This window comes from Calonectris borealis, chromosome 9 (assembly GCF_964195595.1).
Source record: "Calonectris borealis chromosome 9, bCalBor7.hap1.2, whole genome shotgun sequence".
NCBI lineage: Eukaryota > Metazoa > Chordata > Aves > Procellariiformes > Procellariidae > Calonectris > Calonectris borealis.
Window position 1 is genome coordinate 25,901,985 of NC_134320.1, and position 72,089 is coordinate 25,974,073.

At 38.8% G+C, this 72,089-nt stretch overlaps 1 protein-coding gene across 1 annotated transcript; it reads left to right on the forward strand.

The window, feature by feature from the left end:
* Window positions 1-4,338: 4,338 nt before the first annotated feature.
* On the forward strand, window positions 4,339-39,405 carry BCHE (butyrylcholinesterase). The gene is made up of 4 exons (XM_075157442.1): window positions 4,339-4,475; window positions 7,624-9,145; window positions 29,321-29,487; window positions 36,892-39,405. The coding sequence occupies exons 2-4, from the start codon at window positions 7,629-7,631 to the stop codon at window positions 37,017-37,019; spliced, it is 1,812 nt and encodes a 603-aa protein (XP_075013543.1). The 5' UTR covers window positions 4,339-4,475; window positions 7,624-7,628; the 3' UTR covers window positions 37,020-39,405.
* Window positions 39,406-72,089: the final 32,684 nt, after the last annotated feature.

Here is a 72,089-nt window from a genome sequence, read left to right on the forward strand (position 1 = left end):
CCAAGAATTTTATAAAAGTACAGACCATAACTGTGCTAATAAAGAGGAAATTATACCAACCTATAATTAGAGTAATAAGGAAAAAGGTACAGTGGATCATAATTGAACCAATAAGAAGAAAATATAATCAGGTTTAATGGCTTATATGAGTGTTAGTGTCTTCTGTATTCTTAATAAATTGGTATCTATTTTCATGGTATGTATCTAAGACACCTTTCCTAATATTATCAAATTACCCTTCAGATCTATTGTGGGGAACTTCTGCTAGTCCTGGAAGCTCCTCTGGAGTGAGGCTTCTTTGAATAACTAGAAAAACAACAGAATGTCAGACGGGTCTGACCACCAGCTACAATCATCTGTAGCAACACAAAGCTCTCTCCAGGTTTATTTAGGGTGTCCGTGTTTTGCATTCATGGGTATACACAGGTGGTGTGTGCGGTACCAAGTCAGAGATTTGCAAAAGAAATACAGAAAGAGGAGGAAGGTGTAACCTGTCGGGGTCACTGTATTCGGGCATGGAAAGATGCTCTGCAAGCAGGGTATACTCGACTTAAAAGTAAAGGCAATGATTTATTTCCTAATATGCACAGTAGAATAATGTGAATGCAAGCCCCAAAGCTGAGCGTCCGTAGTTCCTTGCTGCTGTTGAGCTCCCGTCTTCTGTGTTTTTTACCTGAGGATTTCACAGCTTGCAGTTTTGGTGTTTTTTCCTCCGAGTCCTTGAGCTGTTAACTGTCCCCATCTTGGCAATCTTACCTCTGTCGGCAATTTCACCTTTGGTATCTTGTACAGCTTGAGTTTGCTTGTTTTCCTCACAGCTTTTTCTCACAACGTAGCAGTTTTCTCAGCGGTTCAAGCCAAGGTCACACAGATGCTCAGCGTGAAAACTCAGCCGGGGATCAGAGGCAGCCGAGCCCCCTCGAGGGAGCTTACTAAGGCTGGAGTTTAAACAAAACCTCCCCACATTTTCATACTAATGACATTTCATTTAGCTGTAATTCACCTTTTGATTTTCCTCTCAGCAATTAAAAAAATAAGAATGTTTCCTACTTTTGCATACTATTAGCATGTAAATATTTCCTTACACATGCACACACTTCACATGTGATACCCTTTACTTTGAAGTGACATTTGCAAAGCTTTTCAGTCCAGTTATCCTTACAGGAGCCCAGGTGCTCTTTCTGAGGCTGTAGATGGCTTGGAAGGGCAGGATCATATCTGGTGAATGGGACTCTTCACGTGCAAATAGACCTTGAAAACTCAGAGGACACCTTGGGAGAGAGGCACGTGTTTTCCACTGGAAATATCTCAGATACATCTTTTTCCAAACAGTTTTGTCGCTCATAGATTTCTCTGCTCTATTAGGTAAGTCCTGAAGATAACCCAGAATGTGCATAATTTAGGATATTCATAAGTGTAAACATCTGCATACGCTTAGGTAATACCCTGAAGGGCAGTTTAATAATGAACTCAATCAAACAAAAAATGTTTGATATTTCTGTAATACATATTGTTTAAATTCTCTAAGCTTCTTTGACTATTAAATGTCAATCTTTCCTAGAGCTGGCCTTTGCTTTCATTTCTTAAGAGACTTGGACATCTCTCCTATCAAAATTCCTGTGTCAGTGTGAGATCTATTTCATATGTACATGTTAAATGATGAAAAGACACTTTTCTCTTTGGTGGTGATTTTTAAGAATGTTGCCTTAAATAAAAATTTGCATGACCTCAAAAGAATCCAATATTATAGATAGGTAGGTAGATAGAGATATTTAGAAGTACCAGTATATGTACATATATATATATGTATGTATGTATGCATAACAGCTCTTATATATATGTATATGCACACACACACACATATATGGGAGCTGGTTTGTACCTCCTTTCCTTTTAAGCTCCCAAAGGAAAACTGAGAAAATGACCACTCTACACAGAATTACTAAAAGCTTTAAGTGTATTTAATCTCTAATTTTTGTGCAGGTACTTTTAGTTAGCTAAGTAATAACTAAAATAAGTGTTTCCTCTCACAGCACACAGTTGTGAAACTTTAATTTATATGTTAATTTTTTAATTAAAGGAAAAAATTATAGAAGAGGGCTTAGTTTTCTTAAAAAGTGCAGCATAATAGTCTAACATTAGACTAAAGTATAATAGTCGAGAAGTGTAACAGTCTAAATAGTCTGTTGCAATGCCCTCCTTCCCTGAAGACATCCCAGTTGATTCACGTATCCCAGGGCCACCTTGTCAGAGTCCGTAGAAATGCTCCACGTTTTGCATTTAGTAACTGTGTCTGCCTCGGAGCAGAGGCTGCTTCAGGTGCCTTGGGCACTGTAAAGGGGAGCAGAGCGGGGCGAGGAGAGGAGAAGGGAGCGGTGGTGACAGCAGGTGTAGGACAACACGGCCAATGCTGGAAAATAAATGAGGCCAGAAAGAGCATTTTTAGTGTTTTGAGTCTCCTGATGTTTCTCTACTGCTGAAGGCAGTGATGAGGGTTGAGAATACAACGGTTTGTCATAAGCATCAGAAGTACTTTATTTAAAAGTGACCTCTAACAAGATTTGGGATTTATGATTCATTCCTCTGATGTCATGGAAATGACGCAAATGTGTGTCACCTGGCCATGTCTCCAAATGGGTTGAAGAGGTATTAGAAAAATCAGTGAATGCACACGTCAGAGAACACTGTAAACAGTCTTAATTTAAAGAGCACAACTTTCCTGTTTTCCTGCAGGAAACTGCACTTGAAAAGTGTTGATCAGCAAGAGTTGCCACTAGAGTTGATTCCGAATTAATCTTATTTTTTTTATTTTGTTATTAAATATTTCTATTTACATTACTGAGATAACAATCTTGGCTAAGAAGTCTGAATTCCCAACAAATAACTACAGTGGACAGTTCCATGCTAAAAGCTTAGGGATTTATAACCTGGTTTAGGTTTAGACCGGGACATGTTCTCTCTGATGGACAGGTCCCTGCAATGTACCTTTCAAATGTCTGATCCTAAAGGTAGACTGTAAAATTACTGGGAGAAACTTAATAACCATGCTTTCTTGAGCTTTTCTCTATTAAAAGAGTATTTCACATGCTAGCTTTTAAAAATCATTTGTAGTCTCCATGTTAAGGTCTATAAACTTCATACTTCACTTTTTCTTTCTGCTTGATTCTTGTTCTATGCATTGCCAAATATTGCTTTTGTGTAATTGAAATAGAGCTGTAGTTTGATTATTAAACAGAGGGAAAGTAATTGTCTTCAGCTCTAACGGGGGAAGCAAAGGCTCTCGGTAGAAGAAAACCTTAAATTGTGGAAACTTTATTTTTTTCAGAGCAGCGCTAGTGAGCAAATGCTGCTGGGGGCCAGCAGCCCCACCACCAAGGTGCTTTCATGTGGTGGTTCAGGGGTGTGGGTTTGATAAGACATTTTGTAATGGAAATGTACGTAATTTATTTATCTTCTCCACTCCTCTTCTTTATTCTGCCTTCATTTGTACCTCAAAACATTTACAATTTAGATAGTCTCCCAGTAAACATCTCTGTAGCACACAGCAAAGAGGGTCCCATTCCCAGCTGGGGGACTACAGGTGCAGATTTACTGCTGGCAAGCACTGTGGACCCCTGCGTCGTGGGACATGTCCCTGGCTGTGCTGCAGCCCTGACAACTCTGACCTGTGGTTTAGACTGGCTTTGCACCTGCAGCGCTGAATTCTGGTGGAAACAATACTTATGAGGTTGAAGGAAAAGGAGGATATTGGGTGCATGGAGCAGCATGGGTGATTTCCTATTTGAAGCCTAAGAAGAGAGAGAAAACATCGTGCGACACCATATGGGTACCATTTTTAACCCTAACATCAGAGGAGGACAACGCAGATTTCTGCGGTAGCCTACAGATGGCCATGAGTCAAGTGATACAACTGATGCTTGCCAGTTGTTGACAGGTCTGTGCAGAGGACACTCCTTTTTTATCTGCCGCAGTTGCTTAAAACCAAAAATAACTACTTATCTTACAGTGAAAAGAAAAGTTTGAGGTACTTTAAAATCGTGCTAATCTTGAGCTGTACAACACCAAAAAGGTACAGGTGAGATCAGTGCTGTAAGGAAAGAGAGGCAGGGTTTTATTATAATTTTGTTTATCTTTCTGATTATAAAATTGTTGCCCCGTGCTAAGAACAAATCACGGCAGCTTCACTTTCCTGTAGAAGAAGCTCATGCCTAATTTTCTCCAAAATGGGTTTCTCTCTGGAGCATTTCTACAAACACACCGTAGCCTTTGAGCGGATGTCAGACAGTAAGGCACGGCTGCCTGCAGATCAAGTTGCCGCTGCCAACTCTCGCGAGCTTTGTGTCAGAAACAGTTGATTATAATGTCAGTACTGTCCCATTCACGGGCTTAAAGCAGCAGCTGCATACTGTATTTTCCCTGAAGTATTCAAAGATCCTGACTCTTTAAAACTTTGTAGTTCTTGTAATAGAAGTGGGGTAAGTGATTCTCTATTTACACCTCTCTGTCTGCCAGGATAATTTACAGTTCAGCTTGATTTGCACGGGGATTGGGATCTTTTAAACTGTTACGCTCTGCCCATTTGTTGCTCTCTTGGGAAAACTCACTCTGCTCTGCAGATGGAACGAGTAAGCAGGCATGTGTATCAGACCTTGGTATTATCCAAGGGATCCTGGGCTAAGTAAATTAAGCTGAGCTAGAAATCACTTATTAATTCAACCATCTTTTCTATTTAAATAGTGATTATGTAGTCTTGTGTATAGATTTTTTGGCTGGGTGAAAATTTGCAAGGAGAGGAAACAATAAATTGCATTCCCTTGCTGAATAAGAATACAAAAGTATAGTCTGTTTAACTTTTGCTGGACAAAACTACTATAGAAGCAGCTTTTTAAAGTATGCAAATACATTATATGATATATCTCTGCTTGGTTAAGGTTGATGAGCTAAAGCAATCTTCTGACCCTTTTACTCTCATAGTAATAATCAAGTAATATTTGTTTTGCTCAGTGTGCTTTACGTTGTTGAGTTTGTTTTAATGCAGCATTAAAAACCTTATTAAAAGTAATATGTGCCATACATTCAAGGTGTAATAATCATCCTCTGTTGCTTGCTACTTTTGTTAATATTAGCAGAGTAACTTGGGACTAGACAAGTCCTCTCATTCAGCAGTACAAAACTTCTGTGTTTTTCAAGCTTGATCTATTTCAAACCTTTTCTTTAATATGCCACCTGTTCTTTTGCAGACCTAATTAAAAAGGTACAAACTGAAATTTTTGTTAGTTTTTTTCTTCGTAAAATTCTTGTCTAAAACTTCTTAGAGTCAAAAGTTATGCCTCTGTGTTTTGCAATGCTACACTTTTCCTCCCATCCCATTCCTTTTTAGTTAACAGGAAAGTGCAGAGAGGAATTAATTTTAATTACTATTTAGATATTAAAAGCTTTAGGAACTTTAACTTCTTTTGCTTTTCTTAGTGTCATTTTCTCTTCTTCATAATGACGATGTTTGAAATCTCTTATTATTTCCAGCTTCTTGTCGTGGTTCGGTCCTGGGTGGTATGTTAGAAGTGAGTATGTGAAAAAAGACAGTGTCAGTGAAACAACAGCTGTAGAAATTACTTTTCCCATCTCGCAGTGCTGTGCATTGGGTGCACACATACCCAACCAGATCCCTACTATTAACATTTGCCTTGGTTGACTGTGAGATAGGGTGAAAGAGTTTAGCCCTTAGCTAATATTTACTTACATTTACTTCCTTTTCTCACCCAGCTCTTAAAAGATTTTATTATAAGAACGAATGGAAAAAAAAAGACTGGCACATAGAGAGGGAAGCTAAGTGCCACTAAACGATGTGAGCCTCCTGTGCGGGTCCTGCGGGCTGCCGGAGTGAGCCTTTGTTTACCCAAACTCCTTGGGAGTTGCTAGACCACGTGTGTTGTCCAGATTGACTACTCACATCTCAAGTTTAGCATACATGGGACCATCTGCAGGTTTCTATAAGTCAAGCTGAAGGCTAGGTGGAGTGTTAGACCAACTCTGAAGTCTATTGCCCCCATTCACTACCTTATCTTTTGTTTTTTAATAAAATGACAAGAGCCTAAATGTTTATGTTTTCTAAAATTTATCTCTTTTCTATCTGTTTAGACGCATGCTAAAAATACCGTCTCTGAAGACTCTTCCCTGTTCCTTTGATGCTATCCCAAAGTTAGGAATCTCCTTGCGCAAAATCTTCCTTTTCCCCCCCTGCATTTTCTTAGTTGATTTACAAGAATACGCAAACAAGCAGGAGGAGCTCAGATTAGGCCACAGCTGTACTTTCCACAGAAATTAGCCTCATTCCTTTTAAGGACACAAGTGCTTCTCATTAACAAAGAATGGCCTGTTTAAAGTAGCAGGACAGAGTACACTATGTACGACAGGGCAAGAAGCAAAAAATAGAAGGAAGCTTTGTTGAGCATTTTCAAATATGTAAGCCATAGAAATGGGTTTATGCAAATAGTCTTTTTCTGACTTTTCACTTTCAAGGGGAAGATACTGGGGTTTTTGTAGCATTTGAAAAGGTTGGGGTAAATAGGACTATTAGTATGCTTAAATGTGGTACATAATCAGCATCTATAACCTTAGCTTTAAGATAATATTGATTATCACTTTGAAAAGTGATAATCCACTTTGCTAAAGAAAGAAAGACCAGGCCATACTTACATTATTAGGCACCACCTACATATATTAAAAAATCCTTGGCTTTTTAGCATTGTAATGTTCATTCTAAGCAGTAGAAGTATGACTTCTTGTCATATGGTGGTTGTAAACTTGGTTACTTTAGAGAAAAAAGATTTTGACAGAAATGTTTCATTTAGGTCTTGACGTACCTCTACGCAGTTGCCCACAGGAGCGATGAACTGACAGTCAGTTCAGAGGTCCTTCATGTACTTCACTTGTTAAAACACCTTCAGATCTTAAGACCTATGAGTAGGACAGTGAAATCACCCAGTGCTTTGAGTTTATAGCAATGCCATCTCAATGGTTTGCTTCAACCCAGGCATCTACTGTGACACAAGCATGTAGTTCAAAACTTATGTGGACCTGGAAATCCTTGGATTAATACTTGGCTTCAAGCTGCTTTTCAGTCTTCACAGGATGGGTGTTTCCGTGTGCAAAAACCTGTGCCTAGTGATGTTTGTTATTACTCTTTATTGATTTGAGAATACAAATTGCCAAAGTAACCTCTAACAGAGTAATGGTTAGTCGGGCATGGCATTTTCCGTCACAGATCTTAAAATGTCCTGTTCATCGTGCCAGTGGAAATGCAGGTGCTTAAGTCATCTGCTAACTGAAGCAGTCAGAGTCTGCTTATAAGACTTTCCTTCCCTGGTCCGGCTTCTTCAGTTCTGTTTTTTTTAGCAACAGTTTTTCTGAAGCACTGTACCAAATACTAAGTACTAAACACAGTCTTTGCAACACAACTGATTAACAAGACCTTACGGTTAAAGACTGCTGAGCTTTGTGCAGCAGCACCATCTTATTTTCAGTGCCCTTGGCATGACCTACAGCCTTTTTGAAGAAACTGTTTGGCTCTGGTACTAATACATTGCAATACTAATTCTGAATTTATTTTTTCCTGTGTTTCAGGCATCATGATTTGGACAAATGGTACAAGCCTCTATACCAGGTTTCTTATGTGGCTTCTTCTCCTGTATACGTTCATCAGGAAGGTAACACCCGAAGATAACATCATTACAACCAAGAAAGGCAGAGTCAGAGGGATGAACCTGCAGGTACTGGGGGGAACTGTGACAGCCTTCCTTGGAATACCTTATGGACAGCCACCCATTGGTAGACTGAGATTTCAAAAACCAGAACCTCGTGAGAAGTGGTCAGATGTTTGGGATGCCACAAAACATGCAAACTCTTGTTACCAGCTTATAGATACAACTTACCCGGGATTTGCTGGATCAGAGATGTGGAATCCAAAAACTAACCTGAGTGAAGACTGCTTATACCTTAATGTATGGATTCCTTCTCCCAAACCCAAGAATGCAACTGTCATGGTGTGGATATATGGTGGTGGTTTTGAGGCTGGGTCCACTTCCCTACCAGTCTATGACGGCAAGTTTCTGGCCAGGGTAGAAAGAGTCGTTGTAGTTTCCATGAACTACAGGACTGGTGCATTAGGATTTTTGGCTTTGCCAGGAAACCAGGAAGCTCCTGGAAACGCAGGTTTATTTGATCAAAGACTGGCACTTCAGTGGGTCCAGGAGAACATAGCAGCATTTGGAGGCAATCCAAAAAGTGTGACTATATTTGGAGAGAGCGCTGGCTCGGCTTCTGTCAGCTACCATATCCTTTCTCCTAAAAGCCATCCTTTATTCACAAGAGCCATCATGCAAAGTGGATCTGCGAATGCCCCTTGGGCTGCAATAACAGCATCTGAAGCCAGAAACAGAACAGTGACTTTAGCTAAACAACTCCAGTGTCCCACCGGCAATGAGACAGAGCTAATTCTCTGCCTCCGAGACAAGGACCCAAAGGATATATTGGAGAATGAAGTTTTTGTTGTAACATACAACTCTCTTTTACAAATATATTTTTGTCCAACTGTGGATGGCGATTTTCTCTCAGACATGCCAGAAAGGTTGATTGAGAATGGCCTTTTCAAACAAACACAGATCTTAGTCGGTGTTAATAAAGATGAAGGATCAGCATTTCTAGCATATGGAGTCCCTGGCTTCAGCAAGGATAGTGATGGTTTGATCAATAAAACAGAATTTGAAGCAGCTTTAACTCTGTCCTTCCCAGAAGCAAGCAAACTTGCAATAGAATCGATCATTTTTCAGTACACAGACTGGGAAAATGAGCACAAGCCAGAACATTACTGTGATGCCATGGATGATGTTATTGGTGACTACAATATAATCTGTCCTGCAATGGAATTCACCAAAAAATTTGCACAACAAGGACACAACGCCTTCTTTTATTTCTTTGAACATCGATCCTCAAAACTCCCTTGGCCAGAGTGGATGGGAGTAATGCATGGTTATGAGATCGAGTTTGTGTTTGGATTGCCCCTAGAAAGAAGAGTGAATTACACCAAAGCTGAAGAAATCTTAAGCCGGTCCATGCTGAGATATTGGGCAACTTTTGCGAAAACTGGGTAAGTTTGTTTGATTGGTCAGATGTTTGTTGTTTCACAGGCAGAAAAAGCTTAACTGTTTTGGTGGTGATTCGAAGCCTGATGATAATGATGAGGAAGGATTAATTGTTCCGCTATCTAGAATTCCTATTTTAGTTCTGATAAAAACACCATCTTAGTAAAATAAACTGTTGATGCGTATCTCACTGTATCGGATGAGCTTAAGAAAACAGTGTGTATCCACCCACAAAAGCAAATACAAAATATTTTTTTGCCATGGCAGCTGTTGTTACAAAGGAAGGTAATGGTTTCAAGTTTTAGAAACAAATTATTTCAAATTCTGGGAAAGAATTCCAACAGTAGAAGTAGGAGCAAAAAGCCCAATTTCCTTTAAGATGTAATTTGCTCAGAACATGCAGGTGTATAATATGGAGGTGTATTATGTTCACATGATGAAGTGATTGGGATTGCAGGATGTTCTTTTCAGAAAGCCTCTCTTCCCATGTGTACTGCAAGTATAATCCTGGGTTTCACTGAAGCTGATGACAAATCACTTGCTATTTCCATTAGACTCATCTTTAAGTGAAATATGTCCTAGCCTGTATAAGAAGCAAATAAGCATGTTTCATTTGGATGTTTGAAACGGATCAAATACAAGCCCTCATTCAGTCTATTTAGCTGGCATCCAAGAGAAGGGAGACAGCCCTTGCTCTGCTCGGCAGGGCTGTGGGGCTCTCAATACAATATTCAGTCTGAAATGAAAACATTTCAGTGCGGTAAGAAAAACAGCCACTACTACCGTCATGTATCACAGTCTCAAGGCTGCGAGGCTGATGGGATGGGGAGGTATCTTGTCTTCTCAGAAGCTTGGTTTGTGCTCTCTCCTGAGAAAATGATATATATAAAAATCTGTACCTGTGAGAACATACAACTAAGCACTTAATTCACATTTTAAAAATGTTTAATTAACTTAAATTATAAAATCCTGTATTAATTTTACTTCCATGGTGGACTTTTCCTTTGATTTGTGAAGGATATATGTAAATTTGTAAAGACTGAAATCAACTTTGGAACAAGATCTAATTATTTTTCTTAATAGATTAGAAATCAGAGGAGACCGCTGTGCTCATTTAGTCCATATAACCTTGTACATAACACAGAACACAGGTAGGACTTAAACACTTCCAGTGATGAAAAATCTAGAACAAACATTGGTAGGTTGTTCTAAAGCTTAATTCCACTTAAAACATTATAGTTATAAAAGGAAGCTTTGTGTCTGGTCTGAATTTGTCTATTCTACTTCTATGTTTTCCAGGTGCTATATTTTGTTTGACAATTTCTAAGCTTTATATTATGATTTGTGTTCCATATAGAGATAATTCTAGGCTCTATTCAAATAACACTTAATCTTTTTTTTTTTGGTTAAATAAAACAGGTTATACTCTGGAGGCTTTCACTATAATGCATTTTTTCAAGTCCTTAAATAACTATACATCTTCTCTAAAACTGTGAATCATCAACACCTTGTTGGAACTTTCCATGTTGGAATTAAACCCTGTCGTTCCCAAAGAGTCCTAATTACAGGTGCCATCCATCCCCTCTAGTTCAACCTGATATTGCCCTGTTCACTCATGGGAGGAAAGTACTATTTGCCTTGGCCATGGTGTTATTCTAGGAGCTGCTGTGTGCCTGCCCGGGCACGGGCTCTGGGATCTGCCCCGACACCGCGGTCCCCAATTCTGCAGCGGCTCTGCTTCGGCTCTGCAACCCGCTGCGCTGGGTGGCTGGCACCGACCCGCGGGCACCCCGGCTGCTGCCCGAGCCCTGCGTGGTCCCTTCACATTACACTCCAAGGTGAACTGACAGCTTCTTTTTTATACGCATCCTTTTTTTAAACAGATTTGCTTATCAATAGATGGGAGTGATTCTTTGCCTTGATATGTAGAAATATTAATTACATTAACAAGTTCTATCCCCTTTACATGTTGGAGCCTGTAATATTTTTTTTTTTACCATAAGGGAAGAGCATATTAAAACTCAGAAAATGACTATACAGATAATTATACTCACCAATGCATAATGTCTCAATACAAGTCTTATTCTTGTAAAATTTAATCTAAAATTTAATCTATGAGCTCTTCCTGCTTCTCTTTTTGCTCGGAGCCTGATGACACCACTCCATATGAATTTGGTGTGAAAGACTGTGGCACAGAGAAAAGCATTCAGCAGGGACGTATGTTCTGGAATTGAGCCGCGCGGTTGATTTATCAATGCCAAAAATGCATCTGATAGATTCCCAGGGTGAAGTCTGCACAATGAGGTCAGGTAAAGCTTGGTAACAATTCCTGCATCATGAAGACATGCTATGACAACACTGCTTTGAAACTGGTGTCATTAGGCCCTTAGTGGAGAGCAAACTGAGTGAATGCTCCTTATTACATACGGCAGCTTTACAGCCTGCCCTACAGGAGTCTGCAATCAGGATCTCACACCAGAGATAATGGATCTTTCCATTAAACAGAACTATTTCTTAGTAGGAAAAGAGAAATTCAGGTCTATATTAGATTTTCCACACTAATACTTACATTTTTGTGAACTATTACTTTCCACTGGATTACATATATATATTAACAATACGTATTATATATATTTTATGTCTATATAAGTATTTAAAAATATATCAAATATATACAATGTATTATACATTATATAAAAATATATTTACATATAAAATATAAATTTATATATCTATATCTATTTAAAAATATAAACATATTTAAAATAGTTTATATATTTATCTATATCTAAATATAGATACATATATAAAATCTCAATTACCTGCTGTGCAAAATAGAGTACACTGTCCCTGTCACTGTAGCTAGTTAAAATTAGACAACATAGGGTACATCCAGGTTCAAGTTTATAGAGGACAATCCCATCATCTAGTCTGATTATCATTCGCACTATAATTAGATTAGCCTACAGGTCGAATTTCAAGTGGTTTCCACAGCAAACAGCAAATAATCCCTCCCTCTGCTTCCACCACAAATATCAAAACCATCACTATTAGGGTAGACAATATAATCGTGCAATTTATGTACCAGTAAAAGATCAGATCGGTATTAACCCACTATGTGACACTTTCCTCAGTGTCCGGAACACAGATCCCTTAGGCGCTGTAACACATTATTCATAGTGTACAATAAGTGGGGAAATAATAAAAATTGTTAATAATTCCAAAAGTAATAGCTGATCCTTGTTTTCCTGGCACCTTTGAGCACACGGTAAACATTTATAAAGAACTGGGGAAGCCCCACTTGACGTAATGTTTATAGTAAACTCTGGCATGATCAAAGGGCAAACATTTGAGGGGAAAATTACTTTACCATTTATGTCTCCAGTAGATGAGGAGAAAATAAGCAAAAGATGAAAATCAGAAATATTGTACAGCACAATTTTTAGTGAGGGCGTTTGACCTAATATTCTAATGTGCAGACGTACAAAAGCGTGAGGGAGGGAAGAGCAGCCTGCAGAGAAAAGGAGATAGAGTAGAGACAACAAAAGCTGAAAGAAATCGGTTTTCTCCTGGTACTTTCTGGTTGGGAGGACGGAGAGGTGGCTCAGCCCACCACATGCAGAGCTGTTTCTCATGAGGGGTCTTCATACTTTGACCCTAATGATCTCTGGTTTTCATTCTTACATGAGCATTAGGAATAAAAATGGTGATATAAAAAGTCAAAGGTATGCCCTGTAGGAACATGTTCTGTTTCTTAGAAATACCTAATGTCAAGTAAGAACAAAAGAAAAGATGATAGGGAGAAAAAGAGAATTGAGTCCTTCAAAGGATCCCAAGAGTGCATGTGAAATTCTTGATTTCTACATTTCTCAGGAAACAAAAGGATCCTGCCAGCCAGCCCAGCGATTTCCAACTCGACCACCACCCCCATCAATAGCTGATGCAATTTTCCAAGTCTCTAGGCACTTCTTATTTCACATCCTTGCTAAAAATAAATATCAGTGATAACGGACCATTTTTGCTGGAAAATTAACAGGGATAAAGATATTCTATTTTTGAATATGAATGGGGAATGGGTGAGGTAGATGATTCAGTAGGAGATGGGAAGGGACATTTCGCCTGTGAGGTTTGAAGTTAGATGCTGGCACCAGTACCTCCCATCAGTACCCAAGGGAATAGTGTCATTTTTAGGAATCTGACACAAACATCTGTGAAGACCCTGCTGAAATAGTCGTCTTTGACAATAAGCCACTGCTTTTCAGTCATGAGATTCCCTGCAGATTCATTATCCAGAACAGGATTCGGCGGCTTAGGAACCCCTGGGAACTATGGATACCGTAACTACCCCTGTTACTGCACATAGGACATAATAACATAACATAATGTAATGTTACTTCATATCACATAGTCTGAGAAGAATGAAAAAAAAAAAAGAAAAAAGCAAATTACCTCGTGGGTCTGATTGTTACAAGCAGTTTACATGGAGTAGCTTGAAGAAAGGACAGACTGGCAGGACTGTAAGATTCCTGGTAGTGATGCCTAGGATCAGCCCTGTGGATTATTTCTAACTAATGCTAACCCTGATGCTCATAGGTAGACCAGAGGACACAGGTAAGCACCCACCATGGAGCTGTGGCTAAGCAAACTGGCAATGTGGGTAACTTACCCTCCAGTTATACGCTTGCAGCATCTCTTCCCCTCAGAAATATGCTTACGATTTATTTCAAGAGCAGATCTGAGTAATCAGTGGTACAGATTATCTGTTAGACTCTTGCAGGGATGTGCTAGACGTGGAGAAAAATACCATGCTCCGATTCACAGTGTTTAGAAAAGCATCACTCCGATAATTAGACTTTTATTCTGTGAGACGTGCAGCCAGTCCCTGCCCTGGATGCAATGTATTGAGGGTGCATCGTAGGAACCCCCCGGCTGAACAGGGTGAAGTCAGTCTTGGGGTGGATGCTCATGTCTGTTACAGTGCAGAGAAGGGTAACTATTACTAAACTGCCAATAAATTCCTGGGATTGGGAGACAAAATTTCCAGGTGTGGCAATTCCTTTTCCATCTCTTCAACACTTCTGCTGTTTCATTATCACTGCATTTTTTAACTACTGAACTTTTGGTATCAAGTGAGATTGACCAAATATCCCAGCCGTTCCTAGTGCTATTAGCATAATTTCATAAAACACTTTTTTTTTTACATGTCCTTGAGCCTTGAAAGAACAACATTGTCATCACATCCTCAAAAATCTCTGTTCTACCAGCGAGGGAAGAAAGAGGCTTATTACTGGTGCTGTCTGAATAAATCAAGTATAATAAATATTTGGGTTATAGGAAAGAACAGATTCTAAAATCGATGTTCTCGATTTACACTTTGATTTAAAATTCCTCCATTTACCCTGAGCTAGGGTCTCCTCAGCCGATTTTTGCATTTAAGAATATTGGCAGTTGAATATCAGTTAGTAGCCTTAAAATAATTTGATAAAATGCCAGACATCATCAAAATTAGACAGGCAAAGCGATGTTAGGCAAATTGAATTCAGCAGAAAACCGTAGTGTGTTATCATATGGAAGGGGGTGGATCAGGCTCAGTATGATTATGCTTGTGTATAGGTAAAGTTCATTTTAACAATATTACGTTAGTTTTCTGTGGCCTTCTCCTGAATGCTTTCCACCACACTTCATTTTAAGTGATGTCCATGGTGAAAGAATTTAAATTTCTCTTTCTAAACACTTAAAATTCATTTCTCTGCTGCACTTTTGTTATTCTTCAGAAAGCTTTTGAAAAGTAAGCAAGTGACACTAACAGGTACTATCAATCATAAGCAGCAGAATGCTCTGCTAACTCTAGTAAGAGGAAGTTTTATTTATCAATAAAAAATATATGGCATCCCAAATCAGTGGTTGCTAGGTTATGCCTTTTGCGTTACTTTATTCATTAGATTTGGCAACTGTGTTCTTTAGACATGAGTGACGTAAAGTGACAAGGAGACAGACAAATCAAATGAGATGAAAACTCAAATATGAATGTAGTGGAACATACAAAGATAATATTTTTAAGGCTTTGTGAAAAATGTTTCGCATAAAAGGAAACTGGCAAAACTTGTCTCACTGCCAGTTTTACAACTGCTGAAACAAATCTTTGAGGTTTTTCTATAAAGTGAAGCCTTTGAAATATTTCCTCCTATGTTTTAGGGGAATTTGTGAGGTTTTGATTGTCCCACTAAAGCTCTGAAGCACTTTGCCTGGTTATTATTGCCTTTCCCTGATGTTCCACTGGTAGACATATAATAAATTTCCGTGCTTTTGTTACCAACTTATCACAACATGTTTATAGAGAGTAGTTTCAGAACAGTGAGAACAAAACCAACAGCCTCATATAGAGTCCAGACAGCAGATTGAACTGGGGACCTATATACTCTATGTAGGGAAAGGAATTAATATACTGGGGAAAAAAAGAAAATAAAAAACTCCAACCATTTTTAATTTTCCAATACTTCAGAAACTAGGAAGTTTTACGTACCACTATGCCGTTTCATGGTAAGAAATTTACTGTGGGTTGTATTTCTTCCTGAGATTAGCCCACGTTCACAGGGACAGAGGCAGGTGCTGGGCTGGAGCCACTCAGCCGAGACCTGGTGCTGGTCCTCATAGGGACTTCAAACACACTGGAGCTGTAGCTCAGTGGGACCAAGAGGAGGGTTTCGCTGGGGCTGCTGCTTCTGGCATCTCACGTTTATCTAGAATAAGTCATTTGTCATCTTAACTAGTGATTTGACTGAATCAGGTCAAGAATCCAGAACAAAAGATTTCTGGGTGCGAGGTAAAAACCGAAGGAGTATAAAAGAAGCATGAGAGACGTTTCTAAAAATACAAAAAGATATATGAAAAGTCTTCCTTTCCCATGTTGTGGAAAAGCAAAGCTTTAATTTTGACCCAAAAGGGCACATGCATTCTCACACTCTCTCTCTTTCACGGGAATCATTTCTGAGCCATGAAAAAAATGGTGGAAATCATAGTCATGAACAAAAAAAAGGTGAAATTTTAGGAAACTTACTCCTATATCTCCACCTTCACTTTTGGTTTTTGGGTTCTTAAAAGTGACTCATCATCTTTCCAGGGTCCATACATATTGTTATATTCAGAAGCAGTAATGGAAACATCTTCTTCAGAATCTATTTGGAAATAGTGCATCATGGAAAAAATCAGTAACTAGAGACTCACATTTGGCAGTCATCTCTCTCTTTCTGGCTTGCAAGCTGACAAGCTGTCATTGAATTTCAAAATTGAAAACACGAGTATTTGATTCAGTCATCTTTTGAAAATAGGTCTGGGATACAAATTGTTTAGATTGGTTTAATATTATTACAAGTATTGCAAAATTACAAGAAGATGTCTTGTTACTTTCCGTATGTGCAGCAAATGCAATTCTGTCCATACAGATTTTATTCTCTACAACAGATGAGTCAAACTATTATTTTCAAACATGAGATGAGAACATCTATTAAGGAAATGTCCAAATATTGCAGGAGTAATTGAATGAGACATAAAACTAAAACCTAAAACTATAATGCAAAGGTTTGCCTGGAATATAACACTGGCAATGCTTTATAGATAAGAGTAAGCACTAATACAATTGTCAAAGGCCGAGGGATCAAAACCACCAGTGATAAACACACGGTCCCGGGACTGAGCAAGTGAACTCCCTGGGTCTGCAGTCGGAGGCAGAGACACACAAGCATGCACACACAGGCAGAAGAAAAGAAATGATAAAGCGAATCTCTTTGAGATGGGTTTTTGTAGAGCTATGCTGCCTTTGGCTGACCCTGTAAAAGAAGAGAGGGAAATATCTTGGATGTGGCTTTTCCTATTCTTGCAACAGAGATACGTAGAAGATCCTGTACTGGACATGGTTCCCTGCCGTGCCCAGAACCTGGCAAAGAGCCTACACAGATATGTTTTGGGGAAAGGAGAGGAATGAAGAGATACAACTGTTCCAAGAGTTGAAATAAAATCATGGTGTGATTGCTACCTCAAATTTGGGAGTGGGAATAAGAAGCCTGGATGGAAATCATTTAATGTTTGATGGAAAGCACATGAGTAAGGAACAAGGGAAAACAAGAGAGGGAAATGCTAAGTGGTGCAAGAGGTGAGGTGAACAAGAAAAGACATAAAGAAGAGAGATAGAACAAAAAGAGATGGAAAGACAAGAGAAGAAAATATCTGAGAGACTTGCTAACCATTTTGGAGTGTGAAAGGATCTGTGAATTGTAAAATGAAGGAAATGCATGCTTGAACTTATTATGAGTTATGTGTTAGGCAAGTTCACATGCAAAAGCAATACACTTCAGAGATAATCTAGGATTAGGGATTACTTTCTCTATATCATAACTTTTGCAGGCATGTAAACATAGTTGTAAAAGTCACTGAAATTCTAATTAGTGTTCACCCACAGTTAATCCTCTTTTTAGGGGCACTCTTCTTCTGTGCTGCTTTTCTGCAGCTTAGTTCTTGTTTCATCATCAAAAGACAGAAATTGAAGTATAAAAGGTCTGCAAACCCCATTTTTCCAGGTGGTTCTGGAACACTAATCTGAAGTCCTACTGAGAAATTTCACATGAAGAATGGAAACCGTTCGGTACACATTTTAATTTACTTCCCAACGCAAGAGATTGGCTTGTTTCAGGGAAGTGGCAAAGGGGAGAAAAGAGGAAATGAGGAGCAGCAGAGGTTACCTAACACCCTATTTTTGAAGGTAGCTCAGTATGGTGTTTAATTTTTTTTCAATCAGCTGCAAGAGAAGTCAGTTGTGGGTAAATGTAGTTAGCAATTTTGCCACGGAATTTGTGAGATTCTGTCCCCACAAATCTGGAAGCTGCATAAGTAGAAATGAGGCATTTCATGCTTACAGTTAGCGATGTTACACAATTATATGCTAGTGCAGATGTAAAATTAAAAGCTGCCATCATCTGCTTTCCCAGACATCTCTGGCTGTCATCTGTGTTCTCTACCTTTCCTTGAGGGAACATAAGATAACTTCCTAATTTCATACAATACAAACTGTAAAGAGTGTTGCCTCAAATTTACACCAGGAGATCCTTTTTCTACTGGAGCTGCTGTTAAAACACTGTGATTTTTATTTTAACTAATGAAATTTTAAATATCTGCCTCTCATGAATGTTACTCACCACGGTGTTCTCAAGGAATAGCCTCCAAGTGAATTTTCTATATAACTGGAAATGCTTAGAGGTTTAAACAGTTGTTTTTTTCCTAGCTATGAAGTAGTCTGCATACTATAATTTCCACAAAAGCCTCCTCAGCTTTGAAAAAGAAGGACTTTGAATAGGCTCAGATACCCTCTCCTTTTTACATACTATTTCTTCTTGAGAACATGCCTTCCATGACTCTCAGTCCAAAGGTTTATATTTGGAGATCTCCCTCTTGGTGCCAGAATGTAGTTCAAATCAGATTCACAGGATGTTATAACACTGGGAGGTAATTTGAATGTGTTTGTCATAGAAAGATATGTGATGTCCAGTTGCAGATGTCAAACCTACAATGGACGTATAAGAGAGATAAAAAAAACCATTTTTTAAAATATCTTATTTGGGGGGTTATGAACACTATATCTTTTTATTTACATTTCCCACCATGAAGTATCAGTGGTTTTGTTTCAGATGAAGCAATAACACATATACATGCTACTGAAAGCTACCTAATGGCTTCATTTATAGGGCAGCTCAATTTGGCCTAGATTACATGGTAGTTGAAGTTTGTGACTCATGCTTGTCCTACCATTCACAGAAATAAAACAGTGGCAGTAGTGGAAAATATAAAAAAAAATGCTACTGTGATGAAGTTCATCAGGACACAATGAATCTAGATGATTTTATTTAGTGCAAGGCTATGAGGAGCATCCTTCTTGAAGAGAAATCATGATTAGGGCAATTACAATTGAAAAAAAATCTCAAACGTTATATTCTAGTATAGTATCTACCACACAGTCTGTATTGCAAGTTTGGTCTCTAGAGATAAGGAACGCATTGAATCCATTTATCTAACAATTTCTGAGTGTCTGGGATGAACTCCACTGATGGGAGAGAAAGCAAGAGATGGAAACAGCAATCATATACATATGAGTACAGTATTTGCTCTTTCTCACAACCAACTGGGCTGACAAATTTTACCAAAGCCACTAGGGATTTAAAACACAGTATTAATAGTTCTATGGCAATAAAAACATTTTTCTCTCCCTTTACACTCTCTTTTTAGGTTTGTCCCAGGGAGCAATTCTGGTTAAGATACTATATAAGTTTATGTTTTTCCAGGTCATAAGAAGGAGAAGTGAGGTTGTAGAGGAGATGAGACGGTTTAAGAGCATGAGTAAAAGGGCAAGTGCCAAGTGCCTTCCTGTCTACTTATTCTTTTACTTACCTTCTGTGGAAGTTACTTCCTCCTTCAAGGTCTCAATAGTGTTCAGCACCTTCTTCCATCTCCAAATAGCCCTCTTCAACTTCTACAAGTAGGACTAAAAATTATAGTTTCATTTGATTTCTTGCTGCAGCCAAGAGTATAAAAAAAATAACAGCTTTGAAAAGTGGTCCTTGAAAGCTAAAATTGATACCATCTGAAAGGGCATATGGATCTTACAAAATACTTTACAAGAACATTAAAAAAAAGGGAAAAATATTCTTTTAGAATAAAGAAGGATTAAGCCATAGTGTTGCCTCTCTCGTGTCTATTCAGAAGTGAGGTAAATACGAACTGTGAATGTTCACACCAGAACCTGGAGTCCTGGAGAAGGTGTGAAATCATCATTGTGAATTCTGTCTAGGAGGAGAGAAGCTTCTTTCATAAACAGCTACAGGTATTTCTCCAGCTGGGACTTGATCCAAAGCTTTTGAAGTCACATCAATCTATTCCATTTGTTTGGATTTGGATCATCCCCTAACTAGTAAGTTGATTCACCTCAAAAACTGCTGGACTGATCTTCAAACACCATGCAAAATAACACATCAGATGCAAGGCATATTAAGCAGAAGGAATAAAATACTTTTAAAAATTTTTTACTGCTTTATCACAATACATAATCTAAATGTGTAAATGACTACAACTAGTAGTTGTACAACATACCTATATGTTGTAGGTATGTTAGACACTTGTAACATTCAGCTTAGTGTGGCTGTGAGCATCACACTGAGCGAGTGATAAGTATTTCTTAAAACAAGACAAGATAAAACATATTTTTGGTGATTTAAAATTATCTCCACATTAATGTCAAAATTTCATCCATTTCCCTGAACTCAATTTAACTTCAAATCTTTTGTCTTCTTGAAATCATACCACTAGGTTGAAGATTATTAGGTTGGATCAGGGTTTTTGGTTTTGTGGTGTTTTTTTTTTTCTTTTTCTCTTGCCAATCACTCTTCTCACTGTGGCAGCCTCCAGCATCTCAGGCTGAGATATTGAGGGATCGCTGACTGTCAGGGTTTTAGAACTGTAGTATAGACTTGCTGAGAAGACAGGAGAGACAGGTCTGATAGTCCTCACTCAGAGGGAGTGAGGAACGTTCTCATTTAAATTAATGTGGATCTTCATTATTAATCAGAGCTAAATTTAGAGAAAGGTCAGGCCATACTTAACTTTACCAGTTGCTCAGGAAAGGACATTTTAATTCTCTTTCAGGTTTCTAGTTCTACTGACCCTTAGAGGGGTGGGACTGCTGTTCCAGACCTTGTATGATAATCACATCTCATCACATGGTAGTGGAGGTTGGGGCAGGGGTTCCTGAAATAGCACCAAGCTTTGCTGGAACTTTTTCACAGTGGAGGAGACCTACGTGCAGGAGTGCCAGCGTGGGCGCAGGAGTTAGAAATACACAGCCAGGGTCTGAAGGGCTCATTAGCTCTGGCTCGGCTGAGTTGGCTCGTTATTGCTCCTGATATCAGAGAGAGTCCAATGCAGGAGCCAGGGATTTGAGACATTGAGCTCCTAAATGCATTGCAAGCGTGCCCAAAGAGCTAAGGCAGAACATCCTGGTTCTAAATTTCTCAAATACTTTATTATTTATGGCCAATACCTTAAGAATTACCTTGTCAATCCCTTACATATAGCAGGAATTCACAAATAAGTACCAAGAGATGCACAAGCAAGAATCATTTCATCTTGATGGGTGCTTCATGAGGCTGTTTTGAGCAGAACACAATAAGACCAGAAAAGCAGCAACAGCTTGTTGCTTCATTTCCTGAAACTGATATCTGTTGTAATAGTGCATACCACGATAATTTATAGTTCAAGACATTTAAACACACAACTGCTGTCACCAAGCTGGAATCTGGAAGGAATATCCTGAGCTTTATTTAGTCTGTGAAGGTGTAAGAAAGCCTAGCTGCAAAGGTCCTTCTCCAATTTCTGTCAGTTAAAAAATATGCCAGCTGGATCCTACAGGTTTCTTCAAGGATCAGCAGAAGAAATAATATTTACCTATGATATAACTTGCAAAGCAGTTTCCTTTTGCTGTGGCTCGGGGGCACTTTATAGTCACTAGATTATGAACTCATGTGTGATCTGTGAGTGAGAACGGAGCACAACAGAATATAATGAACTTCCCATAAACAGCTGCTTAAGAAAAGTAATTTGAAGGATTCAAATCTGCAACCTCTCTCAAACTTGTCGTACTCAATCGTATGAGTCCTTTCATTCATTACAGTGGGAATCTGAGTAAGGCTCAAACGTTGTAGAACCAGGACCAGCGATTTTTGCATCATAGTAACTGAGAAAAGTTTAATTACTACAGATTTTCAGAAACTGGTTATTATTTTCTGCAAGAATTAAATTCTAATAAATAAAACAATGTTGGGTTTTTTTTCCTAAATTCCCCAATTCTTCATAATGTCACAGGAGCACAGGCCTGATACCTTGAGAGTGCTGATGCCACGAGGCTGCAAGGAAGCTTACTGTATGAAACAGATAAGCGTGGATGCTTTCCAGTCACCCAATATTGTCAGCACAGGCTGACAATACCTCTGTCTGAGTTGTCACCTTTCAGTATGGTAGTTTTTAGAGCTTGGTTATTATAAATGGCACCGCTCACCCTTTTCAGCTGATAGATTAGATAGCTGCTGTCTTTCCCATTAGTCTAAGAGGATAAAGACCTTAAGAGAACATTTTAAAATAAAATATTAAGTGTGGCAGTGCATTTGTCCATCAGTCCAGTAGAAAGAATGGTTAGTGATTAGCTGATATTAAGGAATACTCTGAAGAGCTGTCTCAATTAAATAAAAACTGGCAAGGTAACTTGTTATGCAGTATCATGCATAAAGAGCAGCAACTGGTAGCAGTAGTGACATCAAAAGTGATATATGTATTTGTGAAGTGATAGCGTGTCAGCTTTCCAATTCACTTATTTAGGGGTGACACTTTCTCTTGTCTTGTTATTCTAAATGGGCCAATTCATAAACTTTGGATAATGGACAGAAAAGTGCCCCTGTCATCTTCTCTTTGGTTTTGCAGTTTCTAATAACAAAAGCCGCAAAGTGTACAATTTAATATAAAACATTTTGGCATAATGTGAAGATTTCATCCAGGGAGTCCAGCAAATCATTTTAGGAGGTAGTAGATAATTAGCTGACTTGGGAAAATATTCTGGATAGTTGTCTGAATTTCAAAAATCTAAGAATAAATTCATTATACTTAATCTTACATAAGCGGACCCAATTGATGGTGATATTGCATCAGAGGCAATCCACGTACCCATGCAGTGAGAGCCTTTCAGCTTTATACAGGCCTCAATCTCTGAACGGAAAGCTTATACAGTAATTAATGTTTCTGGGGATGTTTTTACAGTTAACTGTTATTTTTACAGGTTTTACAGATATTTCTTCATCCTTTCCCTTGCTAACCTTTCTGAGGAAAGTTTCCAGAACAGGTTCATTTTCTTTGTTCCAATAGCTAGGACTGCTCCTCAGGTTAAGGACTTTGAGTCTTCAACCTCACAGCCCTCTCCGGTGTCTACTTAACAGTGAGTCATCTGAAACTAATAGCCTGGTATGAAGAAACCGGCATTAAGCCAAATTGTTTGAGGGGTTGAAAAGATTCAATCAGTAGTTAACAGCAAAATCTGCTCTTCTTTTTAATAGGACTGGGTTGGAAAGTATCTGTTAAGCTCCCAGTCGTACCATCCAAGCAAAGCCTTACACAAACATGCGCTGTTGTTACACCATCGTCCCCCTGGGGACCATGCCACTGCCCAAAATTGATATTAACCTGGCAGTTGTTGTGTTGCAACGAGAAAATTAACATAGGTATAAATATCATGCATCATGGCCTTTAGAAATTATGTGAGACATCTGGATATGTTTGCCTGACTAATGCAGCAAACCCTTCCCACCCCTCTGCAGCGAGCGGTGCTCTGGAGGGCTGAGGCAGCAGCCTGGGGCTCCTCGTCAGATCTCCTGCTAATTACGAGTGCCCTTCTGTCCAAGTGGAAAAGAAGGAAAACAACAAAATGTTTTCTTCCAGGCTGGGGAGCAGAAAAAAAAAGTTCATCCTTTTGGACTAGAAAAATAACAATATTTTGATTGGGTACGTTATAATGCCAGCATGATTAATGGAAGTGTTCTAGACGACACAACCACTAATAAAGCAATTGTAAAACTGAGACAAATTTTTAAGATACAAATCTTGTGGTGTTTCCTCAAAGCGTATGATATCCCCGTTGTGACTCCTCTGAAGTCAACGGGATCGCTCGTTGATTGAGGCATCAGCAAGAGGGACTCAGGCTTTGGCCATGCTGCAGAAAGAAGGACAAACAGCTGGCATAGCCCATCCCTCGGAGGAGCGAGGAGTTGGAGGCCAGACCTTTGATGGGGACCCATCACATGATGATGTTATCCAGGAACCTTTACCATCCTATCATTTTTTTTAATCTGCCTGTAGCTTCATTAAAGCAAGCAGGTATGTTTACTTGTGCTGCAGTGACAGCTTAACTGTGGTACCAGTTGTCAGTTTGGCATCTTGGCTTCTGTTGTAAACCACATAACTCTGCTTCCAACCCCTTCCTCATCAAGATCAATTGTTGATACCATAGCCCGGTTGATGTCTTCTCATTTTTTTGTTCATTTTGCCTGAACCCTGGATTTCTCTGCCCTGTGCTATCTTACTCCCTTTCACCTGCCGGAAAATGTATATAGGAGACAACACAACCAAAATTTACAATGCTACAGAAAAAGCCGTTCATTATGTATTTCTACAAGCACAAAAGACATTATTAATTACATTCACTCCTATCAGGTTTTATACCTGTACTGGGGTGCTGCACGAGTATGTGCAGGGGTGGGAACCACGCTGCGCTGCTGGTAGCCTTCGCGTGGCTGCTCTGAAGCCACCTTGGGTACAACAGCGCGAGCTTCCGCAGCTCCTTTTGATTGCGGTACAGACATGTGCAGAACCCTCCCTCGTTCCCAGAGCTACCCCTGGGGTGAAACATTTACAGTGTGCTGCTTATTTGATGCCGAGCTGACTATTTCCATAATTCTTAAAGGCTTTGTAATGCAACTATAGAAAATGTGCAAGAGACGGGGTTATTGCTGCTGTTGCATTCGCTCCAAGGCCGTTCCCCCTCCCTGTTATCTTGTGCCCATGGTAACACACTGTCAGATGCCATCCCATGAAAAACAGCTGATTGCCAGTACTGCCTGATAGCTACAAGGAATCATGAAAGCTAATAAAAATGATTCACATTTACTCTCTCCTACCCTTTAAAAAAGCTGCTTAAAAGCAAAGGGGGCCAAATTGAAAATGAGCATCAGCGGTTACAACCCTGGTGAGGTCAATAAAGTCGCACCTAGGAGGAAGAGGTCTCCATTTGATTTCTATTCGTACTGCACAGGGGAAGCAGAGGGTGCAGCGGCATTATCATAACTTTTCATTAATCTCAGTGGGCAACCTGTTCAGCTAACGAGACACATGCCAGCAGAATGCCAGTCTGGTGATAACCTGCAGAAGGCACCGAGGAAGAAATGGCCTCTCTAAGTGTCTGTGACCGGTGGGGTTGCTGCTACCCTGATGAGAGCAGGAGGGAGGCTGCTGTGCACGGAGAGGCCACCTTCCCACCGCTCTGCTCGGCGGGGAGGAATGGAAAATCCTCTGCAGGGTGAACTGTAGGCAAACGAGCTTGCTGAGCTCTTCTCGGAGAGGGTTAGAGGGAAGCCAGCTGCAACTGAAGAGACAATTAAGAGCAATAACACACTGCTCAGGTGAAATTACTGTATGCTTCCTCTCAGGGAGCAATATCTCTATGAACAGCTTCAGCCAGGCAGAACAACTATTTGTCTGTCTGGGGTCTTCTAGGGAGATTGTCTGGAGGAAGGGGCTGCTGGGGATGGGGGTAAAACTGCGTTTCAGCCTGTGAATCTCTTAGTGAGTTTGGGTTGATATAATTAATCTGTGTTAGACAGCTAAAATGCTGTGAGTTTTGTTTTTTTTTTTCCTCTCGAGAAACACACAACATGTTAACCTGATCCATTTACAAATAGAGCAGCTAAATAGGAATTCGGTGAAAGCTTGGGACAATCTAAGCTAGCATGTGGTACAGTTAGTGTTTACAACACTCATTAGGAAGGTAAATGATGCCTAAAACCATTTTCAAGAGACTTATGGGAGAAATCTTTTCTTTGTGGACTATATAAAAATATAACTTAACATTACAAAAGAACCTCTCTATTAAATGGTGATACCACAGCAGAGTGAAAAGTATTCAGAGCTCACTCACAAAAATAAAGTACATATTTTACAGGTACCTCATATATGAATGCTTACCAAAGAAAAAAAAAGTTAGTTGAGGAATTAAATTTTTGTGTTTATGTGTTTGATAAACCATCTGTAAAAGTAATGCTATGTAAGAATTAATAAATATGCAGTGAGCTAGTATTGTATTTCAGGCTATATTGATCCTATTAATGAGAATGGTAATGTATGTATGTTTGTTATGATTAACAGAGCTGTGTTCAAGTTGTTGCATTTTCCATCTGAACCAAATTAACTTTCTTCTTCTAAAGTTGTTGAAGATGAACATTAAAAATACAGAAACTATCAGTGAATAAGCCCCTCTAAAACCCTCTTCATTCCTATATCAAATCTAGCATATTTACTATAAATGAGTCTTGAGAATTAAATCTTATTGACAGTTATGGACACACAATGCCCAAAAGGGGAAGAATCTGATCTTAGTAACAGCGAGTAACACCAAGCAACTTCCACTGAGCACAAGATTAAAAAAGGTTGTGAACTTCACTGAGAGCACATATATGTATAAAGGTAGAACATGAGGGCAGCTTTACTGGAGGCTGAGCTCAAAAAGCTACTCTGTTTTTCAAGTTAATGAGAAAATAAGTTTGGCTGCCTTAAAGACCTATTTTAACGAAATAATTAACTATGAATGAGCTGCTGTACCACTATCAGAGAAGTAGAGAGAGTTCAGCCTATAACTTCAGGGCATATGCAAAGAAAAAAAAAGCTGAAATAATGAAAAAAATTCTGTTTACACCAAAGTTTGAGCACAGGTGCTTTATTTTTTTGTGGGTTTCTTTTTTTTTTTCCTCTCCTACATTTCTTCTCTGGGAGCAATTCAAATAATTGTATTTCTTAATTGCCATAAGACTTGCTCCTGCAAACATTAAAAGTGCGCAGAAAACGAGCTAGTTTCTTTCTAAAATATTCAGTGAAGCAGCTCCCATTTTCTCCAAACAAAATTAAGGTCTTCCCTGACTAGAGCTTGCAGGTACGGACAGAGGTCTAAGAAAGGGATTAGCATTTGACAAGGTAGATACACAAGATAGAGGGCCATCCTGAAGATGTGTGGCCCAAGCCCTTTCAGGACACAATTTCAGGCCCCATTGACAACACTGAGGTGGGCAAACCTGGAACGTACTGAAGAAGAGATGACTGAGTCGTACCAGAAGATGAAAGAGCGGAGGTTTGAAGAATTGATAAAGATGATAGGATGGAGGTTTCCATGGAAATTTTGAGCTTTGTTTCAGTAGAAGCAAGTTCCTGTAATGTATCAGCAAAGATTGTCCATCCATAGATGGACAGAGACAAGGTTGTGCAGTGTATTCTATTCCTTTCTGTTCAGTAAGAATATTCTCACAGTATTTTTAATTTTCTACATGAATATTAATGAACTTTGAGTTTGGTGCAAAGAACAGGGAATTTTACAGCTTATTCTGGGCACTGCAATTCTCATCATGATGTTATTAGCAAGAAGGAATGATCAGTAATTGTGATAGAACAACAAGGTTATAATCATAACTTGTTCTTTACTAGTTAAAAATTATACCTCTGTGATCTCTGTTTTGCTGTAACTGGGAGCTACTTTTTAACTTGGGAAATTTTCAATAATGGAGCTAAGAAGGAAATTACTGGACATTTCTTTGAACAGTAAGCTTCCTAGAAATGCAGAGAGAATGTCATAATCAGCGGGTTCACGTATTTCAAAATGCTGTGTTCTTCTCACAGTTCTTTCAATCATTTTTAGTAAAATACATCTGTAGCCATTGTGTAATCCCCCCCACCTGTAAATTATAACGTCGAATGTCATGATTTATTGCATAGCATAAAAGCTGTTAAATGAATACTGACAGCACCATTAGCGTTCTGATCTTGAACTGAAGTGCAAGTCAGCTCTGCTTAAGTCATCATTCTCATAAGCCACAAATAAATGTGCGGTTAAAAAGGGTGCCATAGGTTAATCAGAGCTGAATTAGTAAAGAAAAATTAGTAAAGAAGTGAGCAATTCAGGAAATGACATGCTGAATCTCTTTCTTTAACATCACGCTTCCGTAAGCGGCCAATGCCTGGTGCTGAAGGCTCCAGAGTAAAGCAGAACACAAAAACATGGGCTGAAAACTTGATTCATTCTGAATGAACTAAGAGGTATCGATATTATTTCAGCAGCTGAATCTTGTGCTTTGACTGCTCCCACCTACACCCGGTACCTTGTTCCCACTCTTGGCAAGCAGAACTCAAGTGGGCTCCACACAGTCGGGACTCCTCTCTGACCGCTGCCTTCTGGGAAGAGTCCTGGTGAAAAGTAAAGTAGAGATAACCAAATTAACTTAGCTAATAACGTTCTTAATTTATCCCACCAAGAATCATCAAATACTGTTGTTCTGCCCTAAACCCCAGATTCCTTGATATCACCTTCTGGAAAAGAAAAATTGTCCTTCTGCTTGCACTGCAATAAGATGTTTAATTTGTATTCTTAACCTTTTCTGAGCTAACATAGATTTATACTTTAAACTGTCACAAATCATCTTCTTTTTCTGAAAATCATATTCTGCCTCATTTGTTCTCTATGCAAGGCTCCCCATTTTGTTCTTTTTCTACACACTGAAACCAATTATTTTTTTGTCTAGTCATATAGATACTACATATTGTCCTTTTTGGAGGGAAAAACTGGATGTCTGTCCCTAGAACCTTATGAATTCTGTTGTAGTATAAATATTTATCACAACTATTTTAATACTAACAGCTGTGATCCTTTAACTTGCAGAGCCTGGTTTATAAAAAGGCCAAGTGCTCTGTACCTCTTCCCAGTTTCTAAAAGATTTGAGATTGCTCATGTTTGGCACTCCGCTGATGGGGCTCAGCACACTTCAAGGAGAAACTGTTCCTTCTTAATGAGGAATAATTCTTTTCTCTCCCACTATAGCTCTCATCTGAAGTTTAGACATTATTTGTACCTTTACTTGTATTTTTATCTGAGCTATTTAGTCCAATCTATTTGTCTATCTGAAGAGGCCAGCAATGTTCAAACGAAAATATAAACCACTCAACCTCCCAAACCAGTTGTTTCTTCTTAAGCTACCCATAATAATTTACAGCTTCTGTGAGAATCTCCAAATTCAACAAGTGTATTTTGCGTATGGTTGTTTATTAACTTTTTTCCCCTTAGGTGAACCCAGGACACCCCAAAAGGTGAATATAAATTTTTTTTTTTTAATGAAGTTAAATCATATTTACCTTCTTTTATTCCCCCTGTTACTTACAAAAATATACTTCAATAATTCCAAACTAACATACTTAAGCTGAAATAACTGTTAAATAAAAAATAAATAATACTTTATTGATGTGCTGAGGTAATTCCTCATTCCAAATGAAATGTTTCTTTTCTCATTTAGAACACCAAATGGGACCCTGATTAATGGAACAAGATGGCCAGTCTTCACCAGTACTGAACAAAAGTATTTGACGTTAAATACCAACATTTCAGAGGTACTGACAAAATTACGTGCTCAGCAGTGTCGATTTTGGAAATTTTTTTTCCCCAAAGTCCTGGAAATGACAGGTAAAAATGCTTTTATAGGTGCTTTTATTTAAACTTTTATACAAGGATCATTTGCTTGTTATTAATGTGACACTTCAGTTTAAATCTTTACATTCCTATTTGTAATTGAATTTCCATGAGATGTTCAGATGTTGGACAAAACTGTCCATGTGGTGGGGATGTACCTTGCAATGTGCCCTGTGCTTCTGGCCGTGGGCTCACCACCCTGTAGCACCCTATTAGGCACTAGGACAAGACCTGGGGATGGGCCATGGCCCAGGACTTGTGGGGTGTGGAGCTTCTGTGCCCCAAAACTCAGATGCAACCATGCTGTGAGACGTTTTAGAGTGCTGCAAATCTCTGTTCTCAAGCTACCCACTGCAAGGGTCAGCACTGCCTGGACCTGGGTTCCTGGGGCACTGGAGAGAGCAGGAAAGACATTGCTGAAGTGGGAGCTTGCACTGGGATTTCTGGAGGCTTTAGGTGTTCTGTATAAACTTCATGTATCTAAGGTACATTGTGAGGTGTTATATTGGGATTATGTTATCTATTATTTATGGGGTTATATTATTATGCAGCTAATCCAGAAAGGATATAACGTGTATTGCTGCTGCCAAAAGGAGATTCTGTTGTACATCTCATGGGAGAGAGCCTTATGGTTTATTTCTAGAGTGGCAGTCATTGATGACAACCAAGAAACTTCAGAATTTGCCTATGCAAAATAGAATTGATTTGTGCCTGACTGTGTATACTGTGTATTTATGAACTTTCACTACCCAGAAAAATATAACAGGCTATTTGAAACTTTAAGCTTAGTTGAACACAAAGGACTCAGATTTTCTTTAGAAGCTGGTGCCACTGTTTTTGCAAAGCCCACCAAACGTAACAAGCCTCTGTGCTTCTGGACTTCGAAAGTAATTGATTTTATAAAGTGATTTTACAGCTCTGGAACTGCATTCTGCAGTTTGACTGGGGGGGCGGGGAAGAAATTCTCATTTCAAAAATAAGATACAGTTTTTGAATGTTAATAAGTGATTTACAAGCTTTCTGTGAGTTTCAGTTTGAATGTTAGTCTTAAAAATATGTAAACTTTCATGGCGCACAAATGATTCTTTCTGAAATAATTTATTCCTTCCTCATTTGAGCCTATAACTGTATTATGGCTCAACTTTTATATCCTCTCAATTCAATAGATGCTTTTCAATTAAATCAAGAGAAGCAAAATCAGTAGGTAAAAATGAATAATTTATAAAGCATACTCTGTGATTTTAAAATTACAGTATACCAAATTATGGATTGATTTGAGGGAGTTTTCTCAAATTCTGACAAGCCCTTTATGCTGAGCCAGGAGAACTGAACTATTTTATACATTTCTTTAACCTGGCTGTGAACCTCTATTGAGTACTGTGCATCTTACAAATGGACTGTGCATAACCAAATGCTCTGTGGCGGAGCAGAAGAGAGCACATCACCAGACATAGTTCAACACATCTTGGCAGGACAGCAGAGTTGCTTTGCATGGTCCTATGGTGTGAGGAATGATGAAGCAACGCTCTGGATCTGCCAGGAGATGTAAATACATCATTTTGCCATATTCAGTAATCTACAACACAAATTTACATAATTTAATTAAAAGAAATTCCTGAGCATATTCTTAGCAAAAGGAATTGTGCCTGGATCCTAACATAGAAATGAGACAAGAATATTGTCAAGAAGTAGTGCTCCTTTGTCATGTATCTACATCTATCAATCCTTGAAATACTGTAACAGAAATACTATTTTTTTATATTTGTTCCCTATACAATCTTATACAAATCTGACAAAGAAATCTTTGAGATTCTGCTTACAAACATGATATAATACTTTATATTGTAATAATTCTCTTCACTGAAATATTGTTTTGCATTTCCTATCTCCTTTTATGCCCAAAGGACAGTGCATGTCATAAATACATGCATTTCCTCATTTTCTGAGGGTTTATCTTTTCCATTACTTCTTCCATTGAAATATTCTTAGAAAAATAAGGTTGCTTTAATATGATATGATATAAGATGACACAGAACAAGAAGTAAAGAAATTTTGTGTTATCATTATTGCAAGTTATAGTTCAAGTAGGGTTCAGACAGACAAAGTGGAATTACATCAGTTAGAACCTGAAGAGGACAATCAAATCGACTTATTTTGTAGAAATTGCAAGGGGATTTCTCATTGTCCCAAGGGTCAGAATTTGACATGGATGTGCTTGGTAATGAACCACTTGTTTAGTTACTGATCCACTCCTGGCACAAGCCTTGCTACTCCCTTGAGGTCTTCTCGGCATGTAATGGACAGCTCCAAATGTGTTCAGCATCTGAGCAAGCCTGTTCCCACGACAGGCTGGGTAAGACAGGTTCCTTGAGGCAGTTAAATATATGAGAGAGGAAAATATTTAGTCCCTGCCATCTTTATCGTTAGATATTTTCCATTTTCCTCAAGCAATCAAATCAGATACTTTCCAAAAAAATTGTCATGGTTATGGATTGAGAAAACTAATAGGAAACAAAATAAGCCTCACACACTAACACAACAATAACAGCCACATATAAAATACTGGCCTTTATATCTCTAGAGTAGTTTGTATGATTTGGGAATATTTCTCAATGTCTTCCCTTTCAATTTCAAGATATAAAAATATAACTGAAGACATGAGTCAAAACATGTAGTTTTGTGCTTGATAATAATCAAGGTAGCCAGGTAAACTGGACCTAGACATGCCTTACATGGGCTCTCAATTCCAACTAGACACCATTTCTACACCGATTTCAACCCTATTGCAAAGGCAACAAAACCACCCTCCCCGTTCCCACTCACCCTAAGACAAGCTGGGAGCATTCGGCATTTAATATTTCATTCAAGAGTGTGAGCACTGGGACAATCACCAGAACTTTTTCTGATGACTGCTTCCAAGAGAAACACACCAGAGGGACAGTAAACAGTAAGTGACTCTTAAGTAGCTTTTAGAGCAATCATATGTTAATTATAAAAGCATCTATGTTAGACTCTACCTCCTTAACACAATCTTTAATGCATCTAGAGCCCTAACTATTTATATATGCCCGTTTCCTCTTGATTATAGAAAGCTGCAGGCAGCCAAGCTTTCCATTTGTGTTCCATTACTATTTTAGTGTGCCTAATATATATTTTTCTATTTTATTTGATATTACTTCATCGTATATCATCTATAGAGAAATCAAACATCAAAGTAGCTAATATAAATACATTATGTTTTAAAACAACCCTAAAAAGATTTTGAATGTGGAGACAGAGAAAAGTTCAACCTCTTGACCAGTGAATAACCAAAATAATTGTATTTGCTACGACCCTCCAAATCGTATCTGGATTCTATAGAGCTAAATACTCAGGGTAGTAAGAATATTAAAAATGGGACTAATTAGAAAATTCACCATTAGAATTAGTTTTCAATTTCCATAGAGCTAGATGTTGCACTCATTATGCATGCAGAAATGTGAAATAGTCAAAAGTAACCTCACCAATACTACTGCACCTACCGATGAAGTAAGATTGTACTCGGTGCACCTATGGGCAATAAGCTATGTACCTTGACAATCTGATTTCTTTCTAAGTTCAGTACCTTGCATCCCAGCTCATAGGAGACATAACAGCCCTTACAATATTTCATCTCCCAGAGAGCTCTATTGGCGTTTGGAAGAAGAAAATAAATTAAAAAAAAATGAAAAATCTGAAGTCCTTAAAAATACACATGAAAACAAATATACTGTTGTGGTTAAAAAAGCATTGCTATTCAGGCTGTGCGATTAAAGAACATTGAAAAGATACTGAAGTATAGATACTATTTCTTTTCTCTTTTCTGAACATTTGTGTAGAAACTATCACCATGAGAATCTACAGCATAGATAAACTCGTAGCATTTATCATACTAATGAATCAAGAGGTTTGCAGGTACCCGCATTTATGAGCTGCTGAGGACAGAAAATTAATTCTAACTTGTCATCCCTTATTAATTATACTATATCATAACAGTTATATGGCCTTTGTCTCAATCTTAATGTTAATACCACAAAAATACATTTAAGATTAGCACTTTATTGGCACATCTAACAGTTCAACAAATGATGGTATGGAGATAAATTTAACTTTGCTATAATGTCATTAAAGTAAGGGGTGTATGCCTGTGTGGAAAGAAAAGAAATGCCAGCTGTCTGCACTGACACTGCTGAAGAATCAAAAAAACCTTTCCTTTTTTTGGTCTGTTAAACTGGGACCTTTCTGAGCACTGAGGTATGATTCACTGCCTACTGAAACCTCCCCTTTTCTCCTTGTAAACCTCACTGGGCTTTACATTAGGCTAATTGGTATTACCATAGAATTTGGGATTGCCTAACTAACTGCATATAGAAAAATAACCTCAGTGTGTTATTAGCTGACTTCCGTAGTACTGCAGCGCATTGTAGTAACCCAGGGCTCTGAGCTGTAATTATCGGTCAAGCCGAATTCTCCAATCTTTTTTTTTTTTGCCCCCCCCCCCCCCCCTTTTATTTTTTTTTGCCTTCTAGCTGTCAGCTCATCTAAGTCATGGGTGGTTGCTTCGAAGAGATTGATGATGTTGGTGATAATGGGATGCATTGACTTGTGACTTCAATTTGGATCTTATCACTGAAAAAAGCAAACAAATGGGAATCCAAGTTCTTATTTCAGTGTTTTCCTTCCCCCTTTTGTCTTTTAGATTCATAATGGTGGCTACTCTGAAATTTCGCATTGTCTGCTTTCTCTAGCTGACTCACTTCTTCACTGTGATCTTTGAGAAGCACTGAAATGCCTCATAATTTATACTCTAGAACAGTGACTTTTAATTGAAGATGTGTATATGGTAGAGGTATTCCAGTTTCTAAAGTCTTTGGGCAGACTTCAAACACATCTAAACCTGAATAATTGAAAAAGGAACAGAGTTTTTTTAATTTATAAGTGGGAGCTTTGCCTGGATAAATAAAACTGGATACCCATAATCAAGAATAAGACAAGAAATATGGTTGAGGCATTTTTCTCCAAATAATACTAGTACTGGTTCATACGCTAAATTACCAAACCATTTGACATATGTGGAAAATTTGGCTTTACCTGAGACCCTGGCTACACCTTTAAATTAAGAAATGTGCAAAGACGAGTTCTTAGAGTCAGGAAAATGTTCTGCATGTCTTCCCCCCTGTCGTGGTTTAACCTGACAGGCAGCCAAATACCACGCAGCCGCTCACTCACTCCCCCCGCCCCCCCAGTGGGACGGGGAGAGAATCGGAAGGGTAAGAGTGAGAAAAACTCGTTGGTTGAGATAAAGACAGTTTAATAGAACAGAAAAGGGAGAATAATGATAATAAATAATGATAGAATATACAAAATGAGTGATGCACAATGCAATTGCTCACCACCCGCACTGACCGATAACCAAGTAGCGATCGGCACTTCCTCGATCACGCCTACCGTTCATATACTGAGCATGACGTCACATGGTATGGAATACCCCATTGGCCAGCTGGGCTGGCTGTCCTGATTATGTTCCCTCCCATCTTGTGTACCTAGCTCAGTCAGTAGGCACGGGAGCTGTCCTTGAACTAGGAGGGCACTTAGCAACAACTGAAAACATCTCTGTGTTATCAACATTCTCCTCGTACTAAATCCAAAACACAGCACTAGGAAGAAATTTAACCCTATCCCAGCTGAAACTAGGACACCCCCCCATAGTTCTGTAAGTCATATCTGCATAGCTTAGTAATCAAAATGTGGTTTTATTGTTATCAGCATTTACAAATTCTCTTTGAGTTAATGACAACTGTGGCCTAAAGAAAAATTTTAAAAATGATCTGAACTTGTCTTTGGTCTCTGATGTAACCAAGCTTATTTACATCTTTGAACTGAGGGAGAGGAGTGTAGTTAATTTTTTTAATATTTGTCCTATATTTGTTGTTCACAATTTCCCTTTTGACTACAAAGCAGAAGTACAGACCTCCCAAGAAAGAGTACCTTGGTTTTATTTTTGGTCTCACTGAAATAAAGAAGTAATGTAAATCTCATTTCAAAGTCTCATTAAATTGCCATCTGGATTTCCAGACCAAAAAGGTTTGGAAATGTTAAGTTAAACTGCAGATAAGCAACCAAATTACTGGATGCTGCTCCAAACTAAATCTCTGAATCTGTTAACTCTCTTTCCAGAATATTTTCTCTACTAATGTGTAAATCACAAAAGTATTTCATTTTTACATAACCAGCTCAACTTGCAGGGCTAGCAGATCATAAAAAAGGGGAAAAGGGTGTTTTTATGGAGGGAGAAAGGGCCTATGCTCTACTGCAGCAGAGGAACATAAAGTCAAAAGAGCATAAAGAAACCATGGAACTGTTATCTCATGAACACAATTACCAAATTTTTTTGGAAGCAAGCTATGTCAATATAGGACACTGAGATAATTAGGTCCAGAATGAATAAAGGCATTCATAGATCATAACTAGTTTCTACTAGATCGCTACAACCGATCCAAAATAATAACAGTATGCGATACAGCCTACAAACATTATCTTTCCTTTAGTTGTTGCATGGGTAGTTCCTGCAAGGTTACTGAATTTCTCCCTAACGTTAATTACCTTTTGGGACTGGAGGAAGTGATCCCTATCCATAAAATACTCTGGGAACCTTGTAAAATGATATATTTTTATTACTCTTCTCATCCTCACCCTCTGCTCTGATGCCTATAACAAATTTAGCAATAAATATTGCCTTAGGATACAGGATTAGTCGGAAAATGCTTTATAGGCTAGAATGAAAAAGAAAAGAGAAGATGGTTTCATGTTGACATAGTGCACATTTCACAGTATCCTTCTCTTGTGCCCCTTATGCATTAAACTTGCAGATTTATTCCACAGTAGGGTGAAATCCTGGACATCTGTTGAAATCCTTTGAAACTAATGGCAATACTGTTGTTGCCTTGAACAAAGCTGTGATTTCACTGTATATTTACAAGCACCTATCTCAGTTTGCATAACATAGTCTTTGGGGTATGTAGGTTTCACTGTAGAGTATACTGAACCAAAGTCATATTTTGAGGATTTAAAAAAAAAAAAGGTGGCTTTAAAATTACAAATTCGATGGACAGAAGTATTATCCAAAAGCAATAAGCCCATACATAAGTATATTTATTATCCTCCAATGTGCCAGAATGATATCTTTGCAGTCCTTCCTTCCTGATGTAAAGATAAAGTGTTAATCACTGAATTTTCAGTCACTCCAGGTTTAAGAAAAGAGGCAAAAGGCCATCCTATAATATATTTGGAGCAAACGACATTGATAATCAAAATTATTTTTCAATTAACATATAAAGAGATCCAAATTTAGATTAATGTAACCCATTTCATGTTTTACAGGAAATATTGATGAAGCAGAACGAGAGTGGAAAGCAGGATTCCATCGCTGGAACAATTACATGTCAGACTGGAAAAATCAATTTAATGATTACACTAGCAAGAAGGAGAGATGTGCAGGCTCTAATTAATATGTTTACCCTTTCCAGTATGTCCGTATTACTGTTCATCAGGCAAATATACAGGTAGCTTTCTAATCATCTAGCATTAAATATGTTATGCAGATTAAAAAAAAATGTTATGGATAGAATTTTGATTCCCCAGATCTTTCATTTATATTTTACCTCATATCTCAATAAACAATATAAGGCTTCTGTACCCTTTGAAGCTTCACGGTGTTAAATAGGACTATAGAGATTAAAGTCTGAAGATTAATGATGTACATATTACTATAAACACTAGCTGCTTAAATTCACACTTCAAAGAAACAATGTAATCTGTTATAGAAAAATGGATTTTTTTTTAATAGAAATAGCAGTGTTTTACAGTATTGCCATGCAAAACACAATCGGTTTTGATCTTTAACTGCAATGCCCCTGCACTTAAACCTTCCTTCAGACATAATTTAATTGACATAAACATAAAGAGATAACAACTTTGCCGGACACACCAAATGATATTTGCTTGTTAGACCAAAAAGTTTTAAGACTGCCATTAAAGCCCAAATCATTGCTTCTTTATGGCCAAATCTGTAGGACAAAGCCATAGTAGGAGAATATTCAAACTATGCATTGAAGGCCTAAATCATCGGCACTCTGTGTGCAAGTCCAATGGTGAAATAAGCCAGAAAATCTGACACCTCTGCTTCTGCTATCCTCGTTTTTCAAGGAGTAAAGACCTACAGATTCACAAAGTAATGAACTAGCAGCTTTCCCTGCTCAGGCACCCACTATCTTCAGCTGGTAAAAGTCTCTGCTCTGGAGGTAAGCTCCAATTATGATATATTTTGTCCACCGAGTTGCCTCCCAACCGAGGGACAGCCCCATGTTTACTGGAACATGGTGGACAAGTTTTTATACCTGCAGAAGAGCATTCATCTGCATGTCGACAGGTTCATCAGGAATCAGCCATGAAAGCCCTACTCAGCTGGCCAGCTCCCAGCAGGAGAGCGGGACCTGGCTGCAAAGCCCTTGCTCCTCTTGGGGAAGGCTGGGAAGGTTATCACTGCAAAGGGACATTGTGACCTTGGTGGGAAGGATCCAGCTCTTTGACATGGTCAAGTGAGCTCCAGTTGCCATGCAAGCAGGCGTTTCCTGGATCCCTTTCTACCTACTCCAGCTGAATCCATTAGAAGCTTCTAAAAAAACTCTTGGATAATTCTTCTTCTTACTTCTCTGTTTCTGGACGGGATTGGAAGTTGCATGCCTGAGTAACACCTTAATTAGCTGCTTTTCACTGGCCCAACTGGGAAGAATAAATGCCAAAAATTTGATAAACATAAGGAGTATGTAAAAGCAACAACTCACCTCATAAATAAATTATCCTGAAGCTTTCTGTAAATGTAATAGCATTTCAGTGCATCTATTTTCTGTTCTAGTGATTGCGAGCTCTTGCAAAATTCCTTCTTGAATTGAGTAGGCTGAAGAGATCTAGATAATGAACAGAGAGTGTTCTCTTTCTGGCAATCAGTTTGACCACACAGGATCTCTACACTGAAAGGATTTATTTTTGCAGAAAGGCCAAATTCTGCAACAGATGATGGCTTATCATCTTTTCAGTTATTTCTAAGAGAATACAGTTATTTCCCAACTAAATTATGGAAAACCACCTTTTAGCACAGTATTTCCAAAGACTACAATCAAACCTATGTAATCAAGAAACCTGGTCATTTTTGATCAAGTTGATTAAAATTTGAGATTACCTGGGATTAAAAAGCTCTCTTTATGCAGCACTTCATGTTTATACCACAGGTAATTAGCTAATTACATACATTAGCATAGTTACTGCTATTTATAGTCGCATGGAGAGCTGTGTTAGTCTACAGTGTATTGGGTATTTATTGGATATTCCTCATGCCACTGATGAGCTACTGAAAAAAACACGGAAGGATGAGTTTTCTGTCCATCATTGAGCCAGTTCTGGCACTCCCCATTTTATTTATGTGGTGTGCTTCATAGACGTGTTGGGTGCTGATCTGCCACAGTGGGCCTTGGCAGCACCAGCAACACCTAAGCACCTTTAAAAGCAGCATTTGTCTCTTTTGATATCCTCTTCTAGCTATATTTCACTATCTGTCTGTCTAATCAGCCTAATCTATGGGGAAAAAAAATCTGAGCTAATCAAAATGTATAAATAACCTTTGGGAAGGGCAGGTTGCAAAGCAGTTTATAAAATATTTTGCTGAGAAGGTGTCCTTTGTCTGTATGTGCTGTGAGCTAGGCTGGATAATGTCTATTTGAAGACTAATATCCTTTCCACAGTATGCATACCATGCCTGTGACGTTCTTAAGAAGGAACAAGGATGGAGGGAAGAGGAAAGAAAAGCAGAATAAAATAAAGGTTAAACCACTTTTTGAAGTGTGGTTTTACTGATTTTCTTGGTGTGAATACATTGCTAGCTTTGTATTTTTTCATATGCTGGGAAATAATATCTCCATTTATCATTCACATGAAATCAATATATCATGTAGTCACATATTCATATCCCACACTTATGCAAAAATAGGAAAGCCTTAAGTACTTGGATGTAAGTGGCTAAGGTAATGAAGAGTGAAAAAAAGACCAGTCCCCACTGTGGGTAGTTCCAAACTAAAGGTCAAACAAACTTGTACTGGAAATTCTTTGAGGATACTGTGTCATTGCTTAAAATGATGATTACATATTAGAGGGATATCTCACCCAGACCTCACTGAGGTTGTAATGTTATTAATTAATGTTTTCTTTTGGCTCAAAAGAGGCAAGCAACCAAGGTTTCTCTGTGAAACCAGAGAAAATGTGTTGATTCTTTCTTAGCATTCCTGATATTCGAAGCAAGAATTCTGAATTTAGTCCCAGAGTTGCTGAAAGGTTATAATAAAATGAACTGCAGTGCCAACAAAAATGTTGGCATTAAACCAGTTGTCATTAGGTTTATAAGCTAACAGCACACTGATTAAATTCCAGATATTTCACACATATTTTAGAGATAGTCGTAAGAGGTGTGCTGGTTTTGGCTGGGGTAGAGTTAATTTTCTTCCTAGTAGCTAGTACGGGGCTATGGTTTGGATTTGTGCTGAAAACAGTGTTGATAACACAGGGATGTTTCGTTCCTGCTGAGCAGGGCTTGCACAGAGTCAAGGCCTTTTCCGCTCCTCACCCCACCCCACCAGCGAGGAGGCTGGGGGTGCACAAGGAGTTGGGATGGGACAGAGCTGGGACAACTGACCAAAGGGATGTTGCATACCATATGACGTCATGCTCAGCACATAGAGCTGGGGGAAGAAGAAGGAAGGGGGGGATGTTCGGAGTGATGGCGTTTTGTCTTCCCAAGTCACCGTTCTGTGTGATGGAGCCCTGCTTTCCTGGAGATGGCTGAACACCTGCCTGCCCATGGGAAGTAGTGAATGAATTCCTCGTTTTGTTTTGTTTGTGTGCACGGCTTTTGCTTTCCCTCTTAAACTGTCTTTATCTCAACCCACCAGTTTTCTCACTTTTACTCTTCTGATTCTCTCCCCCATCCCACTGCAGGGAGTGAGCGAGCGGCTGGGTGGGGCTTGATTGCCGACTGGGGTTAAACCACAACAAGAGGACTGAAATCAGAAATTTCCTAGCAAAACACTGTTTAATTAAAACCACCAGTTTTTGCATTTTAAATGTTTTCTCTAAAGGAATTTGGGTTAGATAAGCTTTCAGTAAAGTTAAGCAGTATTTGAGTGAAATCCTATCTGTGCTACTGCTGGACTATCAAAAACTGAAGAAGTTGGGATGTTCAGGGTACCTGGTCTAGGGCACCCTGGTCTAGGTCTAGGGCTGGTCTGCATAGCTGGACCAACCAAGGTTGAAGCTTTCTGGCTTTAAACAGGGGCCCTCAGACCCCAAAAGCTGTCTCTAGCAGAACTAAGAACGCCCTAAGATTTCCAGGCTTCTTTCCAATTGCAGATTTTACACTCATAGCTTGGATTTTTGGGACGGGTGCTCAGGTCTTGCTGTCCTAAGCCCTGGCCATCACTCTAGGTTTATCATACTGATAAAGCCAAATTTCTGTTTAATTGGAAGCCTGGCTTTTCAGCCCTCTTTGGTCACTAGAGGCTCAGACTATTTATAGAGCAGAGATTACTGCTGTATAAACACATAGCTATACATGCCCAATTTAGATCTTCATGAATAGACAACTCATATGCATCTCTTAATAGCAAGGAGCGGAGGCAAATCTCTATCACCTCATAGCTGGAAAGGTATCTTTGCAACATAAGGAATATAAGTTCTTTTTTATTATTATTATTTTAATTAGAGTGTTGGAGAGAAAATTATCTTCGATCATGAAAAACTGATGGAAGTGGCAGAAAAATGTATATATATTTCATGATGTATAAGCTTAATATGACCTCTGTAGGCCTCTCTAATGTTCCTATCACAACAGATCATCAGCCAGTGATTTGGCCCATTGTCATATGCAGATATCACATAGATTAGTCTGAACGTAACATTAACAGTAGAGAGATATATATTTGTCTCTGTCAACATCATAACGTTGTTTTCTCAGGCTTGATTACGCTTCATGCATTTCTACTGGCTCAGCACCAGTTCTGCAACATCAGCAGCAGCTATTTAGAGGAATATAATAAACGTCACCATACTTCACTTACACCTGCAGCATGTCCAGCTAGTAAAGAGCAGCCTGCGCTGCCACTGCCAAATGCCAGCCTGTCCACAAAGGGGTCTTCCCTTCCTTCCCCCCCGCTAGGGTGGGGGCAGAAAAAAAAAACAAGAAAAAAAAAAGAAAACAAGGGGGGAAAGAAAAAAACTCAAGGGGAAAAAAACCAATAAATCCCAAGGGGGAAAAAAAAAAACCCTACAAACGCCAAGGGGAAAAAAAAAAAAAAAAAAGACGACCACAAAACCCTCACACAAGATCTTTTGCCCCAGAATGATCAACTACTGAAGGGCTTAATACTGTACGCAGAGGTACTAAGTATCCCAGAGTCTCTGTTCCAATAACTCCAGCCAAAAAAGCCTCCCACTGAATTGCAAAATAAGTTTTGGAATTTAACAGTGATTCAGAATATGGGGTGAGGAATGAGACCGGCAGGTTTGGCTCAGGCTTGGGGGCTGCTATGGAAAGTGCTGGTGCCAGCTGACTACTTTCTCACTGTCTTTTCTCTTCCAATCCGTGGAACTACGGACATTTGCCAAAAACTCTGACTGCTCTTGGCTAGCCAGCCAGTCTAAAACCAAGCACCTGTGTAACAGATATGTACAGCTGTATATGTTTACCACGGCTGATCCATCTGTAGTACACACCACATGTCTGTTGATTTACTCTGGGTGGATTGGGAGCAAGAATCCATTAGGAGGAAAAAAAAAAAAGGTTCCTGGCTGAATTACAAGTATTTCTCTCTTTCTCATTGTTCTGTTTTTATTTGTCCTCATCTGTCTAAGGTTCTAGGTGGGTTTCCATTGCTAGGTGATTGCTGCTGTATGAGGGTGAAGAAACTTCTTTTTAAAAAAAATCTCTAGCAAACCAGAAAGTTTTAACCTATTTGAATACTGTATCTTTGGGATCTACAAGAGGTATTTGAAAACTTAATATTTAACAACCTTGACTCGGTTCTGTGAGCTGAGAGGACCATTGCTTTAAAATCATGTGTTTTAGAGAATATGCATCCATGCATACATACATAGAAATATAGGTTCATCAGCAATTGCCTCGCAACAGTATGTTTCCAACCTTTGCAAGCAACATGGAGATGGAGGCTTATATGTTACTGGGTTTATACTTTCAGAGTGTATCTTTTTAGTCTTTAGTGAAGAATAAAATGATCACAGGACTTTCTGATATAAATCAACACCTCAGCCAAATTAGTCATTCACAGTTAAAAGTTCAAAAGCTTTTACTCTTATTTCAATTGTTTTAGGACCGAATTTTATGAACAAACATAATTAGCCATTTTGAAATGCTTCATAAGACAGGATAATTCCTTCCTGACCCCTGCTGAAATCTTGAAGCATGAATACTGATTATCTTGTTTTAGCACGTAAACCTTCCAGCATTTTGTTGATAAACTAGATTAGTTGCACTCATAAAAACTTTAACTCATAGACTTAATGACTACAAAGCAGTGATGTGAATCTACAATTAGCGCAGGTGTGAATTTTTGAGAGGCTTTTAATTGGATCGCAGGTGAGATTAAATAAGGCTTCTAGGCATGTTGTAAGCAGAAGTGCTGGGCTGGGGTGTTTAGTCGCATAATGATTTCAGTTAGTTTCAGCAGAATTAGGAGGAAAAAATGAAGCTTAATTCCAGCACAGGGTCTGTTACACAAAAGTGAATGATGAAAAAGTTGCCTTCCTGATAACATCACAGCAGCTTGAGGACACTTACAGAGGCTGCGGGGGTCTGTCTTTTGGGATTTACTGAATTGGTTGTTACATATATCACTGTCTTTTTAAAAATACCATCATTCTGGTCAGGGATCTGGAGATAGCCAAGAAATTATTGTTGTTTCAAAACTGAAAAGTATCTAGTCCCTCCAAATCCATGTATTTGCCTGGAAAAGAACACCAGCTTCTGATCTTTTCAATTCTGCTCCATTTTAGTATATGCCATGGTTGCAGGAGCTAATGTTTTAGCCACTATTAATAGGACAATGTACAAATGGTGTAGGTGGTTCTCGCAGTTTGGGAGTGCTGTGGTTAATTTCTTTAATTTATAAAGTATTTATAAGTCCTCAGTTATACCGAGCAGTGGTAAAAGTGTGTAGGCAGAAAGCAGTTATCTCCACACCTCTCAATCTTCCAAATTAAATTCACTCTTGCAGCATGTCTAATCACTTCAGGGTACCTCATCATCCTCTCTCTATTACAGGCTATGCAGCACCATTTCTTACAAAATAGATACATTTCAACTGAGTTTTTAGATTGATCTTATTTTATTATCTCATATGTGAGACAATTCGGGTACTAACCCAGAAAAAGCAGCAAGAGACGTGTCTGATCATTTATCAAGAATTGTTTAGAAAGTAATTCACATGAGCTTTATTTAGGACTGTGAGAAACAGCTGGAATTACACATCCAAAGTGATACTTCTGAAATATTAAACTTTTCTCACTCACTAATTACAGAGCTACAAGTTTTATAGATACTGTTAGCTGAAGTTACATCAGTCATTAAAGAACGTTAACCATGCCTCATTTTTGCTGATTTAAAGCAATTTTTTTTTTAATTAGGAGTTAGAATTGCCAAAAAATGTTGCTTTGTTATCTTTAAGCATATTTTTTTATCTAGATGTTCAACCCATTTCATGTTTCATTTTCAGTGCTACAGTGATTTGGATAGTTCCAGTTTCCCCCACCTCTGCTTTCTAAGAGAGCTTGATCTTGTAGCTCTCACTGCAGATATAATTCTGGTTCCAGGAGTGGTTATTACAAACCAAAACTGCAAGTATATACTTATGTACACATGGTTGCCTCCATTCAATAAGACTTTTATATTGCATCTATCTGTGGGAATGACCTCAGTATTCCTAGTTTTAGTCCATTGGGTGACTTTCAGTTTAAGTTTTGTCATTGCCTTCAACAGAAGCACAAGAGCTCCTTTGACTGACGTTTTCAATCTTCTCTATCACTTAGTAATCTGGGAGGTGTTTACTATTTAAGAAAAAAATTCCACACCTTGGAACATACTTTTTTCACAGATTTCTCTTAATGACAAGCTAAATGGGAGAATAAAGCTGTTGGCAAACTGTATTTATGTACTCCTTTTTGCAGAGGAAAATCCATTAAATGCTATCTAAAAATGCCACCAATTCATTTACCTTACATTTTATGTGTTTGTGTTATTTTGCTAATAAATGGACTCTGAAAAACAGAAGCAGAAACCAAAATTATCCTCTGCCAAACTCTAGCAAAACTGGCAGCATGACTTCAGCTCACCTGAGGGACTTCTGCTCCCTTATCAAGGCTCTTAACAGATTAGTTTAATTGTACCATAAATCTGATCCACTGTAGCAGTTCCCATCCTTATCCACGCTCAGATAGTGTAGGTATTATTAAAAATATTAAGATCAGCATATCCAAGAACTCCTTTCTAGAGAGGGGTATTTACAACCAACCACTACAGGAGCTCCCAAGGCTGTGACTACCCCGAGGGTCCAGCACTGCAAAGAGGGATCTTAGTCAAAACTCAGCCTACAGGTCTCTACTCCTACTCCAAGAAACAGCTGGATTGGGTCTGAGCAATGCAATTTGACAACACTTCAGAGCAAAGAAAGCAATAAAGAAAACCTCATTGAATTTTCTTTCCTGTCCCTGGGCACAAAAATGTCGGATTAATGGCTTTAGCTACCTCAAACAGTGGTAAGGCAGCAATAGCATGAGGTTTCTTACAACGCTTTGTGCTGAAGTCAGTAAGTATGGAATACAAAGAGGGTCTTACCTGCTTTTTCCACCTAGTTAACCTCTGGCTAACCGCATCCCATGGTGTCAGCCATAGCAGGACCTGATGCCTGTAGCCTACTGGGCTGATGAAAACAGGCCTGAAATCTCCACTTAGGCAGAGGTCTGACTCTTTTGGCGAGACAGTACTTCAGGGGATGATTGGAAACCCCTGGATCCCCATTAGCTTTTCACTCATTCAATCTAGCCCTCGTTACTGGTGAGGCAGGTGTGCTGTAGCATGAAAATAGACGGTCTTCTGTTGGCAGACTTTTGACCCTTTTGAACAACGGAGGGAATAAAATTCACTCAGAGCAATGGAGAGGATTCACAGAGGCTTTAGCCCAGGAAGTCACCCACTCCAGAATAAACTATGCAATTTATGTTGATATAGGAACAAGCCTCATGCCAAATCCCTGAAAATCACTCTCTATGTTATTTCTATATTCAAAGGAAGCTCCCTTGACCATGTAACCAGCCACTGCAGCCTGAATTCCTTCTATTTCCCTTTGGTATTACTGTTACAAACTCCTAAAAACTAGGTTACTGCTAGTGCACTCTGGCTCTACAATGAATTCATGGCATTTGACATTCATAACTTCACATTTATAAAAATAGACTGGTCCATTAAAAACCTTGTTAATAATGTCTCTAGCAAAGCATACATTGCCTAAAGCCATACAATTATTGGTCAATAATTCCTCTTTAGCTGTCTCTATTACTACCACTTTATTTCAACATTTGGCTTCTTACCCTTTGATCTGCTAATTATCTTTTTACCTTCTGATCCTCTTTGCAATTCCTTTGCAATTTGATCCACTAATTACAGTACCCATATTCCCTATTTTCTGTAGAATGTGCATTTTTTCTGACCCTCTTCACCTCTCTTCATACAAATACTTGCCATCTTTCTGTAGGGTATATCTACTTCTGTAAATATATATAAACAGAAAATGCTATAATTAAAAGAATTTTTACACTTTCCTTGCAATCCTTTGGACTTCATGAAAATGTCTTAATAGTTTGTCGTTGACTTAAATTTTGATCGGGCACTCATTTCTGGTAAATTCTTTGGCACTCCATCTTCAATTACCATAAACGCTAAGATTTTTTTCAAGTGTTAAAAAACATTGGTTGTATTTCCATCCTGGAGACTCTATTAAAAACATAGTTTGTGCTATGTTTTGGGTATATATTTAAAAAAAAAGTATTTTCTGATATAAGCCTTTTCTCACTTTATGAGCACAGGACTCATGAATTACTGAATTTTCTGCATTGCCAATTTCCTAGTCCCTTCTAAGACAGATGTAGACTTTCAGTGCAACCTAAATATATTTTAGAGTGGTAGGAAGGTAGGAAGATAAACGCAGGCTGTTAACTTGTACATTGCAGAAACGATGTTGCTATGGGAGGGGGACATTTCTGAGACCAGGAAACAAAGGTTTGGCAGTTGGAACACAGCCTCGGTGTTTGAAAGCCAGATTTCATTCATTTACTGTGATCAGGATATCCTATAAGAATTAAAAACAGTCACTGATTCTATCAGACATTCTCTGACACTGCGCTAAAGGCAGCTATATAGCCATGTTACGGGCAGCACTGCAGTGTGTGCTTGTGAGGAAAAGTGGGGCAGCATGAAAAAGGGGTTCACGCTCAACACGCATCCGTTCAGGATACAAATCAGTGTTTCTGGCTGTCCTTTGGAAATCAGTGGTGCGTGGCCTCCCTCTGGGCAGGTCAGGCGATTGGGCCAACGTGGGGTCTGGGAGCAAAGAGGAGTGGGGTCATGTCGGAGTCCTTCCTCCTACTCCTGGCTGACCCAGACCCACTATTCCCATTGGGATGCACCATGGGTCAGTTCGGAAGCTGCTCACTCACGCACACCTTGTTCAGTGCACTGCTGTGGTTTTACAGTGAAGTTGTTGCGTTTTTCCCCCCACACACTTAAATTATCCATTTTGCAAACCTTGCAGATAAAAGCATGCAAGCTCAGATGGACGGCAGTGGTCCTTCCTGCCTGCTTCACGGGAGAAAGAAACCGAGTGCAAGCTGGGTCTCTTCAAAGTTTGTGCAAAAGAAGGACACAGTCATTTAAACCCCCTGTGTCTCAGTTTCCCTATTGGTGTTGTGGAAATTCACCCGCTAATATTTACCTACCTTTTTAACCTCAGAGAGAGCAGATTTAGTTCAGTACTGGGGGCTTGGGAAATCTCAATCGATAAAGCACAGCAAAACACAGACTCTACGATTCTAAGTTTTATTCAGTTTTTATGTGGTACTTAGTTGCAAATGCTCACCTAGTCCTTTGGCCAAAGTTACCAGCCGTTTAAAGTAATGGTTTTGTGGTATGTCCACTCAAATGAACTCAACAACCTCTCATTCCAGAGAAACCTCTGCAGAGTTGCCAAATAGCTATCATTAATGTAACATTTTTCTTTTTGACCTCGTTTCTGCTTTAAAGATGATTGATTTAACACCTCTTCTCTTGTATAAATAATCTTTGCCATTTTTAATATAGAGGATTCATTTTAGCTTCTCTAGTGTAAAAAAAATTCTCATTTCTGTGCATTCAGTTCCTTTCAATCGGATTACTCTTACAAACTATGGGGATTGCAAGGACAAAATACATGTTACAGAGTAGAAGTATCTTCTTCTACAACCCAAAGGAAAATCTCCTAAGAAATAACATTCTTCTCTCACAATTTCAAAACAAAAGTGTGCTTATTGAATACAGTCCTGTCTAATCATATTGACTTATTCTTCCTTTTTTCCCTTTTAGACCTACCTGATAGCGTATAAGTTGCCATTTTTCACATTAGTTCTTAAATAGCTCACACTTTCTTGCATCACAAGGCACCTAACAGCTTTTCAGTAATCTGATTGTTCAATTGTCTGAATATTTCTTGACATAGAAAAGTGAAGTACAAGATCAGCTTGAAATATCTTGAAATACAGTAGGCCATTTCACTGTAACTGAAGCAAGTAATGGAGAATTTGTAAAATAAAATGTAAAGAAATGAATTGTGGTTTGCAATAAATATGTGTACTGCTCCAAGGGTATTTCTGTTTGAATTATGGAACTTCTTATTCATTGTTTGGGAATCAGGACTTATCTGCTTGACTTCACTTTATAGTCCCCTAGCCAGGTATCTTAGCTGCTTCTGAGACACACTATAACTCAATACTATATGGAGAAGCTCTGTTCCTTGATGGATTGTAGATCTCAGATTTGCCAAACATAACCAGAAAGGTGGTCAGAACTGCTGACAATGTAGTTTTTCTTCACTACCACCTGCATTATGAAGGAAAACTTTTTGCTGCTTCTTTTGATAGAACTTTGGTTTCACCAAGTTTTCCAACCAGAGAAGCAACATCGCCAACAACCAGATTAAACAGCTACTGAACTTCAGGCCTGGATTTGTGACTAACCTGAAATGTACAACAGTAAAAGAAGAAACTCATTAATCAAGAAAGTCTTCAAAGAGAAGTACCATTTCCTCTAGTCAAATAGCCTCTCTTTTTTTTTTTGTATGGGTGATACTTATCCCAGTCAATATTTAGATAATTAAAATCCAGCAAGCTACATAATGTGAACACATATAATTTTTTCTACTCAGAATCCAGAGTTCACCTGATTGTGATAATTTTTAATCTCCAGTTTCAATCCAAATTCACTTAACCAAAACACTTAAGTCATTTTCCATTGTCATTAATTAATATCTCTCACTATTAACTAAGTAATCTCTCTATTTTCCTTTTGTATCCCTCTAACAAATCACATCAGGTAGTTTTCAGTTACTCATGTATTTTTTCCCCTTTCCTTTCTATTTCTTGCTCTTCCTCTCCGTGTTGCCTGGACTGTTATTCAGTGTTATGGAACCTTAAGAAATCTGCAGGATTTCTCTGTATTGTTTTGCTTCATCATAAAAATGATTTTCCATAATGGTTGCCAACCAGGGTGTTCCCATACACAGAATTCAGCTGCAGCCCATTTCTTAACAAATATCATTTTGCCTTTCCTACCACTCCAAGTTGTTTATAACTATTAAAGCTTCAGGCTAGTAGAGCTTACCCCAGCTCTTGCGTTTGCCCTTTTAGCCTTAAGTAGCAATTAAAAACCAAGATTTCAAGAAAACTTTATGGTTTTATTTTCAGACATCTTTTGATTTTATTCTCTAAGATTTTTTGCTGCAAATAAGTTCAATGTTTTGCACTAGAAACCTCATGTAAAGGTGAATGAAAGCCTTTCGGTTGAATTTTGTAGGCTTTAAAGTGAACCCTAATTTAGCAGCTGAGCCAGCCCCAACTCTTTCAACAGAAGTCAATAACTCTCTCAACAGAAGTCAATGTACAGGTTATGCTTTGACATACACATAAAAACTCCAAAACAATTAAGCATGTATTTATAACTAAGATGAATGTAGGAGTAATAACATGTCACACATGCCCAAGAATTGCAATGCTTTGTTGACTATAACCTTCACCACAGGAAGATTTAGACAAGAGTGAGGTGCCAGCTTCGCTTTTGTAGCATACAGGATTGCCTCTCCTGTTACTGTTGGGAGGGACACAGACTTTAAATATTGTTTATCACTGAAACGTTTAGATATCCTTAATCTCTTCTTTTCTTCCTGTGCTATTTAAGCAAGAAGCTTGGTTTGAACAAGAGCTCTTTAACCTCATCACAGAAATATTTTCAACCCTTTTATTCATTAATATAAGATCCTGTGATCTTGCTGCCCCTGCTTTGAGATGAGCTGATATTTTGCTTTTTGATGAAGACAGCTAGGGAGGAAGCATTCTCCAAGCAGAACTGGGACTGTTCAGCCTAGAGAAGAGAAGGCTGAAGTGGGATCTTATTAATGTATATAAACACCTGAAGGGAGGGTGCAAAAAGGACGGAGCCAGGCTCTTTCCAGTGGTGCCCAGTGACAGGACAAGAGGCAATGGGCGAAAACTGAAGCACAGAAACACGAGGAAACATTTTTTTACTCTGAGGGTGACTGACCACTGCCCAGGGAGACTGTGGAGTCTTCATCCTTGGAGATATTCAAAAGCCATCTGGACATGGTCCTCGGCAAGTGGCTCTAGGTGGCCCTGCTTGAGCAGGGAGGTTGGACCAGATGACCTCCGGAGGTTCCTTCCAACATCAACCATTCTGTGATTCTGCGAAACATGTCCATTATTTCAGTGCCTCAACATGAAGGATATCAGATCTGAAATGTGAGGATGCCGAGAGTCTTTGAGACTGCACTAGAATGAATATATGTTGCCGAGACCCATATAAAAAAAAAAAAAAAAGGCATGTCATATTAGATTGGGTTCCCCATATCTAATGGGGTTCCCAAACTGTGTAGCACCCCACATATCATAAGATTTTGATCATTTTTTTTAAATGTCTTTGCTCTCTTATCAAGCCTCTCATCTCATTCTTCTTTGCTTTCTTATTTCTATAATAAGAAATAAACATACCTTTGCCTGGCCAATTTCTATGAACTGAAAAATAAACCTGTAACTTGGGACATGCTTGGAAATGTTTACAGATGCTCAGTAACCCCATGAAGACTCTCATGTCCCTTTGAATTTAATGGAAGTTGACACTGAATTCAATGAAGTGCGCATTTCCCTCTCAGTTTTGCTAGCACTTTCTCTGGATTTATTATGCCTGTGATTTCACAGAGTGTCTGTAAATAGTGTTATAATACAGCCATCAACTCAGCCATAGTATTTCAATTGAGAAGTTAGGGACCAAAGTCTTTTCCCATTAGCTGCCTCCAGTTCATATCTGCGATGGATAATCTGGATCCAACGCTCTTGAGATCTGCCTTTTATTATTAATTGGTTTCATTTATTTTCTAGCAGCTTCTTATAATTAGAAAGGGTGAATCCCCCTCCTTTAGGGAAATATCACTAATATACTATAAGACAAGATTAATTGCTGTACAAGGGCCCTATAAACCAGAGAGATCTCAGCAGCTTCAGCTTGCTCCTGCAGGGCCTGTGTTAGGAGCAGTGGCACGGTACCAAACCTCATCGCGGGATGACACATCCCCTCCTCCGTATTTCTTCCCTTCTCATGGATAGTGACGTGTGGCACTGCGAAGCCCAGTCTGTTAGCTGGCGATCCTATGGAGGCCACCTGCTTTGCAATGGCTTCAACACTGTGATGAATACTAAGATGGTAAATCATAGTTGTGTAACAGTAGACTTAAGAATATGGACTTTTTCTTCTTCTTTTTCTTTTTGTGTGTGTGTGTGTGTAAGTAAATTTCCATCAACAGGATTGCTGCAATCCTGGATCATATGTAGTACAGACTTTTTGGACTTTAAATTCCCCTCGTTCCTTCATAACCAGCCTTGCAGATCTGGCAGGGTAAGGTTTTAGCTTGTTATCCTTCTAATCCTATCGCAGTGCTTGCTGCCCTCAATAGTTTTCAAGAAAGCAGGTGCCTGGAAGGAAATGGAGTCAGGTATCTGATTACTGTCTCTGCCGTGCTCTGAGGAGTGGTGGGAAGAGTTATGCTGGGGTAGATGCAAGCGGGAAACGGAAGGGAATAGCAGAAATGCCATTGCCCTGGGTCATGTACCAGAGTGAAGCTGCTCTGGTAGAAGCATCTCCTCCCCAGCCTGGCACAGTGACAGACCTGTCCCTCGGCCAGCAAATGAACCGAGGGTTCGGAGAAAGGCAAAGGTGCTGTGCTGGCAGGGAGCAAAATCTCATCTCTGCTTCGGGGTCTCAAGAGAGGGGGGCTAATGTAAGAGCTAATGTCTCCTGGCCTCTGCCAGGAAAACTGGATGGCCCTTGCTAAACTGTTTTTCTGGTTTTAGTTTCAACAAGCTGCATCTATGCAGCAAAGCCCTATTAAATCAACTGACTTATGTTGGTGCTTAAAGCCACCCACAAAAATAAGTGCTTTGCTGAAGAAGGATGGACTTAAGCTGAAGCACTTTGCTGCATAAAGTTCTGAGTCAATATTTTAACTGGGCTGTGTAATTTCCCATCGTTTAATGTGAGGCACCTTCTTGTGCCTTCAGTTCAGAATAGTCTTACACATATAATCAGGAAGACTGTGCTCATCCTATGCCTCACTACATCTTATTATGAAATTATAATGCCACTCTACAACCTTGCTGGAGGGAGAGTTTCAAGCTAATGCAGGAAAGCTGGCCTCCCATACTGATCAACAAATATTTTAAAGTAGATATCTCTGAATATCCATCCAGTACCTCAATGCAGCCAGCCTCGGTGGATTTCTATTATTTATCTTAAGAGAGCTGGATTTTATATGTTTAACTATTATCACCCAGTCCCAAAGTTTGCTCGGAATTTTAGAAACTTAAGTCTTGCAGTTTTATCTTATATGGCAATTGTCATGTTGCCTAATCATGTTGTTTACACATTTCAAACCCAAAATTATACAAGATTATGGACTGTAGAGCAATCTCTGGGAAATATTTTGCATGTTTGTTTCTTTCCGATAAAAATTTGCAAAAAGCTCAGACCCACTCCTAGTCAAAAAGCATTAAAATATAAAATTAAAGAGTCAGTGCTTTTTAAAAGCCTAATCTGGTCTGAGCTCTTCAAAGCAGGAGAACTTCAACAGTGCAATAAACAGTCAGACATTCCCTCTGAGCCTGATAAAACCTACTGACGTCTGCAGGGAACTATGCTACTGTAGCAATATTGTACCTACTCCATCACTGCTAGCATTGCATATACAGTCCTTGAGCCAGCTTGACAATGTTCAGGCAAGATATTACCAGTCTTTTTGACAATAACCACTTGTCTCATGTAAAATATCCACGTAGACAGCACTATGTGCTCGTAATAGATATAGGCGCAGCAGTTTCTTCTCCTACACTGTGATAGTCAGGATGTCTTATTCTCTGAGTGACTACCAAATATGTGCAAGTATAAGGAGAAGGAAAATCTATGGAAAGTTGTAAAAGCATTATGTGCGGTCTCTGAAGTAACTGAAATAATTCTGTGAAAATTATTCTATCTTTCTTCATGCAGTCCCAACCTTTGTATTTCAGTACCAAAAAAGTGTATTTGGAAAGCAGAGTGGCATAACTACAGTACAGAGAAACCTGTAAGAACTGGCAAAATGGCACTAAAAAGATAACCACAGGGAATAACACAAGCAAAGGTAAAAAAGAAAATAATGTTATTTGTACAAAGAAGTGTTTGTGTGTAAAAAATGCAGAAAGGAGAACTCTGCTAATTAAATTCACTGCAGAATTACCTGTGCTGTATTATTAGGAGTATTATGTATACTAGAGGAGTTTAGCTAGGACACTCACAATGTGATCCATATTATTTACTCTGTAACCGCTTCTGGGTATGTAGAATTTATGAAAGACTTCAGATTTTGCTTAGAACTTTGCTAAAAAATCTGCATTATTTTAAAGCATGAGCACGATGACAATGTTAGGTTTTGCCTTTGCAGAGATGGTTTGAAAGGTGCCCTCCAGAGCAAGTGAAGATATGCAAAGGGGCTCGTAAAATGCAGAAACATCCTTGGAGTTTGTAGAGCTCTGACTCTCATTCCATGATTCCTCTTAAGCAATAGGGAACACCAAAGAAGAGGAGGAGAAGAAACATTTTCTGAGAAAAGACCCTTGGTGTTGATAATGTGTGTACCTGGGTGATCACCCATCAGGTTTTCCAGAGTGTTTGCCTCGTGCAGGCACAGACCTGAGGGGCAGCTCTCCTCTCCATCACCCACTGATCCCAGTAACTCGAGCAGTTATGTGTTTTCTTAGAGTCCTTTCAAGTGGAGTTCAGTTATCTCCACACCTCATTTCTGGAGTGATTTCTGCTCGCTCCACATGCCAGTGGAAAGCAGCTGCAGCCTTCCTGCTCCGCTCCATCTCTCCTGGGGACTCCTCCGGTGCCCTCCCTCCATCCCAGTATGTTTTACAAGGGACACCAAGACACAGGAATGGCACGTCTCAAAACGCGGGAGGAAATCTGGGTATCCTGAGGTTCCTGTTTGAACTGTCACACCATCCCCACTGACACTACCCCTACTTCGGTCTGACCCAGAAGAGAGGAGCGGAAGAAATAAAAATACTCTTTAGCGTGCCTGCAGGGAGGAGTACTGTATGCACTGCTTGAATACAGCCGGTTCAGGCCAGCCCGAGACTCCTGAATATTAAAATCAGAGAGAACAGCAAGTTGACTAAGTGCTTTATTTAAGCGGTTGTAAGTTGGGCTTTTCTGTTAATTTTCCCTTTCTCTCACTCAAGCCCCAGCTTACTTGACCTGCGTTACACTGCACATTTTCTGATAGAAACACCACAGATAAGCCTCTCGCCGGCAGTGGCCTCGGTTATCTGGGTCTCTTTGGGAATAGAAATGTGCTATCAGTATCTGAAAAAAAGGCCTGCTTAATGTCAGGGAGTATGCCAAATTATGTCATGAGAAAAGGAGAAAATCTCCTGATATGATTTTCTTTTTTGAATAAGCTAAAGCAGGAGAGATAAAAAGCTGTTTATCAAAGACAAATACAGAAATAAAGTTTTGCTAGCCACTAAGACGCATCACTATGTGCAGAACAGGTAGATTGTGCTCAGAATTTTTAATTTAGTAATTTGTTCTGTGGTCTACGGTTATCACCAGCCTTGCATCGCTCCTGTCAGCTCCAACAGGACCATAAACAGTTTGGGACCAAGAGCCGGAGCCTCTCTTTTCGACTTTGTGCTATGTGCAAGGTTATTTTAAGAGGGTAAATATTTACCAAGCTGCAGAGAGAGGATAACAGAAGCAAGGAGGGCTTTGCTTCTCAGACAATGCATTATATTGAACTTTTCATAAAATTTTCCAGGTGGGCAGAATCTTCGCCAATCACAAATTATTCGTGTGTGTTCTGGGCCCAATTCCCCTGATGAATTCCTGTTTCTATGCATCCCAATAGATTTGTTTCTGTCTACCCTTCACACATTTCAATTTCTATAACATTTTTACATTATATATAAGATATCCATAGTCTGCAAAGGGATAGCTAGATCAAGAAAGGAATGAGATTATTCTCTTTGCTCATCACAACAAACAGAAACAGCATTTCTCTTTATTTTGCTTGTGGACTGACAATGTGTGATAGAAACAGAAACGCAGCAAGTATACTCATTTTTCTGTCTCTTAAAGCTAGATATGGTTCTTATGAAAAGTTCTCAGTGCCTTCTAGCTGGTGAAACAGTTTGGTCTAATATATATTAGAGACACTTGTAACTATTAAAGGGAAAAAAAGAAAAAGCAATGGCAGCAATAAAAATGCTGACAATAACATAGTGTCTTAGTCCACTGAGATTTGGCAATAATCAATACATGGTGCCCTCTCTAAAAATACTTTGGCTTTTGGCAGCTTTAAAAATTTTATTTCCCATAGGTGTAGATTGTCTAAGGATTAGGCAAGTTGAAAAATTCAGAGAAACTTTGAGAAATTACTGAAAGAACAATAAATATTTAAATCTCAGAAATTCACATAACACCTCCAGCTGGGCAGGAGCAGACAATATTCCAGATCTGCAATAGCATAGAAAATCAATAGGATAGAGGCCATGGTTATTCCTGCTGCAAATGTAATTCTGGTTGCTTTATCTTCAGGCAAGAAGCAAAGTTTATTGCAAACACTATGGACCTTCCTTTTTCACAGCTATATGAATAAGGAGTGACTCCACTGAGACCTAGAAAATTACCTCAGTTAGTGGAAAATCAATCCTGGTTTTGCAGAAATGAGATGTCTAGAATGTATGTGTTAAACTTCAGTAATTCTATTGAAGCACAACATTGCAACATCTTTTTTTTTGCTTCATGTTTGGTACAAAGGGTCAGAGAGCATCATCATCATAGATATCTAATGTCCTCTATTAAGAAAAACTAACTAGCAAAAGAAATCAAACAGTACTGGTTTTGGTTCCTTACTATAATTTAATTATCATTTATAAAACAGGGACATTTGAAGCATTTAGACTAATTTCTCAATTCTGGTACAAACATTTCTCTTCATCCTTTTAAGCCTCAACACAATCTTCCATTTTGGAGCACCAAAATCTTTTCCTCATGATATTTCTCCCATGGTTCTTCACTTCAGACTTCTAGCTTGGACCAGAAATAGAAATTACCAACTACCACAACGAGAACTGTCATTATAACACTCCCAGTCCATCTAAAATCAAATCCTATGCCCCAGGATGGAGCACCAGTTGAAGTCCAAGTCTGACTTGGGGCCCATTTTCTTCAGAAACAGTATCCCCAAAATACCATGGCCATTCATGCCTATATTTGATTAACTATAGATATGATGTCACCCTGCCACTTTAACCACCTCATATGAAACATATCCTTTGGCTCATGGAACCATCAAACCTTTGGGATCTTTCTTCCTTTTAAGAATACTTAATGAGTATTTTTGGGAGTTCCCCCTACACCCTTAAAGAGCTCCCCTGTAGATGTGAAAAGAAGACTGATTTTGCAAGAGAGTTGCAAAGTGTGTACGAGAATGTAGTGCTATAGAGCCTCAACAGGGCTTCATGTGAGCTCAGGAATTGCCCAAAAATAAAGTTTACTGCAGGGATCACAAGTTGAAAGATGGCTTCTTGTCTCCCTGTGTGTTAGTGCCAAATATCATGTATATGTAAATGATGATGATGATAAAAATTTATCTGACAAATGCAGAGTAGGAAACTCAGACGAGTATTTCTTAGTGTGAAATTGGCTTTTAGAGTCCAAAAAGAGGAATATAGGAAGAAGGACATGATTATTTGATCCTATAAAATATGTCATTCTTTTTCACACTCAGATGAAACAACAAAAGTTTTTAATATTCAGCAATTCACTTGATGGCTGCAGAGCATTCATAATAAATCAAAAGTTCCTAAATGAAGCATTTATGTACAGTTCTGGTTAGTCACAAAGATACAAAATATGACAGGAGAACAGGGCATGTTAGCAATAACTGCAATCTATCTGATGTAAATGGTTCGGTTGTCTGCCAGGCTACCAGTACTTTTGCTTCAGATCATGTTGGTTTACATTTATAGCAATTATTTGTTTTCATCAGATAAATGTAATGAGGCAATGAAGGCAGTAGATTGGTACTTTCCATATTTTTTTAATGCAGCTGTTTTTTACCCTTTTTTGCTGTCTAAGAGAATCCACTTTGGAATTCTGACTGTGAAGGATTTTTTTTCCCTGACTAATGGTACTAGTGGTTAATAAAGTAAAGATCTGAAAAGCTTTTATTAATGAAATATCTTTTATTTTATTGCCTAGCTTTTATTCATTTTCCACACACACATAAAAGAGAGCAGAGATGAAAAAAAGCCAGCACAATGTACATGCACAGAGAAATAACTGAAAAGTCTTAAAAAAACATTGTTGAGGTAGTAGAGATAACATTTTTAGATTGTAAGGATGGAAGGTGAAGCAACATAGAGCCTTTGGGAGAGAAAGGTTCCCTTTAAACCTTTTCCCACCGCATCCTCTCCCACAATGATCTTCTTTTGGTTGTAACATTATTTAGCTGTAACATAACTTATTCTGGCAGTAACGCCAGTTCAATTGTCTCAAGGGCCATATACTTCCTAAGGTACTGTATACAATAAATACTTTGGTCCAGGTATAGGTTATACCAAGCACAGAAGAGCTGCCATATGTATATGCTGCAATCACCTCTAGCTGGCAGAGATATAAAAAAATAGGTCCCTGTTCATATCTTGATATGTCACCTATTTCTAAAGTTGACCTGACAACTCTACGAAATAATACAAAACCTGGAGGATCAAACTCGGTACATTAAAGGCAATATAACTGAGCTTCTTTTTCAAATACATGAGTGTTTTGCTAGGATTCATCTTCATGGCTCAATCCCAGTGCATTTAGGAAAAATTTTGGATTGCATCCTCATATCTACAGACCACCTCTCCTAGACAGCTTTGGCGATTTACAGTTATAGTGGGTATCTAAAATGCTTGCAGCTCATTTGGGGAAGAAAATGAGAAGGGGAAGCAAACAAGTATTACTCACTTGGGGATTGTGTGTTCCTGCATAGGTAAGTTCGTTTAACAGAAAATTAATTGGGATGCAGTTATGCAAAACAAAATTAATAACAACAGGGTTTATGAGGCTAAAAACCACCAAGTGGCGACTACTGTGTATTGATATTTCCTAGAAACTTCTAAAATCAGGTGTTTTATTGCAAAATAAAACACAGGAGATACCATAATTGCTACTTTTAAAAGAGATATGGGAAGCACTTTGCCACCAATTTGTCAGAAATGTGAGCTATATAACTGAACAGCTACAGTTACCATGGTTGCCATGGATGCTCTCGTGCTGTGGCAAGCAGAAGAGGGACAAGCTGCCCATGGTAATAGATTCCCTCCTCATCAGGAAGCCTAATGAGAGGCTGTCTGCCTCCAAGCACCCGTGGTGGAGCAGACACATCTCCATCTGTGGGGCTGCAGTAGCAGGGAAGGGGACGGTGGGACAGTGCTGGTGGGTCCCAGTGCTCGTAGCCATTTGGGTAGCTGCAGTGTGGGGACTGTGTATGGACTGACGGGTTGGACATCTCATGCAGGTCCCTTAGAGAGGAGTTGACTCTACTGTTTCCACAATCCGGATAATCTCCATCTGAGCCTCTTTTGATGTTTTCACATAGAAACTCAGTGAGTTTTTTAGGTCTCATTGCATTCTACTCGGTGTTTTGAATATTTCTTGCATCTTTATTACATCGCTTGTGAATATACTGGGTAAAAAATAACCCCTGCCCTTGAGATGTTATAAAATGTAATTCTTGTCCACTTGCCAGCATTGTTTGACTTCTCTTGTTCCTGAATTTGTCTGTAGGTGCGCAACTATGGATCTGGTCCAGTATGCAACACATTTTAAAAAATATAAAATAAATCACAAAGGACTGCCATAAATATACCCCTTTCATCCCACCTCCTTTTGAAAAAGTGATGAGAGTGAAAAGAATGGGGGAAAAAAGGCTCTGCAACCAACACAGAGCAGGAGGAAATAAATTAGGGCATAATCTCATCCTGAATTTGAATGTTCAACAAGAAGAACTAGTACAAGATGTAGAAAAGAACTAGGAGAAGTAGAAGTAGGTCTCATTTAAAAGTACATTCCAGTCAAAAATACCTCCAAAGTTTCATGTCAGCCTTGTAGTTTTCCTCTAAAAAAAGAAATCAAGCGAGCAATAGTTATTTAATAACAAAGAGTGACCTATTTTGGAAATAAAAGTAATATGGAAGTGTTCTTCTGAGAATAGGAACAGTTTTTATGAACCTTTCTCCACCATTTCATGGACCAATTCTATGATGAGCATTCAATAATTCTTATTTTCACTCTCTCTGCGTATCTCACAGAATCCAAACTAACTCTCTGGTGTTTGGGTTTCTTCTGGACGTGAAACCTACTAGATTATGTACTAAGTATTAAATTCCTATTAAAAATATTTCCATATTACATATGTTATTTTTAGAACAAATTTCCACTTCCCTTTAAACTCTTCCCTTTACACAAGATGTAGTCACAGAACTTCAGAGCTTCACAAATGTTTGGATTAAATAAAACATGGTGCAACTCCAGTGGAGTTTATGAGGTAGACCTAGGAGGGATCTTCATTTAGCATGCTCAGATTTTAAATGGTGACATCAGAGAGACTGTTCAGTGAAAAACAACAAAAAAATGCATAATGATTGACTTTTATAAAAGAATGGTCTTATGAAATTTGCTAAGAGATTAATAAAACAGATTAACTTTGTTATATACTTATCTGTTATACCAAATTATTTGTAAGCTTTGCAGAAGATATGCTAGCACCAAATGTTATTCTAGTACATCACTGGAGGTAGGCTGTTTTCCAAAATAGAAGTACAATTAATCATTATTAGCATAAAGAAGCTGCTGATAGTGTACATTAATAATGTGATGTTAATGTTAATAAAACAATCACTGTAACATTGATCTAGAGAATGCAATGTGGTGAATATATTGTGCCTTGCGTAAGCAATGAATATGATTTACCAATTCATGCATACAGCACACTGTTTGGGAATAAAACTAACATGATTAGAGAATGGAAAATGTTTTCCTGAGATGAGATTTTCAGCATTGTCCTTTACCTTCTTTCAAAAAATGAGAGAGGCTCTGCATACAAGGAACAGACAAAAATTCAGCTTTGGTAGAAGTATTAATGGATGATTAGCAACAAGAAATAGTGCAACTGCATCATGTGTCTTTACTGTACAATAATGCAATATCTCTCATAATAACTTAAAAAAATTACCTAGGACTGTTTATAAGGACGATCCTGAATAAAATTACTATTTCACTTTGTTTGTCTTTATCTCTGCCTTTCTCTAGCAGCTATATCCTTCTCCCTGATTAGCCTGAGCATACAAATACCTCTAGTCCCTGGACAATCACTCGTTTTATCTACAAACAGGTTTCCTGAACACCGATAATTTCAAATTTTTTTTCCATGGACATTTGTCTTAGTAAAACATTACTCAAACACCAATAGCTCCAGTCCTAAAAAGTGAGTGCTGAGGCATAAGCAAGCTTATTTAAATGCAACACTTAGCAGAACATTTGCCATTCATTTAACACTGTTTTCAAGGGTCTTGGTTCCATGACACTGCTGTGACTCACCATTATCACATGTGTGATTTAATGATATTAAATGATGCTGAAGCTTTAGTTTAAGCATGGGCCCTTAATCAAATCCACAGATTCAAGAAGAGCCACAGATGGGGCTGAAAAGATAGAAGACGGAGGGGACCTAGGGTGGAAATAGCAGAGACACTGAACTTTACACTTAACCAGTTCTAAGGGATTGGGTTCTGTTTGCTGAGTAGTTTCTTTAAACCTCATATTTAAAATTGCTCTTTTCCCTTTTTCTCCCCAGTCACGCTTATGATTTCTTTTCAGATAAATATAGATAAACTGCATATTCTAAAAACTCAGAGCAATAGTGAGAAAAAAAAATAAAAGGGTGGGGTTTTTTTAGCAGTTTATCCTTTGGTAATAAGGTCGAGAAATAGGATTTATCAGATAAGCTGTTGTAGGCTCATATTTGATTGCTGGGTTGCACATGACATGGAAAGATTTGACAGTTTTTTAGTAATCAGGTTTGTCAGAATTTTGTGGAAGGATTTGCAGTCTCCGGCCGTGATGCTGATGAGTGCTATAGATGCCAAAGGGCTCTGGCTTTGCATCTATTACACACAGAGACAATGTTTGGTTTTGAAATAATTTCTGTGCTTCATGCATAATCTCATGACATGGAGAGGATTGGAAGTTCAAAAGCCTGTATTCTCTTTCATCGCTTTTATTACAGGCCAGAAATTTTGTTTAGCCAAAAGATTCCTTAAAGCGTAGTAGAGTCCGCGGATAAAAACACCATGACAAATTCATCAATATTCTCCAAAGTTTTGTAACATACTCCTAAAAAAAAAAAGAAATTAATTAGCTGATGGGCAAGATCAGGAATATCACATAAATATGTCTGTTTAAATCTCAGTACTTGGACAGCAGTGGTTTCTGCTGCAAAATACAATAATATGTCATTCAGTGACATTTTGAAAAGTGCCGGATGGAAAGCAGTCTCTGTGCTTTTGCCAGATTTTATTTTATGTAAGCCTATTTCTGACTTTGCTGACTATATATTAAGCAGTGTTGACAGATAAATACTGATGTTTTATTTTTGTGGAGATTATAGAGTGGTATGCTCTAAAGTCTGGTGAAGTAGATTACTTAAACCACTATTACTTCTAGTGGATTTTTATTATTATTTGGATTTTCCAGAATCATCATCTTCCATCTGCTGTCCTTTCCCTTCTGTCAGCTCTGGCAAAAACTGATAGCCAGGTGACTTGTCTGAATAAAATAAGTTTTTCACTTCCTAGCCTACCATTTCACTCCAACTTCATGCTTATGAAAAACGGAGGAGTTTGGGTCATGCCTTTGGGCCATTGACACTGTTCTGTGACCACTGCACAGCAACACAGCGGAGAGATGCTTTCTTGCTGTATTCTCATGAACTGAACGAAATTGCAGCATGGCTTGACTCCTACTCTTTATCAAGTCATCCTGGATATAAACAAAATAATTAGTTGTTACAAACTAATGTTATTTGCCCTTTTAGAGGCAGGTCAGATATGATAATCCATTTATCCACAGACATTTTTTGAAAACCTGCACACCTAGGCAGAGACAGACCTCCTTTGAGAAAGCTAGTTTGGCAAGTAGCATCATTATTGCCTTTTGCTTGTGTTTGTCCTTTCTGATTCCACCTGAGAAGAGAAACAATCATGCCAAAATACTGTGATAAAACTTTGTCCTATCTTCTCTTTGGTGGAAATGTTAGCATTCTGATTAAATCCTCCAGCTGAGGAAATAGCTTTCAACCAAATGGATAAACATTTGAAATGTTTTTATCTGGTTAAGGAAGCTTTGACATAAATTTCAATAAGGAAAAGATAAAGCTCTAAATCTGTGCTTGTGTCTTTGTTGTCATCACAAAAACAATTTCCCTTCCAAGTCCCCGGTAACCAAGATTGTGCAGCCACCTTCTCTGTCCGTAACAGGCCCACGATCTCACGGGTGGCTGTGGAGGAATTTTGTTATTTTAATGGCACTTTTTCTGAGCTCTGTTAAATTGATGGCTTATGACCATATTGTCCCTTCCATCAAAGATTTGGTATTCAAGGACTGTGCTGAAGGACTTGCCTCCAAACCAGAGAGTTATATAGAGCCAAAAAGCGGTAAATACAATAGCAGATGGTTTATATCAGCTTGACAGCATCGGGTTTGGCCAGCACCCAAAACAACAAACTTCTGAGTTGGAAGTTTGAGCTGTTGTTGTTTGAAGTTAGGAGCCGAGGCTCGGGAAGCTGTAGTGCTCTGTGGCTGATCCACACGTACTGGCAGGGACATCTAACGTGGGGGTAGAGCAGCGCTCCAGGCAGCTCAGTGTCAAAATAAGGTGTAGAGTAATCTAAGAAAGCAGCATGGATTCAGCTAAGGAGACGGGAATGATATTTTAAATGAAATACCAGTATGCAAAATAAAAGGAGTGGACCGATCATGTAGAAGTGCCTAGAGAAGCTTCATTTACACAGGTCTTTTGAGAAAAGACTGGTTAGAGACTTCAGCTATAATCACACTTCTACAGAAATTATTTTCGCTTACTACCAAAGGATTAAAATATTTTAAGGATGCAATGTGCATGAGTTGTTTGCATTAGAAGTTTTTACAAGCATACCCACGAGCATGTTAGATTGTTACAACTTATTGATGAGTCTGATGGAGACTTTCCGAAATTTCAGTTCATCACAAATATAAAAACTAAACCCAGCATGTTCAAAAAGAACATATGCAGAAAAGAAAAGCGATCCCCTTTTCCAGCTACCTGTAAGAGCAAGTCTTGTACAGGCATTAAAAGGTTCTGAATCACCAAGTCAGCAATTCAAAATTAGCGTTTGCAAATTTACTAGTAATTATTACTGCATCAACAACAAATACATCTTGGTTTTAGTATCTTTCAGCATTTGTCATGCACAGACTGAAAAATATCCCTGAAATTTCTCAGCTGACACAGAAGCAGTACCATATAATCCCGCCCTTCAGAAAGACGAGGCTATTAGAAACTAATAGGCTCCTTCAGGAATTGGAGATTTCCCCCCATCTCAGATGTGTTCCTTCACCCCCCAAAGGAGGGTTTTTTCCTGTTCTGCAAATATGTAATGTCCTTGTGAAAGACATTTTACTGTACAGCTGAAGCAAACTACCTCAAGGAAAAATGAAGAAAGAAAAAGTGGCTTAATTTTCTTTTCTTCGTGCAGGTCCATCACAGTGGTTGAAGTCATAGCCGGATGGTCCAGCAGAGAGCCTGGAAAATGAAGACCACTCAACCTCCCACGCAGGAGGAACTGTGAAGGTACCTTTTCTTTCTGTGAATTCCATGTTGCAGCCATGGGATGAATGAAATCTTCACTTGATCTAAAAATATGTGGGATTAAGAGTCCCATGGGTGTGATCAAAAGACAAAGAGGTTTGACGCTATCTGCATAATTTCCTAGTATGCTTTTGATTTATAAACTGATGGGCTTTAATCATACTGCTTCTCTCAAGATGGACCTTTGGCCTTTTTTTGACTATTACATAAAACAAATACTGAATCTTGGATAAAGGCATTCTCCGAGGATACCTTGATATCTTACTGCTCAAAGGAGGATTCAGTTTCGAGATCCTTGTGTGGGATATAGCTAGCCACATCCTCTGAACTGAAGGGAATTTCCTCCTCTGCCAGATTTGATCTTTATCTTTGGCAAGTGCTTGGTACCAGAGAGGAGGAATACCTTTCACTTAAGTTCTACACCAGAACCATTTTGCCTGGTTAGATAATAAAACCAGCAGACAAGAACCCCAGGTTCAAGTGAAATATATGCAGGAAGGGAATGGGCAGTCTCAAATTTATGAGCAAAGCTGTTTTTTCAGTGGAAAATCAGGACTTTGTCTTCAATTCTGAGGCACCCCGTTGCCGAGTTTCCTCACACACACCTCATCACCAATATTGTACCAAAAATGAGGTCTACACTGAAGCCTCACTAAAGATGGAGGGACGAATGAATCCTTGAACTGTAATTCTGAAGCAGTATCTCTGCATCCTTAAACCGCAGTGTTTAGATTCTGGTTACAAAATGTCAGTTTTCTATATTTTTGTGAAAAGCCCAAATTTTCATGTGTACAAATCTTCTCTTCCAAAAATCTTTTCTGTTGCTGTTTGGATTTTATCTACTTTTAATTTTGTGAAAATGTCTTGTGGTATAAATAAGTAACAAGCTACGTGGGATTTTAGAATTTTCGTATCTTCCATTTCAAGTATTGCTGTTTCGCTCCCAAAGGGAAATCCTATCCTCCCTGCAGCGTTTGAGGACGTTTGTACAGAACACAGCCAAATACAATTCTCTTCTCTTTTATTTTTTTGGGGGGGTTCTGACATACACCTTCTTGAATTTATCACATATGCAGCTAACCAGGAATTGAGCACAGTTTATCCTCCCAGGTTTGGAGCAGCACATACTCCACACTGCAGTGAAATGAATTGCTTTCCCAGGGAAGCAAAGTGATATTAAAGTTTCTAACTGGGCACAATATCACCTTTCAGCAAGATAATCTCCTGCCTCTCTCTGAAGTCCATTCTATAATATGATTTGTACTTTACTCCTCTCTTGTGAACAGTGCTCTGAGCTAATACTAATTTGATCTGGCTTTTATTTTCTAGTTCTGCCACTGAGCAGGTTACACCCCCTTTGCCCATTTCCCCTTCTATTCTTTCTCTACTTTGCCTGTTTTGACTGCCAGCTCTTCAACGTATCTGCACAATTCATGACATAACAGGACCATGATCTCAAATGCAATTATGAGGCACGGCCATCAGGACTGCAAAGAATTAAAAATGAATCAAGCTTTTCCAAGCAATAATTTTTTTTTGGGTAAAACAGAAGAAGCCAAACTTATCTTCCGCTGCTCAATAAGATATGATCTAAAACTCAAAGAGACAAACCAGTAAAGCTAACATTTACAGTTCCACAGCATAAATGTAACACTATGGTTTTCAACTGCACATGTAAATAAAGAACAAATTAGCACTTACTGTTTGAAATGGGAATTGTTGCCATTACCAGAGTTTATTGTCCTGTACTCTGGAGTTGGAGCGGGAAATGACAGTTTGTTAAGGTTGTTAGAATATGTTCTACAGTGCTGGATTTGTGAATTCATTGTGTTACAATTAATTCCATCTCTGTAAAAACCCCTTTTCTTGTTTGCTTTTTTCTCTTCTTTATTTTTATAGTTAGCCAGCAATTAATTTTATAATCAAGATTCAGATACAGTGTCATTACTGGTTCAGGTCTAATAATGAGCATTATGTGACTGCCAGAGAAAGTGGGTGTTTGCTTGCCTTTTTGTTCATTCCCATTCACATTTGCCAGGTTAATATTGTGTATTCAAATTTTCATTTGGACCGTATTAGTGTACAATCTTAAAGTTAAAAAGCCAGAATATTTTGAATTCCAGTAATCCTCAACTGTACCAAATACAATAGGCTTTCTCATTATACATTAACTAATTATCTCTGTGCAGCACTCTAGGTGAGTTTCAACACAAGCACTCTAATAATGTAATTAAAAATGTATAAAGGAATTAAAAATTAATTAAAAGGAGATCATACAAAAACTTTCAAATTTGGACTAAATCAAATGACTAGATTTAAGCCCCTCAGTTTTAAAGGGCCTGCAGTCAGTAGATTAAGAATGTTGGGATGCCACTAAGACCTCATGCAAAATAACATAAGCTTCAAATCAAGCAAAAAAAAAATAATCTCCAAACCTGCTGGGGTCTTACGCTCTTAGGGGCCACCTTTACCTTGCAAATAGAAAGACCGTGCAAAGAAATTTTGCCACCAATAATGATCAACCCTACTTACCAGGCATTTGAAGGTGGTAAGAGAGAAGCTGAGTTGAATATCTTGAAGCTGAGTTGGAGTCCTGGGGCAGCCGGGGACTCAGTTGTTGATTTGCCCCGGTTCTGGGAAGGTTTGGATGTCAGCACTCATCGAGGACCTGTTGACTCTGGCTCTTGCTCATGCAGCCAGGCTGATGCAGTGCTCCATGAAGAGCAGCACCCAGCAAAGCTGGCCCTGGCCATCCCTCCCATCGTTTCCTGCTCTCCTCCAAACAAGCTTCAGCCCAGGCATGCCCCAAGCTTGCACAAAAGCATGAAGTTATAGTTCATCCTGCCATTTGTACAGACTGCCAGGCAATTTTCAGCAGCGCACGGAGCAGGGGCAGCCCTGGCGCGTCCCATGTCCTGGGGACGGCTACGGGGAGCGCAGGCAGAGCATCCCAGCCTCTCCCCCCCGGCCTGCACATCCTGGGCAGCAGGCGAGGATGGAGGCACAGAGGTCACTTCCACCTGGAGGCACATTTAATGCCAGGGGAGGCCATCAGGAGAGCGATAGCTGCCTGCCTTGACATTGATTGCTGAGGACACCTGGCTGCATAGGAAAGGCTCTGGAAAGTAACATAATTAAACTAGGACAGGTCAACTAAACGAAAGTATCTATTTTTATAATCACAACATTATCAAATGTATTCCTCAAGTAAACACAGCAACTAGCTTCCATTAAGGCTCCCTTTGTAATCTACAATAGGTCAGACACATCTATTTTGGAAAAAACCCTAACAAGCTATTTTTTTAGTTCTGCCAGACTTCTGTCTCAGGGCTATATACCTCCCTTCAGTGCTGTGTGACTGTTTTCTGAATTGAGGACAGTAAATGACCTAAGCCAGCAACATCACATAAAGACCAAGTGTACAGACAGTGGAATTTACTGAGAAACTGGCAATAATAACAAACAAACATCTGTAATAGAACATCAAAGTAAAAATGCACTCTAAGTGATGTGTACATGGAGAACAACATGGATAATATAGAATATTGTTTATCACACTGGACATCTTCATTTTTCTATTACTGCTCCCTTCCTTCAGATATCTCTGTGGATCCAGCTGCTTATTTTGTTTTTTTTTGTTTGTTTGTTTTGTTTTCAGGCTTGTTTTTTGGAGCAGATAACAAGATATTTACTCCTCCTTTTGAGAATTTTAATACATTAAATATGTCTCTGTAAAAATCATATTCCTGAACGTCTGGCAGAAGAAAAAACCCAATCATCATGCAGTCAGGAGGGACTTAAAATATCCTGAGTCTAGAAAAGCCTTCTGAAGCCACCCAGAGACTCAGAGTTTAAAAATGGTGATAGAAATTGTATTACCATATGCAATCACATGTGCATATAGGTTCAAAGTCTTTCTTTAAACTAGTTCTCCCTGCTCGCTTATTTTAGTTTATTAATTAGTGGTTATGAGGATTTCATACGGTTGAGCTCAGGGTGATATCCAACAAGGGTTTTCCTAGCTAAAGGCACTGCAAGGAGAATGCCTTCCTCAGGCTTCGGTGAGGTTGAGGCCAATCCCTGTCACCTCTGAAAAGGGAGAAGGCAGAGCTGTGAGCAGAAACCCCGGTAAATTTAGGGCAAGTTCTTTCAAAATGAAGGGTGTTTTGCCACCAACTTCTTTTTTTCTCCTGTAGGTTTTATTCAACGCAGAGTTCACGGTACAAACTGAATGCTAATATTTTCAAGAGGAAAAAGAACACATTAAGAAAACATGCTCAAAACATGCTTTGAGCATCAATTTTAAAAGGCTTTAAGCACTTAATGCCAACAGAAACTAATGGAGCTGTACTGGGTGATTAGTTACTCTTGATTGTGTCTGGATCCCAGACTCATTCAGGACCCAGATGGGATCAGACCCTGCTCTCCTCTTTTGTTTCTCCTCTCACCTCTAACATGCCGGGTGTATCCAGGCTGAAAGGGTCTCACTCTGGAGTCTTTCTCTGGTTTTGGTGTCATGGGGCACCTAGTTGGATTGGCAACAATGCAATAGGATTAATTAGTAATCTCCTTTGAAGAAAGAGGATTAAGAAAAATATACAGACACCAGCTCCAGAATACTTATTGCAAGTCAATACTTTTCTAGCAGATCTCTTTCTGTGTAGAGTGACCCCAGTGTGGACTCATCGTTAGCTCTCCCCCGGCAGTGTTTCTGGCCTGGACATTTGTAACCATCCCTTCATGCACAGCTTTTCCTGCTTGTATTCCCTTTGTAGATTCCACGATTTCTTTTATACTTCCTTGCCTATTTAGAGAGACCCCTGGCTCTGCAAAATACCTGTCGTTTAATAGACAGCGGATAGGCTCCTAACCTTAGAGGATCTATCCCAGCCACACAAGAAGATCCATTCCTCATGTTATTCACCCCAACGAGAAAAGTCCCACAAGTAGTCCCAGACCGCTCCCTAATCTGATAAAATGATCCTGTCTCAGACTTGATTTTGAATTTTAGCTTTTACAGAGTGCTGGGAAAGCATCGCGAAATTGGCTTACTTAGAATGATAGCGATAATGAGACCTTGCCTCACCTGGAGGAGAATGTCCAATGCAAAGATGTCAGAGAAACAAGCAGTGAGATCTTGGAGCAATTTTATGTTTTATACACACACACAATGACCTTTAAAGACTTTGCCCACCAGGGAGAAGTTATGTAGCTAAGCAAGAAGGGAAAACATATGAACCTGAAGAATTATTTCCTCTGGAAATAGATGATATATTACTGACAAAATAGACCCACTACATTTCAGAACATTATTCTGACCATGTTCACTGTTTCTAGCTAAGTCAAAAATCAGCCTGACATACATTAAAACAAAATGTGAGACAGATCTCCATCAGGAAAAGAGTGGTGTTATTGTGAAGGCAAAATTGAATCTACTTTGAAGATGATAACATTGACTGAAGCACAGAGTGGTTTGACAAGCCTTACATACCCCTCTGTCCAAGTGTAAGACCTAGGATAAACCTTGAAAGAAGAAAAAGGGGTTACACACAGAGTTTTTTTTTCTGCAAAGTCTATGTAGTATCCCACTACACTTGCAATCTCTCTTCCTCTTTGGGTGAAAAAATAGCAATCTTAGTCTGTCTTGCTAAGGATTTCTACCATAAAGCCAAGGATAAATGCTTATTAGCACAAATTCAGTGGACGAGCTAAAAAGAGGCAAGAGCTTATAAGAGCGAAATCCCGCCAAACTTTATACGTTGACAGTGCAGATATCTGCATTTGAAGTAATGACTGTAATTAATGACTAGTAAGCAGTGTCACTCTTACAATTCTTTGACCTATTTTAAATGTCTGGTTTAGGATGACTGAACTGATCCCGAAAAATTTGTTTCTTTCTGTCAACTCCAAAGGTGCTTATAACAGTGCGTGCTGTGATACAGCACATGCTGAAGCTTTACAACCTTGTTGCAATGCTTACCAATCATAGACAGTTCAAGGTCAAGATTTTCCCAGACTGTCAGTAGGTTTCTTTTATTTGGTTGGTTTGAATGTACGTGTTCTCCACTAATATGCATTTACATTCTGCATCTGGGTGCTACAGATCATTTTGCTCCCATAAAAATCTAATCTGCCCAAACACTGTTATTTATGTTAAACATGAAAATAGGTTATTATGAAGCTGTGCAGAAAGTTTCCGCTTCTAAAAAATAATTAGATCTGCAAAAGGATGTAAGTGGTGTAAGAACTATCAGTAAAATGTTAAAGTAAAAGAAGATATGTTTGGATGTTCTGGAGAAGATGAGGAAAGAATAGGTTCTTGCATTACCGGAAAACAAAATAATTCCAAGCATGAAATATCAGAGAGGCAAGATGTAGATATCATATTGTGGAGATGTGAAAAACTGATGTAGATAGAGACTTGAGAGTGATCAGAAGTAGAAATGTGAGTGGGATCTCTGTTATTAGCTGTGATCAAATCTGGGCAATATGTCTGGGCAAAGAAGCCAAGTCTGCAGGGGCTGGCTCAGCCAAACAAGGAATAAGGCTAAAGAAAAAAAAAAAACAGAGATGGAAGAAATCAGACTAAAGTAGAATTTCTAGGAAAAATCTCTAAAATAGTTGCAAATATGTGTAACTTTTTTTTTTTAATATGCATTTTGAATTTGAGGGTATAGTTGCCGGGTGACTTTACAGGCTGAACACACTGCCCTTTCCATAACAGGAGTCTTTGTCTCCCTCTGATGCTAGGTTATATATACACCTGAGCTTGTGACGGTCATGATCCCGGCATGGAGAACTTCTTCCTTTCTCTCATGAAATAGCATTTCATAATTTCACATGCCAAGTTCTATGCTTGCAGATAACTCAACTAGATGAGTCACGATTATGCAAAGATATTGAACCTACTGCTTACAACTTTTATTTGTACACTAGGCATCATTTCAACTTTATTGCTCCCGTTTGTTTTCTATCTCTAATAACAGGCCTGCCTACAAAACCCACAGAATCCTTTAAAACACACAGTTCATTAGTTCTGTTTTGAAAAGCATTGTAAACACTGAAAATACATCTCAGACATAGATGTCTGGAATTGATAATGAAATTATGGTTCATTCTAGGGCAGGGGGAATCATAAACCAGATATTAATGTGGAACTTGGGTCTCTGGATCCTGCAATATTAAAAAAATTCTCCAATAAAGTACCATTAATTTTGGCTTCCGTTTTGCTTTCACTGTAGAAGACTCTCAGAAGCAATACTGTTTATCCTGGCATTAGTGTGCTTTTCCCTCTTTTCAGCTTTAAAAGCAATGCAGTTTGTATTGAATTGCAACCTCAGAAGAGCAGTACCGCTTCAGTGTAACGTAAGGAATTAATTTCTTCCACTTGCTGCATAGTTTTCTATAGGTTTCTACATACTACTGTGTAGTTGATGCATATGCTCCTGGCCTGGGGTGCAAGAGAAGTATATAACTAATTTAGGCCACACTGAGTTAACAAACCTAGAGGGAATTCATTCATTACTTAAATATGCAATTTCCAAAGTGTTGGTAGTTCACCTGTATAAAATGCAGTCTTTGTGCTTTCTCATTTTGGAGAATGAGTCTAAGACAAAATTAGCCTTAACTGTATTTGCTGCTAGTAAGGCTTTTTCTTTC

Coding starts and splice junctions, on each gene's coding strand:
- BCHE (XM_075157442.1), top strand. CDS start 7,629: ATGATTTGGACAAATGGTACAAGCCTCTATACCAGGTTTCTTATGTGG. Junction 9,146..29,320: donor GCAACTTTTGCGAAAACTGG/GTAAGTTTGTTT, acceptor TTTCTCATTTAG/AACACCAAATGGGACCCTGA. Junction 29,488..36,891: donor CAAAGTCCTGGAAATGACAG/GTAAAAATGCTT, acceptor CATGTTTTACAG/GAAATATTGATGAAGCAGAA.